General features: G+C 52.5%; 1 protein-coding gene and 11 non-coding genes across 12 annotated transcripts; 7 read left to right on the plus strand and 5 right to left on the minus strand.

Annotated features, from left to right (window-relative positions):
• The first annotated feature begins 2519 nt into the window (after positions 1 to 2519).
• TRNAS-UGA (transfer RNA serine (anticodon UGA)) lies at positions 2520 to 2601 on the plus strand. Its single transcript has one exon. It is a non-coding gene; the product is annotated as a tRNA-Ser (tRNA).
• A 5606-nt stretch (positions 2602 to 8207) lies between these two features.
• TRNAR-UCU (transfer RNA arginine (anticodon UCU)) lies at positions 8208 to 8279 on the minus strand. The gene has a single exon. It is a non-coding gene; the product is annotated as a tRNA-Arg (tRNA).
• Positions 8280 to 13549: 5270 nt separating this feature from the next.
• TRNAQ-CUG (transfer RNA glutamine (anticodon CUG)) lies at positions 13550 to 13621 on the minus strand. Its single transcript has one exon. It is a non-coding gene; the product is annotated as a tRNA-Gln (tRNA).
• Positions 13622 to 16671: 3050 nt separating this feature from the next.
• On the minus strand, positions 16672 to 16753 carry TRNAS-GCU (transfer RNA serine (anticodon GCU)). Its single transcript has one exon. It is a non-coding gene; the product is annotated as a tRNA-Ser (tRNA).
• Positions 16754 to 23841: 7088 nt separating this feature from the next.
• On the plus strand, positions 23842 to 23914 carry TRNAA-UGC (transfer RNA alanine (anticodon UGC)). The gene has a single exon. It is a non-coding gene; the product is annotated as a tRNA-Ala (tRNA).
• Positions 23915 to 30486: 6572 nt separating this feature from the next.
• Positions 30487 to 30559, minus strand: TRNAF-GAA (transfer RNA phenylalanine (anticodon GAA)). Its single transcript has one exon. It is a non-coding gene; the product is annotated as a tRNA-Phe (tRNA).
• A 3579-nt stretch (positions 30560 to 34138) lies between these two features.
• Positions 34139 to 34211, plus strand: TRNAV-AAC (transfer RNA valine (anticodon AAC)). The gene has a single exon. It is a non-coding gene; the product is annotated as a tRNA-Val (tRNA).
• A 646-nt stretch (positions 34212 to 34857) lies between these two features.
• TRNAT-UGU (transfer RNA threonine (anticodon UGU)) lies at positions 34858 to 34931 on the minus strand. Its single transcript has one exon. It is a non-coding gene; the product is annotated as a tRNA-Thr (tRNA).
• Positions 34932 to 41393: 6462 nt separating this feature from the next.
• TRNAL-UAG (transfer RNA leucine (anticodon UAG)) lies at positions 41394 to 41475 on the plus strand. The gene has a single exon. It is a non-coding gene; the product is annotated as a tRNA-Leu (tRNA).
• A 6885-nt stretch (positions 41476 to 48360) lies between these two features.
• Positions 48361 to 54147, plus strand: LOC142005148 (C-signal-like). The gene is made up of 6 exons (XM_074982837.1): positions 48361 to 48507; positions 49352 to 49403; positions 50105 to 50292; positions 51954 to 52112; positions 53060 to 53179; positions 54034 to 54147. The coding sequence occupies exons 1-6, from the start codon at positions 48361 to 48363 to the stop codon at positions 54145 to 54147; spliced, it is 780 nt and encodes a 259-aa protein (XP_074838938.1).
• A 10317-nt stretch (positions 54148 to 64464) lies between these two features.
• Positions 64465 to 64536, plus strand: TRNAP-CGG (transfer RNA proline (anticodon CGG)). The gene has a single exon. It is a non-coding gene; the product is annotated as a tRNA-Pro (tRNA).
• Positions 64537 to 67929: 3393 nt separating this feature from the next.
• On the plus strand, positions 67930 to 68001 carry TRNAP-AGG (transfer RNA proline (anticodon AGG)). The gene has a single exon. It is a non-coding gene; the product is annotated as a tRNA-Pro (tRNA).
• The last annotated feature ends 1024 nt before the right edge of the window (positions 68002 to 69025 follow it).

Consider the following 69025-nt stretch of genomic DNA (forward strand, 5'->3'; position numbering starts at 1 on the left):
ATACAGGGTCTGCAACTAGTTGTTGGCTCTGTGTATCTTGCACTGTTTAATGAAAGTGTGTCTGGGAGGGGCCCTTTAAGGGAGCGGCTTGCTGTTGAGTCCGCCCCGTGACCCTGTCTGCAGCTGTGCCTGGCTCCCTTATTTCGATGTGTGCTACTTTGCCGTGTAGACGTTACCTTGTTGTGCCTATTTCGATGTTGGGCTGAGCAACGTCGAAGTTGAACATCGACGTTGCCAGCCCTGGAGGACGTGTAGACGTTATTCATCGAAATAGCCTATTTCGATGTCGCAACATCGAAATAAGCTATTTCGAAGTTGGGTGCACGTGTAGACGTAGCCCGTCAGTCCACGTGATCCCCAAAGACCTGCTGCTATTAAGAGCTACTGGAAGTGCTCCTCGGGGGAACCCAGCCACGTTGCCCCATCTGAATTTTGACACTTCTGGGGGCCTTGTTATGGAGTCAGGCCCTTCTCACCTTTAAACCTGTTAAATATTGTTCCATTATTTCAGCAGCAGCAGGGCAGAGCTGGAGGAGTCGGTGCCTGTACTGGTGGTATTTGATCTCCCAATATTGGAATGCCTGGGGGCCACATAATAACCACAGGTAAGATTACCAGCATACAGTCCAGTGCACCACCCAGTCTGTGCCCGCCAGCACCTCCTTCTCGGCTGTGACTTCATTTGACTTAAACCCTTCTGCTCTGAGTGGAATAGGTCATCTAGAAAAAAGTGGTAGGATCTGAGGGGACACCAGGCAGGAGCCCAAGAGAGTGGGCACAGGACAGCAGGGTGTGAGGGGACTCCTGGCTGGGCACAGGACAATGAGTAGAGAGTGACAGTCTGAGGGGAGGCCAGACTGGGGTGCAGGGTGGTAGGGGAGGTGCAGCAATCCCATTCCAGAGATCACAACAGCCCAGCAACCGCCTTTTTATTGTCCAGAAGGATCCCTTGTTTGCTACTGTCCCATAGGCTACCTAGCACAGTTGGTTAGAGGGTGGTTCTAACATGACTCAAGCCATGTGTTCAAGGGCCCTGTGTGTTGCCAGACAACACTTGGGTGTGTGTGGTTTCACGTTTCCCTTTCTTCCCCCAAATCACGTGAATGTGGGGTTGTTGGCCTGGGGTGGAATAGCAGCTGACAAGTCTGTGGGTTTGCTGGTGGGAGTTCTGGCTGGCCAGTGGGGGTGGAAGAGTGGCTGTTGGGATTTGCCTTAGAAGGAAGGAAATCCCAGCCTGGGGTTGTTAGTGGCCTGGGTTTTGAGCAAAGGTCCCCTGGGCTGGTTTCTCTACATGTGCCCATGGCTCCTGTCCTATTACACACCATCCCTGCTTTCTCTGACACTGTTGAATGCTCCTGAGAAGAACGTTGTCAGCCTTTGCATGGTGTCTAGGTGGCAGCATCCTGCTCCTTTCTTCTCTTTGTCTTCCTCAGCAAGGGGAGGAAAAAGAAGAGCCCACTTGCACCAGACATGAAGTAAACAACTGAGGAGAACTTGCTGAAGACTCCCTATTGTCCTCCTTTCTACCAGCTGAGCTACTGAAATGCAGCACTTAGCCCTCTGGCCACTCCTGTAGCTAGTTCAACCCACCCACGTGTTATGACAAGTGCCACCCAAGTGATGGCATTTCAGGAGAGAGGAAGAAGAATCCAGCTGAGATTCTGTGGGGCACTGGATATCACACAAGTTCCCCCATTGAACTCAGCAACAAACACAGCAACTCATTTCTCTCCTGACAGGGATTTCTGCTTCTATGGCTAGTCTGTGACTGAGCATTCCCTGCTCCTATGAGTTCCTGAAAGTGAGAACCTGCAATACCTTTTAGCAAGACAGGGAACAGTTTTGCAATTAATGAACCAAAAACATCAGCCAACAGCCTTGGCCAGATAGACTGTGCTCTCTGCACTGGCTGCAACGGACAGAGAGGCCCAAAGAGAAACAGACCAAAAGGCTTGTAGGGAGCAAACTAAAGCTTTAATGGAAAGTGACTCCAGCATGTTACAGGGAACACAGCCAGAGACACAGAATCCCACCCAGCCCTGCCCTGCTTTGGGTCACTCCAGGGCACAAGGGCTCACTCCCTGGGATACACTGAGTGCGGGAGCCAACTGGTGGGAGGGAGCTGATGACCTCACATCTGTAGGGCAGGTTAACCACATGTCCCTGAGCTCAGCCCATGCTGGAGGGAGCCGGACAGCTTAAGCAGAACACAGTGTCAGATGGGAGTAGATACGTATATTTGGGGAAGGGATCCTGAGTGCTGCATCCCAGCCATGTGCTTTGTCCATGGTCCTGACTTCCTCACAAATCCAGCCTCCAGGTCAGAGCTGTTCCCGTTCCCTCCAGAGGGCTGGGGGATGGTCAAGGTGCTCTCTTGTGCCATCGCACCTGGCTGAGCACAGAGAGCCCCAAATCCCTGCTATGCTGGGAGCCAGGTTACTGTTTGAATTCTGTGTTGCCAATGACATTGTCTCATTATTGTCCAGTATCCATGATAACAAAATGCTAAGGAGCTCAGAGCTGTGATGACCGAGTGGTTAAGGTGTTGGACTTGAAATCCAATAGGGTTTCCCTGTGCAGATTCAAATCCTGCTCACAGCGAAGCCTCCCTTTCACCCCCACCCAGGGCAATTCATCCACACGCACCCTGTGTGCGTGGCAAATGCAAGAGGCTGGGTCCCTAATCCTGTTTCACAAAGGCTGGCTGTTTCGGGGGAGAAATGCCACAGTTGTGATGTGGTCGGTGCTCCAGCACAAGCTGGCTGCTTCCACCTGCTGTGAGCAAAGCTCCAGACAAGTAGGCGTCTCTCCCATGCCCAGCTCTGCTCTGCTTCTGCAATGCTGTCCTGCTCTGCTCTGTCTCTGCCTGCACCCGTCTGCTTCATTCTCCTGTGTCTGGTGGTGTCTGCCTCCACCAGTCCCTGCCCCACCTTCTCCCCTGGGGCCACCTCCTGCTCCGCTCACACAGGAAATAGTGGCAAGGGCCTGGCCATGGTTCTCATAGCCCCACTGACAGTGTAGGACTGGGGGGGAGCCTGAAGGGGGGCAGAGGAACCTCTAGGGGAGAGCCTGACAGCAGGGAGAGGCAGGTGCAAAGTGGACAGAGGGGGCTGTGGGGTGAACAGGGTAAAAGCTGGGATGTGGTTGGCTGACCCATCTAAGATGGTGTCTTCTGGTCACAGCCGTTTCTGGAGATGGGAGTTCAAGCTGCTGGATGGGGAGGGGCGTGGGCCAGGCCAGTGAGTGGCTGAGGCATGGGCAGGCCAGCCCAGTGGAAAATATTGGGGTAACAAGGAGGTTCATAGTTGACTATAGTTTAACATCCCACTTGGTGCAGTGCCAGGGTTGGGGGCTGCTGGTGGGGGAAGGTAGCACAGATTAGAAGGACCCCCCCCTTTATTAACACAGCCTGTCCACTCCGATACCAGGTCAGACTTGCCTTTCAGGGTCTGGCAAAGTGGGGTGTGAGGGCAGGAAGGTTTCAGCCACAGCAGTGGCCTCCCTCAGAGCAGCTGAGGTGAACACAACAGCAAGGCCCCTTTGGGTTTGGTCCATGGGAGGCCTGTGTACCAGTGGGGGATGCAGGCTGATTTCTGGGAGGTTCCTCTAATGCTGAGACTCCGTCCCCACCACTTACTGATGGGAGCCCAGAGAGTCTCTGCTCATTGCAAAATGGCATAAGAAGCACAACATCTGCCTGCCAGAAAGGAGGGCTCAGGCGCCGCTTTTCTGTGTGGCCAATTGGACACAGTGTTGGACTTCGGATGAGACCATTGGTGGTCTGAGTTCCTATGTGGTCCTACTTGCTCTACACTCACTCTGTGCAGCCTTTGCCCACAGACTGCAACCTTCTCCTTGGCTGCTCTGAGCAATGGTTTGGCTCCAACTGGACTCTGGGAAGCAGTCGCTGGTCAGGCATGAGCCTTGGCTGCTCCCACTGAGCCATTACCTTTCTGGACTTGCTAAAGAAGGTGGGGGGTAAATCAGGCTTGTGTGTTGGGCAGTTTCCCTCTTCCAAATGGTGCTCATCCTTGTGCTGCAGGGAGCTCATTTACTAGCCCCTTTGCAGCCCTGGGGTTTCTCTGCTTCTCATTCGAAGGTGAGAAACCTCTTGAGGCCACATCTCCTGCTCTGCTGCCAAACTGAGTCCCATAAGCGGGAGCGGTGACGGAGCTGCTGAGGAGCTGGCTCTGCTTCCTGCCGTCTCCTGACACTGGGAGCAGAGAGTCCGCAGCTGGACCCATGCTGGTTGAGGGGAGGCTTTCAGTCAGTTTGTGGCCTGCCAGAGTCACAAGAAGAGCCTGGCTGGGGGTGTCTGTGGCTGTCTGCGGGCCAGGTGTGATGGTGAATCCTTGAACAGTGTGTGACACACGTGATTTTGGGAGAAAGATTGTGCACATGCTGGGAGAGGAGCAGAGCAGTCCCAGAAGCAGGCAGCTTGTAAGCCACGACCTTTAGACAGGCTTACAACTGGGTTCAGCAGTGAAGGGGTAACAAGCCTGCACTGTGGTGGGGCAGGGGAAACTGAGGCACTGCACCTCATGACCTTGGTGGCTAAATGCCAAGCAATATATCCACTCCCAGACACTGCTACCTGCATTCTAGGGGCTCTTGTTCCCACAGGGGAGTGCACCAGACAGAATGAATCAGTTTCCCAAATATGGCCAGAAAAATCAGATGAATAATCAGAGAGGTGTCAAGGAAAATGAGTAGCATTGTCCCCTCAGTGGTGTAACATGGAAGAGTCTGCACCTCCCTCGGCCCCACTCAATTCGAGGGCCGGGAGGAAACATTTTCTGCAAAACTATCCAGAATTATAGCTTCTGCTCTGCATCCTTCCAGTGGTCTGACCATTGTGGGAGGGCAGCAGCCCACAAGGGTCACCAGTTGCAGCCCTCACACCGTCCTCTTCAGCCACCAGAGGACAAAGGCCACATCCGTGTTCCCTCTGACATTGCCCATCCTCGGGCTGGTGGAATTTCCTTTAAGGTGGGATGAATTTTTTAGGGGCAACACCAATGCTGGGGTCATGTGCAGATTTGCATCATGGGTACAGATAAACATCCTTACCTATAAATACATGTTTGGAACAGATCAAAGGTACGGAAGACAAACACATCTAACCGGGGGATAACTCACAAGGAGCAATGCTTCTAATAGTTATTTCATGTGATGTCATATTAAAAAGAATATTAATGCCCCATTTCGGTACCTCTATTTGATCACCCTTTCTTACAGCTCCAGCTGTTAAACACACCCAGATGGAGCACTCTGAAAATGGCTCTATAAATAAATCACAGACATGGCCATTCAGTGAAACATAAAAATCCACCCCAGAGCCCCAATGGAAACACCTCCTCCCACAGACCACTAACTCTCCACAATCTCCACTGCAGCTGCTCTCAGAAATGAAGTATCTGCCTAAGCACCGCATGCTACAGACCTCTGCAGTTACAGAGCCACCCGTTACATGGATATCACCTGCCCACAGTGCTTAATGAAGCTGAGTCCAGGGAGTTGACGCAGCCAGTAGAACCTGTTCAGAGGACATCAGGCACTGCAAAGCCACAGGAACCTCCCTGTCCAGAGCAGCCAGGCCACTTAGTCAAGATGCCCCAAGGGCTCAGCTTGAGCTGGAAAATGTCATTTTGGCATTATTAGCAGCATTGTCTGAACAGCTCAGCCAGCCAGCTGGTAGGAACGGGTCTTACAAGTGTCGTCTTAGGAAAGGAGCTGGGGAGCTGCAGGGACATATGGACTCAACAGTGAGGCGGCTGGGGCAGGGCTTTATCTCATACCCTGGGGAATTAGCTCAAAAGGTAGAGTTAATTGTATTGCTTTGCATGCAAGAGGCAGTGGGATCGATGCCCACGTTCTCCAATAAGAATTGCATTCTCCAGCCTTTTCTTCCAATGCAATGTGAGACCAGAGCCCCTTCCTCTTACAGCTGGGTTCCCCCCACGGAACCTCTCAATGTGGAGGCAGGATTTGGGGCTGTCTGCGCTTAGCTGTGTGCAAGGGTACAGGAGAGCTCTTTGAACATCTCCTCTCCCACCTGCTGGGAACTCACACACTTTTGCTCTGGAGGCAATATTTGAAAGAGGAAGTCAGGACCATGGACTACCTCAGGTGAGAGAAAGTGGTGATGCACATGTGAGCCGTGTACCTAATATGGTAATACACTTGGAGCGGGTAGGAGTGAGTTGCATGTGGGTCACTTTGGTGGGCAGGTTTAGTGCTGCATTCGCAGAAGGTTCTGGAGTTGGGGTGACAGCTGTGGGGTCTGCTCCTGCGGGCTCTGTGTCTGTGGGTAGGAGAGCAGGCAGGAGAGCAGCTGCTGGGTGAGCTGGGAGCAGCTGAGCTCAAGAGCAGGCAGCAGACTGAGGTCCCTCCGCTGGAAGCACGTTGCAGCAGGTGGTGATGGAGTTACCCTCTGTCAGGGAATATGGGCCGTGTTAATGTTGTGCTCAGGGCAGCAGAGAGAGGGGACAGGCAGGGTTTGAGGGGACACCCAGCAGGGGCCTAGCGCAACGGGTGAGGGGCAGCAGGGTCTGAAGCAATTCCTAGCCAGGGCTCAGGGCTGGGGGGAATGGGAGACAGAGTCTGAGGGTGGGTGGATGCCAGGTCATGCATTAATCAGCTAAGCCACAGAGCCCATCGCCATTGCTAAAACCCAGGCACTACTGGGAATGGGACCCAGGCTCCTCTGCTTCTAAGACACGCGCTTCAACCAGCTAATCCACAGACCCTCAAGGACCAGTGGCTCAGTGCTCACTGGTGGCCAATGACTCCCATACAATTTCCTTCATTCTTTCCCTGTTCAGTGTGAAACAGCTTAGTTGCTGTAGACAAACTCCACACCCATCTAGTGCACCATCTCCCCATTCTCTGTGGGCTCGCCTCTCCTGTTTGAACCATTCATAATGTTAAATACCAGGGTCTTGATTTTTCTTTCCTCCTGCATTCTGCAGATATACTCAAATTCCTGTAACTTCCATTGCATAACCTGCTGCAGTAGGTTTTCTTTCAGTTTCTTCTTTCTGTAGAATTCCTCATAGGTGATCTTCAGCATCTCTCCCATTATCAGGATCTTTTTATAACAGCTCCTCTCAAATGCCAATATCCTTCTCTTTGAATCTTTCCTTATCACCCATGTCTCACAACCGCACATCATGCTGCTGAATACACACGTGTTCAAGACACTCAGCTTTGCTCCTAAGATAATTGCTTTGTTTCTTCAGTTCTCATCCATTGCCTTCAGACACGCACTTGCTTTCACAATTCAAGTCGCTATTTCCTTCTCACAGCCCAGAGCATATGTTATGTTGCTTCCCACATATGTGATCTTCTCTACTTCGATCCCATCTGCACTGATCACCCTTCTAATTTTCTAATCTACATATATCATTGTTTTTGTATAACAATGTTCATAATCCGTCTTTACCACTTCCCTTCCTCATTTAGCACCTGCACCATTCTTGTTTCCTTGTTTTCATCATCTTCAATGAGAACTATATTATCCACAAACCTCAGCTTGTAGATTATCATCCCGAGCAGCTACTCCGTCTACTTTTTCCTCCATCTTGTCAAGATGCATGATGAAGATACTTGTTATAACCAAATGCCCATCCCTCCACACATTCTTACCACTGCCTGAGCATTGTTGTTGATACCTGTCAACAACCGATCAGTCTGCTATCCCCTCCCTGTGACTCCAACAGCGCCCAAGTCACTTTCTGATCTATCCTGTCAAATGCCTTTTGAAAATCAACAAAGCTACTGCAGATGCTGGAGTACCTCTCCAGGCGCGAGCCTGGGCAATTTTGTGGGACCCTGGGCTGCCCAGACTCCAGTGTCCCCCTCTCGACTTTACTGACATCGTCCAAAGGAGAGGATAACCTCTACGTCTGGTACCAGCTCAGCTGCAGAGACTGCCAGGTCAATGCCAGAAGTTGGCACAGAACTGCCTAAGGACTCCCCTCCGGACTTTCTGTCTGGGTTTACTCCCTCAGCCTTGCACCTTACCAGGATAACCCACAAGGCAGTGGGGCGGGTTGCACAGAAGCTATCCACAACCTTTAGCTGACAGAACTTGGCTCACACCAAGCATGATAGCTTAAAAAGCCAAGACACTTCCCATTTCACCAAGGAGCAGGTCATCTCCTCTCTCCGCTTCCAACAGAGAAATTAAAAGCAATAAGTTAACCTGTGTTGACTGGGAATTGAACCCAGGGCGACTGCTTAGAAGGCAGCCATGCTAACCACTACACCACCACCATCTCCTTGAAAACCATGTGCTAAAATCAGGAATAGGAATGACAGAGCATGTGTCTTCAACCCCAGGTTTTCCTTTGATATATTGATATTGTAGAAGCTCGATTCTCTATCACTCACAGGGCACCAGGGGGGCTAGACAATCAAATGTGCCAGATAGAAGACTTACCTACCCTGAATGCAAACCCAGCCACACCTGACAGATCGGCTCATGTCCTTCAGTACATTTTCTCTGATTTCTACTAAGCAGTCTCCAAGCATATAGAAGAACACTGTCCCACACACAAAGGAAATCTGCCTCCCTGAGTGATGGTAGCTATGTGAGTGGGAGAAGGTAGGTCAGTGGGGAAGATCTGGTGTGCGCCTGAGGAGAGAAAGTTTAAGCAACACCCATTTGAAAAACTACTCTGGGCTGGGACAGAAAAAGGAGCCTGGGGAAGAAGGGTTTGTCTTACAGGGATCTGAAGATTAGCGATTCAAGCAAGAGTGAAATATGGATGTCAGCCAGGGATAGAGTGTTTGATTTCAGGTAAAGTGATCTTCTTTCTAATCCATGCTCCCCTTTTCAAAGGCAGCCACTTGTATGACAATAGTTGTATCACCTTTCCCAACATGCTCTGGATTTCTATAGTGTGGGGATCCTGAAAATGGAAATGAACCCTTAACATTTGTCAGTGCCAATGCAGATAAACCTAGCAAACCCCTCCCTTTGTTGAAATCTGGCTACACAGCGAAACTGACAGTTGAGACTGACATGAAGAATTTTGGGTCTTATTTCCATAAAGAGGTGCTCATTCAGAGTCTATCAAATACATCACTTCCAGCAGGAAAGGTCTCTGCACACTTTGTAAATGTGTGTGTCGAGAGGATGTCATTTATTCTGGGAATTCACAGCCAAGGCCTTTATGTCCTCCCTCAGCTAGATATTCATACACATGCACCACCAAGCTCCCCAGTCTCTGCATTTCTGTTAATTCTCTGCAGGCTGTTTATTGTAAAAGAAAAATTAACCCTTTTCACCTTTTGGGGGCTTCTAAGAAATGTTGCCTTACAGCCAGGTGGAGGTGGCAGCAAGATGGGCTGGGCTCAATGTCTAGGGGAGAAGAGTGGTAGAAATGGGGCAGGAAGGAGTGTCCTGAGAGGTGAAACAGCTGGAGGGTGGCATGGAGTGCAGGGTGCCAGCCTGGCAAGAGTCACAGGTGCCCCAAGGAGTAACATTTGGTTGGTCCCGGAGTGTAAAAAGCAGTACTCAGGAGTCTGATCTCTGCAATCTGAGTTCAAATCTCAGTGGACGGCTGGTTGGTTGTGTTGTTGCTGTAAATCTTTGTCTCTCCAAAGCTTGGGCTTCTTTATCCACAGGTGCACCTGAGGAAGTGTTTTTCCCTCCTGTTTAATGAGTGAGGCCCACGGGAGCTACATCGGTCTCTGACTGGGCTGAGTCACCAACATGGCTGCAATAGGTTGAGGCCCTGCAACTTCCCAGTCTGTGAAGAGATACCTGAGGAGTGAGCTTGTGTTTTTCACAGCTTCTCCTGATTGCCACACAATTGTTGCCAGTACCTGGAGCTGCCAGGCAATTCCTATTGCACACGTGGCATTTAAAGGAAGGACCATCCAGAGCAGGCTAAGAAAGTCAGGGGACAGCAGGTGAGAGGCTTGAGGGCAGCTGTGGGGAGCATATAAGGTCACAGAGCTTGAAACCATCTCCTTGGCATTATTAGCAGCACTGTCTGAACAGCTCAGCCAGCCAGCTGGTAGGAACTGAGCTAACAAGGGTCATCTTAGGAAAGGAGCCAGGGGAGTGAGAGGGACCTAAGGAGTCAGCAGTGAGGTGGCTGGGGAAGAACACTTTCCTTTCCAGAAGGGAATTAGCTCAAATGGTAAAGCACTTCTTTTGCATATAAAGGGTTGTGGGATTGATACCCACATTTTCCAATGAAACTGATGTTGTTGTAACTTCCTGCCCAAGGTGAGCTGCTTTTGACCCCCCATTCATGAGCCACTGCGGTGACCGTGCCGTGACCGAGGAGTCACTGCAATGATGATCCATTTTCCACAGCTGTCAGAGGTGCCGTACGCAGAAGAGGGAGAAAGTGGGACTGGGTGAAGGACTGTAAGATTATGTAGATGGAGGCCAGGATTTTGCAGTAGAGTTCTGTGGCTTGTTGATTTTGGCTCCAAAGCGGAGGGCAAGGCTGTGCACGGCTAAGGATGTAGATGTGTATTTGTAGAGGCAATGACAATGGGTCAGGTGCCTGTACCCAGCCCCGCTAGAGCTGGAGAAGATCTTACACTGTTGCAAGAGACAAGGTCGGGTTCTTGTCAAGGAGTCTCTTCCACAATCCAAGGCAGCACTTTCCCGAGAGTGACCATGTTTCCGTTTGCTGAATACGGGACGCCCATAAAATTCCTCAAGTTTGAGCAAGTTCAGTTGGATTCCAGCAGAACGCAGCCTGCAGGGTCACAGGCTCACCCCAGATCTCTGTCAGGGTTCCCATCAGAATGTGCCCAGCAGCAATTTTTGTAATGTGTGTGGGAGGAGAGGGACAGGAGCTGCTTCGAGCCACAGCATATGGGGTGGGTGGGAGGGATGACTTGGCCCATGGCTTTGCAAAGCTCTTCTTTTCTCCCCACCCTCCACTGTGGCTGGAAACAAGTTGTCCTTTCTCGTCTGCACAGAGTCAAAAGGCAGCAAAGAGCTCCAGGCTGCTGGTGTGCACCGACATAAGCCAGCCAGCTCCTGTCCCCAGCTCCAGTGTGGACAGGCATTCTGTCTGTACTGTCCGTGCGCCTGGATCATTTCTGTGTTTCCAGTTTCCATAGGCTGCTTTCCAGGTTGGGTCTATCACAGAGGGGGCATATTGCCTTCTGCCCTGGAAATGATCCCGTGTGCTGATTCTCAGCCAGTCATTCCCAGGCTGCTCTGTGGAGCACTGGTGCTCCATGCAATGGGAATGGCCGTTCTGGGAAAGAATTTCCATGCTCGTGACATTTTTCCTCCTCAACTATTAACTAAGAAGTGACGTGTCTCTACAAACCCTGATGGGTTTGAATCGTATTTCGGAGGGCCGGGACCAGCAGCTTTCTGCCCTGCGTGGGCTTGTTTTGGTGGGGGGCTACCAAGTGGGAAGAGGAAGGAGGCACTAGAAGCACTTAGCCGCTGGCCTGACACTGCCTTGGAGAAGAGGGAATAAAAACACACCTCCCCCTGGAGAACGTGGGCATCAGTGCTACTGTCTCTCTCATGCTGAGCAAGCGCTCTACCACTTGAGCCAATTCCCCTCGGGCTGAATGAGCTCTTCTGACCCACTGAACTCATTCCAGAGGCGACAGCGTTCCTGCAGCTGCCTCATGGCTGGGGCTCGGGCACACAAAGTTACGTCTGCACAGTGGTAGTCCTGAAGTTTGACATAGGACTTATCAGTAGGACTGACGAAACCCACGGAAGCATCTGCTCCTAAATAGCTGCTCGTCTGTGAGGCGCCAAAGGACTTCTTGTTGTTTTTATCAGCTACTGGCTCTTTGCTGAAACGTGGTCCTGAAGAGCACCCAGAGCTTCTTTTCTGAGGGTGGTCTCAGGGTGCGCTTCTTGCTCAGGATGAGAAAGCTCCAGGGTTCCAAAGCCCAAACTAGCCCTTCTTCTGCCTTTCTCTGACAGTGTGTCAGGACAAGTGGGGGCTGGTGTCCTTGTGTGTGTTTTTCTTCCCTTCATTTGCTCAAGATGTGGCCCCTGCTGTGATGACACCTGTCCCGTTTGCTGTGGCAGCACCTCTCACTGGCAGAAGCTGCAAAGGTCCAGCTTTTGACTCAGCATTTTTCTGGATAACTTGGCATTTCCCCCCTCCTGGGACCAAGTCCTTCAATTCTCTGTCACTTCCACAGTGACCCTGCAGTCTTCTCATTCCCTGCCACAGGCCTGGTCCACACCATGACCTCAGTGGCAGCTGGGGGAACCTAGGCCCATCCTCCCTCTGGTTCCAGCCCCGGAGGGACCCTACTCCCAGCACAACTGGGCTTTCCCCTCCCAGCTCTCCCAGCTCCTCCCTGGACTCCTTCCTACACCTCCCCCTTCAGTTGGCTGCACTGGCTCTGAACCCTCAGCCACTCAAGTGTCACTCTGTGAATGTCTTGTCTCTTCACTCTCAAGGCCACCTTCTGACCCATGGCAGTGTTGCTGGTGTTAGCCTGCCTCACTCATGGCTTGATTTAGGGGGCTCTGGGCCAATGCATGCAGCCAATGCAAGCCCAGCTTCCCCGACACACTCACTGCCATGTGGTGTGTGTGCGCCCAGGGACAGGATTGGACTCTGGGGTGTTAATGATACGACTGTCAATGGTTGTAGAGGGACAGTGGAGCTGCACAGGCCAGAGCCCAGATGAGGCCAATTCTCTCTCTCAGTAGTCGGTTGCCCTACAGCACCCGAGGCAGAGGCCCAGGCCAGGCAGCTGCAGGGACATTAGCTCAGCACAGGTGCCCACTGAGTGTGTGTCTACAGGACAAGGGGAGCTCAGGGGAGGAGCAAACAAGTGCACAATAGCACAGGGGGCCTCTTTAAACAGCCACACCTGCCCCTCGGGTGTCCCCAGCCAGCCAAGGAGTGTCAGAAAGGTTCCTGGAAGTGCTCACCTTGGGATGTTTCAAAAGCCCAGGCACCACTCAGGTGAGGTGGCTGAGGGGAAAAGGAAAAGGATTGCTAATGTGTTGTACTATGGTACCAACTATGGTACGGCCACATCTCGAGTACCGGTTCTGTTCAATATCTTCGTCAATGATTTAGATATTGACATAGGAGTGCCACACTCCCCCCTGCTAAGCAGGGCCCCAAACACACCTGGGGAGCGTGATGTCTCAGCCAGGCAGAGGGGAAAGGACAGCTGTGACTTAGCTGCAGACAAGGGCATGGGAATATGCCTGGGAGGAAAGGCCCTTTCCCCAAGGCTGCCTCAGGGGCTCTGGTTTCTCCCAGCTGCTGGGCTGGGCTGGGCAAGGGGCAGACATTTGCCCTGGGGAAATGAATGTGGCACTCCCCTCTCTCTGCCCTTGACAGCAATCCATCTATTTGCAGCACCTGCCACAGATCCTCCTGAATTCCTGGAAGGGCTGCTGTGTTCTTGAGGCTGAACTTATTGCAGGTATGTTAGCGAACCAGCCCAACAAGAGACCCAGCTCCAGGGAGCCTCATTCCTCAACCAAGAGGAAGAAATTGTCACTCACAGGCATGAAGAGTCCCCCTTCATTTACAGAGAGGGAAGAGATTTACAGTGAACAAACAGAAGGTCCCACTGAGATTTGAACTCAGATCACAGGATTCAGAGTCCTGAGTGCTGCCCATTACACCATAGGACCTGTCCCTTGGTTTTTTTCTCAGCTCCTGTAACTCTTTTTAAGCTGGCACCCTGCAGCGCTTGCCACCCTTCAACTGTTTCGCCGCTCAGGACACTGCTTCCTGCCCCATCTCTGCTGCTGTCCTCCCCCAGACATCAATCCCTGCCCTTCTTTCTGCTAAGACCAGAGACACTAGACAGGTTCATTATTCTTTTAAAGTAACCAGCCTGGAGAGAACTAACGGAGAAGCAGAGACTGGAAAGGCTGGTGGTGATTGTTGAGGAATATCTGGGTGAGGGAGGATACAATAACCCTGGCTCTGAATTCACACACATTTAAAAGTGCGCAGATACATGTGGCTGAATGTGATACATTTTATAGACTTTTAGTGAGCACCTCTTTGTTCACATCACTCTCTCTTGTCAGCTGAGGAAAGGGTTTGCTAGGGTTATATGCATTGGCAGTAGCAAATGTTGAGGGTTCATCTCCATATGAGAAATACACGTAGAATAGAAATGCAGAATGTGATGGGAAAGGGAGGTCTTTAGATTTGAACAAAAATCTCTTAAACTGTATTTAGACAGTCTACCACTGAACTATACCACCACACAAAGAGTGCCCCTTGGATTCCTTCATCTTCAGCCCCCTGCAGGGCAAACACTGTTTCTCCCAGCTTCTGTCCCTTCCCCGGCCCACAGTGGTTTTCCAAAGGGGGTTTGATTAAACTTTGTTTCTCGATGCACATATTACAGCACATCCCCTGCTTCTCTGGCTTCTCCCACTAACAGAGCTACAGCCACTTAGGGAGACAGATTACCAGCATGTGTGGGGCACCTCTCTCTCATCTGCTTGGAGCATCATCAATCACTGCAAAAAGAACCTGCTGAAGGACACCCACCAATCAATCAGATGCTGCTGAGTTTGCAGTCAGTGGCAGTAATTTCTCTATCTGGCACTTTTGATGATCCTGCAGCTTGCTTCCTGGGGATGGTTAGACTGCAGCTGCTATTTAGGGACACAGAGGTACAGACATTTCAGTGCTCTACTCTAGTTCTGCTCCCACTCCTGCAGAGAGGGCGAATGGAACCTTTGCAATTGGCCCACAGTTCAAATAAGGTATTTCCAGATGAACCACGCAATTGGCCAGGCACAAATTGCGCCAGTTATTTTGAGACACACCTGCAGTCTAACCATAGGTGCTCAGTGTCTTTCCTCTTCCTTTTTGGCTGCCACCCCCAAAAAAGCCATGCAGCGGTGAGGGCCTCTGAGCTGTTGATCCAGCCTTGGCTGTGATTGAGCTTAGCTCTGAGGTGTACAAAGCGGTGAGCTGCTCGTGTTTCAGTAGTACAATGGCTTGGGGCCAATATTGCAAAGAAAAGTTCTGAGTTCAAGTTTCCTCTACTGTACCAGATGCTGTTTGGGAAAAAGGGGCTTTTGAAATCCAGGGGAGTGTTTTGAAGGGTCCCCTATTACACTCACAGCGTGTATTCTGAAAGCAGCACTTTCAAAGCAAGAGTGGCTGCCATTATGTTAATGAGGTGCTGCACATTCACGGCAGTGCCTCATTAGCATCTGGCAACGTGGCTCATTACCACAGCGCCTCTCAAACAAGAGGCTAGTGTGGCCAGAGCCTCTGTGAACTCCCAACCAAGGCTGTTGTGGCCTCCCTCAGCTAGATATTCCCACCCAATCACCACCGAGCTTGCCAATCTTTGCATCTCCATGACTTCTTTCCAGACTGGTAACTGGAAAAGCAAAGAAAAGAAAAATGAGCTCTGGGGGCTTCAGATAAATGTTCCCCTCTGGCCAGTTGGCGCGAGTAGCAACAAGGGTTGGGAGCGATGTCTGGGAGTGGGCAGGGGGAGATGGGGCAGGAAGGAGCACTCAAGGTAAGTGACTCCCCTGGCATTTTACAGCCTTTCAGCACAAGACAACCCCAGCTGCCCCAGCTCTGAGAGCAGTACCTGGATGTGCTGGTGGCTGAGTGCCCTGGGCTGGGGCTGGGAAGTAGCCGTGTCAGCGTCTCACTCAGGTCAATGCTGGAAGGGAGTTTAGCCCATGAAAACAGCCCAGGGGCAGGGAAGTGTTTCCGTGGACTCTCCGGCATTTCAGTGGGTCTGGCTGCTTTGGAGCCAGGACACTGACCAGTCCTGCTGCAGTCGTTACCCCAGCGGGGCTTGGGGGTTCCAGTCTCAGACACAGCACACAAAGCCGCCCTCAGCAGCACTGCAAGAGCCACCCCACAGTGTGGCAGCCGCCATGTGCGGTTTGACCTGAAAGCCCAGAGCTGCTCCTTTCCCACAAGGACAGGAGTGTCCCAGGGGGCCTGGAGTTCTGGCCTGTCACCAGCATGTGAATCTTCAGAACATCCATTGTGGGTTAGAACAAAGGTCCCTCCAGTCCCATGTCCTGTCAGGGCCAACACCTGGTGCTGCAGAAGGTAGCAGCCCGGCACCCCTGGGAGCTGAACCCAGCAGCTCCTGTGTGCTCCTTTCAGCTGTGGAGCAGGAAATATGTCCCAAAGAGGCTTTTCCCCAGCTGCTGAGAAGCACAGAAGAATTCAGGGCTTGCTCAGGGTGAGACAGTTGAATGGAGACCTGCCCCAGGCCCTGTGGCTGGATCTATTGCTGTCAGGGGCAGAGAAACATTCTTTCCCCCTGGGCAAGTATCTGCTCTTTTCCCAGGTGTGCACTGCCCAGCCCAGGAGCTGGGAGAGACCAGAGCACTGCATCAAGCCTTGGGGAACCAGCCCTTCACTCAGAGGCAGCTGCACCTGTGCCTGGCCTGAGCTGAGTCAGGGCTGCCCCCTCCTTGCCAGGGAACTACACCCCTGGCTGTGTTTGGGGCCCTGCTTAGCTCCAGGCAGCAGCACTGCAGGGGGCAGAGGTGAGTGGAGCTGACACTGGAGTCAGGCTTGGCACTTTCAGGGCAAATGAAATCATCCCACCCCCACCTCTGGCAGCCAGAGCTCAGCTCAGCCTCACAGAGGTGTCCTGTGCTTGGAGGCAGGAGGCTCAGCTGTGGTGGAAGTAGCATCCCAATATAAGGCTGGAAATCAACAAAGAAAGATGCGATGAGGATGGGATTTGAACCCATGCGTGCAGAGCACAATGGATTAGCAGTCCATCGCCTTAACCACTCGGCCACCTCATCTTCTCCTGTTATGTGTTTTTCATATGTCCCAAAGTCAACCCTGCCAGGAACCTTTCTGCAACTCGCTGGTTCGCCAGGGACACAGGATGGGCAGATTTGGCCTGGCAGTGGTACTCTCACTCCTGTTCCCTGCAGTGCGGCTTCCTGGGGTGAGCAGGGCCCCAAATACAGCCGGGGTGCAGCACCCCAGCCAGGCATGGGGACAAGGTTGGGGGCAGCCTTGGCTCAGCTGCAGCCACTGACATGGGCAGCTACCTCTGAGAGAAGGGCCTGTCCCTCAGGCTGGCTCAGGGGCTCTGGTCTCTCCCAGCAGCTGGGATGAGCTGGGCTGTGCACAGCTGGGAAAGGGGCAGACACTTGCCTGTGGGGTTGAATGTCACACTCCCCTCTCTCTGACACTGAGAGCAATAGATCAGTCTGCAGCACAAGCCACAGGGCCTGAGGCAGGTGTCCATGTGGCTGTCCCACCCTGGAAACCCTGGGGTCCCTGCTCAGCAGTGCCCACAGAAAGGCTCTTAAGAAATAACATAAGAACATCGCTGCCCTTACCCAGTCGATAAGGTGAACATAAGAACGGCCGTACTGGGTCAGAGCAAAGGTCCATCTAGCCCAGTATCCTGTCTGACGACAGTAGCCAGTGCCGGGTGCCCCAGAGGAGGTGAACCGAAGACAACGGTCAAGCGATTTGTCTCTTGCCATCCGTCTCCCGCCTTCGACAAAAGGCCAGGGGCACCATCCCTTACCCCTTGCTGATAGCCACCTATGGACCTCACCTCCAAATATTTATCAAGCTCTTTTTTAAACTCTGTTCGAGTCCTGGCCTTCACAGTCTCCTCTGGAAAGGAGTTCCACAGGTTGACTGTGCCCTGTGTGAAGAAAAACTTTCTTTTATTTGTTTTGAACCTGCTACCCATTAATTTCATTTGGTGTCCTCTACTTCTTTTAGTATGGGAACAAGTAAATAACTTTTCTGTGTCCACTTTCTCCACTCCATTCATGATTGTATCTACCTCTATCATATCGCCCCTCACTCTCCTCTTTTCTAGACTAAAAAGTCCCAGTCTCTGTCGCCTCTCCTCATGTGGGACCCCTTCCAAACCCTTTGTCATTTTAGTTGCCCTTTTCTGAACCTTTTCTAATGCCAATATATCTTTTGTGAGGTGAGGAGACCACATCTGCACACAGTACTCAAGACGTGGGGATACCATAGCTTTATAAAGGGGAAGTATGATAGTCTTATTTCACCCACTGCCATTTTCTCCCTCCCCTGCGTACAACACCACTTACAGCCGTGGAAGGTCACAGCTTTAGATCAGAGCTCCCATCCGGTGAGGAACTTTCTCTTGTGCCTGTCTCCCGCCAGAGAAATCCCCATGCAGTGATGGGCCGGGTGCAGCTCAGCGCCAGTGGAGCCAGTGTTAGCTCAGGGAAGGGTCACTGAGGAGCTGTTAACTCTACCCCTTTCTAAGGGTGGGCAAACCCCATTTAGAGACCATCCCCAGTTCAACTGAAGGGGGGCCTGATCCTCACTGCATCCGGAAAAGTTATGGGAAAACCAAAAGGAGCATCCATGTCACTTTTCCACTTTTCCCTAACCAACCAGACCCTGCATAACCGAGAGCAGCCTCAGCACGGCTCTCAGGTGTGCTCACCTGTCACAGCTCACTGGAGGCCTCAGCATCAGTGGCTTATCAAAGGGCAGCTATACCCACATCTCTGTGGTTGCTGTCATCATTGAGAGCATGAGAGAGTGCAGCCCACAGGAGTGTTTTGTTCTCACGAGTGCTTCCCAGAAGCTGAGTGCTTGAGTGGCCATCCAGGAGAAATTCAAATGCTGCCCAGCTGATTAGCAGAGCACCCACAGCCGGCAGCATGTGTTTTTATTGGCGGTGCCCATCCACACATGTCTCAGTGGACATAAAATTTGTTCTGCACATGGAAAGACAAAATTAAAATTAATGCCGCCTCACTTCCTTGTCAGCCTTTCCCGTCCCTCCCCTCGGAAGGGCAAGTCATTTCCTATAGGGCTCATTCCCTCCCCCACACTCTGCTGTCTCTGTTCATGGCATCTCGCCCGCAGGCTGCTCTGAACATGCTCACCAAGTGCCAGGCCTTGGGGTACGGCGGAGACGGGATCCTGAGTGTCGCTGTCCACCCTGGTGCTGTGCAGACACACATGGGGAATTCCGGCTCTGACCAGTGAGCTATCTCGCTGGGAGAGGCCAGTGGTAGCCACATTTTGGGGCAGATGTTCATTGTAGGGGTGATGGTTACGCTGGAACCCACCCTGCCCTCCACCTCTGCCCTACATGGAGGGATCACGTCCCACTCAGATGCCCTCAGGGATTCAGTGCTGTGCCCTGGGCTTCCAACCTCCTGCTGCCACTTGCTTGGATCCTCAAGCTGCTGGCATCCCAGAGTGAAGGTGAGCGGAGCTGCTGCTGTGAGGATCTGGAGAGGGGGAGCTGGTCGTCATGCGCACCAGCACACAGGTACTTCCATGGGGGTGATATCTGTGATCTCCACCCAGTATCCTCATGTACCCAAAAGCCCAACTCCCAGCCATGACCCTGGACCCCTTCTACACCCCACTCCCAACCCGGAGCCTAAACCCACTCCAGCACCCCACCTTCAGAGCCTGGACCCCCATCCTCACACCCACCCACAGTCCTGAGCATCTTCCAAACCCAGAGCTCCCTTCTGGCAGCCCAAATCCCTAATTTCTGGAAACTCCCTAAAGCCCAAACTCCCAGCCAGAGCCCTCACACTTCTGTACCCCAACCCTCTGTCCCAGCCCAGAGCCCATCCCCCACTCAGACCCCTTGGCCCCCTCCCACCACATGAATTGTGTTATGTGCACCAGGGTGAAGGGGAGGAGTCACACGTCAGCTGCGTGTTGCACCCCCTCACCTCGACACACATAAGAAAATTCATGCCACTCGGGTGTGGGACAATTCAAGGGAATGCCAGCTGGACCCTGCCTGTGGGCCCCTGGTGTCCTGAGTCAGTCCCAGGGCAGGCTCCCCCCTAACTCTGCTTTCCCCCCGCAGGCTCTACTGACGGCGGAGGCGAGTGTCCGAGGGATGCTGCACGTGCTCTCCACGCTCTGCGAGAAGGACAATGGGGCCTTTGGGAACTGGGAAGGGGAAGTTCTTCCCTGGTGAGACGCTCCCAGCCCTGCGCCAGGAGCTCTGGGCCAGGCTGTTCCAGTGACCCTGCTGTCAGCTGTGCCTGTGTGCTCAATAAACCCACTGAGCTAACGCAGCAGCACTGCCTGAGCCGGGCCTGCTCTGTCCTGTCCTGGGAGACACTGGCTGCGCCTGGGTGGAGCTGCCATGTGACCATTGGTTCCTCCCCGCACAGCCAAGGCGCAGAGCTGGCCTGTGAAGGAGGAGCTTTGGGTGGGTGGCTGTCTGGGAGGGGGTGGCTGAGGGTGGCAGCCGGGGTGAGGAGGACACCCAGGACCTCACTGTTGCAGAGAAGAGGGCCCATGGAGAGCCCACGTGCAATGATACCACCTTTCCTGGACTCATGCAGTGTGTTGAATTCGCTGTGCCGAGATATCCCAGCCGACCCTACCTAACCTGGGCCGAGAAGCACCTGTCCCCAAGGCAGGCAGGGGTCACTGGGATAGGGTGGCCAGGAACCTCTCCATGCACTGGATCTCTCTCTCTCTTCATGTGTCTGTAAGACAGGAGGATACTCTGGGCACAGCTGAGAGAGCCAAACCAGGGCAAATTGCTTCAAACTGGGTGTAGAGGTTGAGTCAGGCATGTGCGCCCCCTCTGGGGTGGAGCAGGCCACAAGACCTCTCCAAACCAAGGCACTGCCTGGTTCTGGGCAGACAGCAGTCTCCATGGGCCCCAGTCCCATTTAACAGGGCTGCAGGTGGGCAGTCAAGGTAGAAGCCCCAGCCCTAGGCCAGTCCATTAGTCAGCCTCAGCCTCTACACAGCCAGTCTGTGTAGAAGCCCTGGGCCTGGGGCAGGGCTGCGCAGCCTTTAATTAGCCTCAGCAGCTTGTTCGCAGGGCGGGGCAGTCCAAACAATATAAGAGCCCTGGGCCAGGGGCAGGGCGTAGCGGTTCAAACAGTTTGCCAGTGGGTTTTCCCTGAAGCAGGGTACAGCCCCAAGCACACCACCAAGGCACTCTGGGTTGGGAGAGGCAAAGGAGATGGGTCGGAGGCACAGGCACACCAGCTCTGGTCAGTGGGGATCCCCCAAAACACATCGACATGGGCTCTGATGGGGCGTTCCCCCAGCTACTTCCTACCTCCAGCTCCCTTGTCTCAAGGTCCCATGCCGTGTTATCTGGGAGGTTGGGCAGTTCTTTGTCGTCTGGGTAAGTCGCCGCCATCAGGTCTGGAAAGTCGGGCATGCCTACGTCATTGGGCTAGTGCAGTGACAGCAGAGCTGTAGGCTCAGGATGGTTCTGGACCCCTGGGTCGGCCTGGGATGCACAGGTAGCTGGCAGCCCGCAGATCAGGACCTTTCCTGGAGTGACTTCATAGAGGGGCACAGAGCTCAGGTCAGTCCAGGACCTCTGAGTAGCAGGTAAGCAGGAGGGTCATCTCCACCTCTGGGGTCATGTCAAAGCAGCAGGTGGGCCCTGCTGGCCAATCAGCCACCTGGGTGTATGGTCTTTGTCTCCTGATTCCAGGACCTCAGCCCGGCTCCTCTGCTTGGCGTAGAGGCCACCCTTTTAGTTAGCCCTGGGTCCTGCCATCAGCATGTCCTGTCTCCTGTGTCAGTCTCTGTGGGGCTGGGCACAGGTGTTCTGGGCTCACCCAGTGAGGCCTCCAGCAGGCGTCCCCTTCTTCTGGGGATGGGGGTGCAACACCCCTTTGCTTCACAGGGCTGCTTACAGCCCAGCACTGGGTGTTCTCCCCACATGGCACCAGATCAGTCACAAAGACCACATCTGTTGCCAGCCTGGCCAGCAAGAAGTCACACAAGCAGTTTTCTTGCACACCCAGCTTCCCTTGTGCCACAGCCCGTATCCTCCTCACACAGACGTAAACCAATCTCACCAAATCCACCCAGGTTCTTCCAGTTCCAAACGACCTGCCACAGCCCCAGGTCAAGGTACCCAGAAGACCTTAGCGAAAAGAGCCCACTGGGCCAATCCTTTTGCATTTATTAATAAGAAGAAAGACGAGGTGGAGGGTAAAATTGCCAAAACAATCAAATTGCAAAGTTTTTGATGCAGACTTGCAGCAGAAGTGGGCCAGGCTGCTATTTTCAAAGTCTCTACAGCTGGCAGAGAACCATTTTCATCCATTGACCACTGGGTTATGGGCACAGCACACTTCTGCTACACCACACCACTCAGCTGTGAAGGCTTTACCCAGCATGCAGTCTGGTGAGTATCCTGCACTGACGCTGGCAGAGGGCGAGTGTTCTGCTGGTGAGTGGCTTTGCAGCCATGTGCTAATCCTGTAGCTATTAACCGGAAAGATGGAGATTCAAGCCCACCCAGGCACAGTGCTGTTAAGAGTCTGCTACTGATGACCTTTGTGTGAGTTTCCTTATTACTGGAAGCAGCCTTCCCTCTCAGCTTCTTACCCAAAAGGGCAGACTGTGCCAATACTGTATAATCTAAATTCGAAAGCTTTCTTCCGAAATAAGAAAGGGAGAAAATGTTGACAGTCAAATGGTGAGAGCCATCAAATTACAGAGCCCAATTGCAAAGATTTGGTGCAGGCTTGTAGAGCAGCAGAGTAAACTGCCAGCTGGCTGAAACAAGACTCTTACTGCCACGTCCTCCTCTCTGAGCGTGGCTCAGAAGGCCTTTTGGGCTCACTTCTTAGCAAAGAGGTTCCACAAGAGAGGAGTTGAAATGAAGACCAAAGGGGAGATACCCACCTGCATTCTGGGGGCTCTTGGTCCCACAGGGGAGTGCACTAGGCTGAATAAATAAGTTTCCCAACCTTGGCCAGAAAAATCACATGAATATCTGAGAGGTGTCAGGCAAAAGGAGTAGCATTGTCCCCTTCAGTGGTGTAACATCAAACAGTCTGCACATTCCCTGCAGTGGTGTAACATCAAACAGTCCACACCTTCCTCCCCCTATTCAATTCCAGGGCAGGGAGGAAAAGGTTTCTGCAGAACGATCCAGAATAACAGCTTCTGTACTGCATCCGTCCAGTGGTCTGGCCATTCAGGGAGGGCAGCAGCCCACGAGCCTCAACCTCTGCAGCCCTCATCCCTTCCTTTGTCAGCCACCAGAGAACCAAGGCCACATCCGTGTTCCCTCGGACATTGCCCATCCTCGGGCTGGTGGAATTTCCTTTGGGGCGGACAGAATTTTTTATGGGTGACACCAATGCTGGTGTCGTGTAGATTTGCCTCATGGGTACAAATAAATATCTTTGTTGTAAATACATATTTGGAACAGCTCATAGGTATGGAAGACAATCAGATTGAAGCAGCTGATAACTGACAAGGAGCAATGCTTCTGATGATTATTTCATATGACGTCATTCTAAAAAGAATATTAATGCCCCATTTCAGAACCTCTGTTTAATCACCCATTCTAACAGCTCCAGCTGTTAAACACACCCAGATGGGACACTCTGAAAATGGCTTGAGAAATAAATCACAGACATGGCTATTCAGTAAAAGGTTAAAAATATGCCCCAGAGGAAACCCCTCCTCCCACAGAGCACTAACTCTCCACTGCAGCTGCTCTCAGAAATGAAGCATCTACCAAAGCACCTCATGCTACAGACCCCTGCAGTTCACACAGTCACCCGTTACATGTATCTCACCTGTCCATGGAGCTTAATCAAGCTGAGTCCAGGGAGTTGACACAGCCAGTAGAACCTGTGCAGAGGACACCAGGCACTGCAAAGCCACTGGAACCTCCCTGTCTAGAGCAGCCAGGCCACTTAGTCAAGATGCCCCAAGGGCTCATGTAGAGCTGGAAACCGTCATTTTGGCATTATTAGCAGCACTGTCTGAACAGCTCAGCCAGCCAGCTGGTAGGAGCGGGTCTTACAAGTGTCATCTTAGGAAAGGAGCTGGGGAGCTGCAGGGACGTGTGGACTCAACAGTGAAGTGGCTGGGGCACAAGCCTTGCCTACAGCCAGGGGAATTAGCTCAAATGGTAGAGCGCTTGCTTTGCATGCAAGAGGTAGTGGGATCAATGCCCACATTCTCCAATGACAACTTTATTCTCCACACTTTTCTTCCAAGGTAATGTGAGAGCAGTCCCTCCTTCACAGTTACCCCCCAGAAAGCTCTCAATGTACAGTGGGGATCTGTAGGTCCCTGTGCTGAGCTGTGTGCAAGAGCTCATGAGAGCCCTTTGAACATCTCCTCTCCCACCTGGTGGGAACAGACACACGTTTGATGTGGAGGCTGGATTTGAAAGAGGAGGCTGTGGCCATGGACTGCCTCGGCTGAGAGAAAGTGGTGATGCACAAGTGAGCCATTTACCTCATGCGGAGATACCTCGGGAGCAGGTGTGAGTGAGTTGCAGGTGAATCATTTTGGTGGGCAGGTTTAGTGCTGCATACGCAGAGGTTCTGGGGTTGGGGTGACAGCTGTGGGCTCTGCTCCTGTGGGCTCTGTGTCTGTGGGTAGGAGAGCAGACAGGGCAGCTGCTGGTCTAAGGCCCTGTGCTCTGGGTGAGCTGGGAGCAGCTGAGCTCAGGAGCAGGCAGCAGACTGGGGTACCTCCGTTGGAAGCACGTTGCAGCAGGTGGTGATACTGTGACCCCTCTGGCAGGGAACATGGGCCTTGTTAATGTTGTTCTCAGGGCAGTGGGAGTTGGGATAGGCAGGGTCTGAGGAAACACCCGACAGGGGCCTAGGACAGCGGGTGAGGGGCAGCAGGGTCTGAGGGAATTCCTAGCCAGGCCCCAGGGCAGTGGGGAATGGGAGACACAGACTGGGGGCGGGGGGGGAGGAGCCAGGTTGGGGCTCAGGATGGTGGGGGGAGGGGGTTTGGGAATGCCCAGGTGGGATGCTGAGCTGGGGGGGAGGGACAGCGATCTCACTGCAGGGGTAATACTGTCCTTGCAACTGCCAGTTGCTCCTTTCTGAAAGCACCTCGGAGAAGCCTGGTCCTCTGTGGGTTGGCTGGCTTGTTTGGTTAACACTGAGCCCTTTGCTACCTCGGAGACAGCTTCAGGGTGCTGGTCTGTTCCCCTTTGCTTGACTGCTCGAGACAGCAAGGGCCAAAGATCAAGGAAAGGCGTTGAGTGGCTTGTAGGGAGCAGGCCAGAGTCCTGCTGAGAGGAGGTGGCAGGATGCAGATGCTTTGCTGGGTGGGGGGGAGGCTCTGCCCTGTATTCCCCTCACTCAGTTACCATTCCAGATCCCCTGTCCCTGGGGTGCTGGTGAGTGACAACCTGACTTGCAGTGCTGGGTGTCTTCTGAGCAGCTGCTGCTGTGCCTGTCACAGCCCTGGGTTCATAAGGGGGTTCTACACAGCAAAGCTATTTCAAAATAACTATCTCAGCATCTACACAAGGCAACCGCTGCTTTGAAATAATTCAGAAATAAATCAGGGTTGGCTTATTTTGAAAGGCGTAAACCTCCTTGTACGAGTAAGAGCAGCTCTTGGGAACAGGGGCTGCTAAGACAGGGACTGGAGCCTATTTTGAAATCAACCATAGCGTGTCCAATGGCTGCATCTGAAATAGGCTTCCTGTGTGTAGACGCTGTATTTGGAAATCTTGATCTTGCCACTCACTGGTGCTGCAGCTCTCCCCAACACTTCCTACACCTCCCACAATATCGACACAACAAATTAAGGCTGACAAAATTGACCTCAGCGCGGAGCCAGTGCAGTCGGTAGAACAGGTCTCTTTTTCATGTACAGCTGCACTGCACATTACAAGAGACTTTTCTGTGGCAGATGGCCTGGTAGCCCTGCTCCAGAGAAAAAGGCATTAGTGGCTCCCAGACTGTTGCGCTTTCCAGCTCTGGGCCAAGGGAGCTGGAAGGAGAATCCTGATTCATTTACTCTGCGGTTCCATTGGGGATTGCAGAACCTTAAGCTGTTGTTTTCCTGCCTTCAATATGCCCAGTACCAGCTGGATCAGACTCGACCTTCCCCACAGGGACGTCTGCCATCCAGCGCAGTTAGTGGTGGGGAAGGAGAACACGTCCAAGAGGCTTCTCCTCACGCTCATCTTCCTCACCCTGAATTCTCTCCCCAGCCTCCAGGGCAGAGCTCTCAATTAAAAGACTCCCTGCAGCAAAGCCCTGGGGGGACTCTGAGAAGGCCCCTGTCCTGCAGCCTGTCCCACCTGGCCATTGTTCTGTACTGTCTGTGAGGTCACCACCTCCCCACCTCCTTTAACCAATCAGCGACTGCTCTGCAAAAGGCCCTTGTGATGTCACTGCCGCACCCACCCCAGCTCTGCAGGGCTCATGTCCTGCCCCCCGCAGCCCCTTGGGTGAACACACCCGAAGGCTCTGGAGCAAAACAGGCACATAAAAAAGAACCCAAATAATCTGTCTGTCTCTCTGTCTGTCTGACTGTCCGTCTGTGTCTCTCTTCAAAATGTTCTGCCCTGCAGGGATCTTTCTCATAGTTCTGGAATTGTTTCCTTGAATTCTGGGGCCCAGAGATGTGTCACTGTGGAGTGAGGGGCACAACTCTGTCCCAGTACATAAAGGGAGAGGGACATGGATGGTTCTTAGCCAGGAGAGTGAGAGAGGGGAGCTCATATGCTGGGTGTCCCTAGCCTCTGTGTGCCAGAGGTGTGTGGTGCAATGGAAAGCGGTCTGGCCTTCTAAGCTATGTCGAGAGGTTGGTGTCTGGTGTTTGCCACAAAGCAGAGTGGTTACCCTCGACTTCCTTTTCTGCAATGTCCCAGTTTCCCTGTGCTACATCTCTGGGGACTCTATACTGCCCACCATTAGATGCAATGCACTTCTGCTTAACACCAACTTCCACATCCTGAGACCTTTAATCTGTCTCAAGGTCACATCCCTTACTGCCAGGTCGCAACCTTCACACACCAGGGTGGAAGCACCTGCTCCTGATGAGAGGCTCCATGTCACAGCACTACTGCTTTGGGATTTCCCAGACACTTCTTCCACCCAGCTCCCAAAGATCTCAGTTCAGCTCCAGTCGTGTCATTGACATGTCTTTTTTTGCCAACATTCACACAGGCCCATGTTTCCCAGCTGGTGTTCCGCAAAGTGACTGCCCTTCCCCAGGAGCCTCTGTGTTACCAGCTTCCATCTCTGACTTATAGCTCCATCTGCTCCTGCTAGCAATGAATCTCTCCTCCCTGCCTTTTCCTGCAGGTACAGCCAGAGCAATGGTGGGCGGATACCCTGGCACAGTTACCTTTTGGTTTCATTCATTCTGAGGATTGTAATTTGTTCCGGTCTCTGAATGTGTTTTGTGGCTCTGAGTGTTCAGTTCTTGATCTTCGATCTTTTTCATGGCCAATCTGAGCAGCGGGGAACATGTCAGGCTGCTGTTCCAGGTAAGAAACCCCTCATCCTCCAGACTCTGGCCTCTCTGGGAGTCCCAGGGTTAACTCGTAAATGAGTCTTTTGGGGCAGAAGTCACTCCAGGGACCTCTCATCCTTTCATTCTCAAGGCAAGTTGTCATGATCATGAGGGTTAGCCAGCAGCCTGGGAGTAAAAGGATTAACCTCCTGAGTCAGGTGGGGTTGGCCAAGAGGAATGGAGGTAAGATTTGAATTTTGGCTCCTCCCTCTTCTCTTCTCTGTCTTTTTCCTTATTCTTCTTTCCAGCCATGAGGGAGAGAGACACAGAATGTCTCCCTCCAAGAACAGGCCCTCCAATCTTCTGTGAGTAGTGTAAAGTTTACATAGATCCATTAGGCTTTATTGTTTTATGGTTTGGGAAGTGGGGTCTGATGTCTGTGCACTTTTTAGAAATGTTCTTTTACTCTCCTTGTAACTAAGTTCTAGGCCCATGGTGGAGACTCCCCATGTGTTTTACTTTGTGACTCTTCCATCTCGTCATGAGCCTTGCAGCACAAATATTGTTGTAATAATAAAAGTTCTTTCTTTTTCTTTTTATTAACCTGGTTTTGGTTAATGTTTGTGTCCTGGTTCTTACTTTTGGGGCTGAGATTTCCCACGTCATCTCTCCCCAGTTTCCTTATTATTACTTGGCTGGTGGCAGTGAATTTTATCCCCAAAATTTAAGGTTTTTAGAATTTTTGGGGGGAAGTTTATACCAAAACCTGGTAGACAAGGTCTTGGAGGTACTTTTGCTGGGCCTCACTTCTGCATTTCTCTTGCTAGAGTGGGGAAGGAGCCATGAAACAAGTTTCTAACCCCTGGCGTGGGGTTGGTGTTCGCGTGGCTCACTCATGTCTCACTTTGGGGGCTTTGGGCAAATGCATGGGGCTCTGCAGCTGGGAACTGTCAGTGACTTTTCTGAGATGTGTAGGTCCTTTCTGCAGCCCGCACTGTGGGAGGGCTTTGCCTGGTCCTGGGCTCAGTTCTTTTCTGGGGCTTCCGGAAGCTCTGCCCCTGCCAGTTGAATGTTTCTTGGTCAGAGACACAGGCTTCTTCCTGTGCCTGGGGTGGGCCCTGACACTGCTGGACGAGTGTGATGAAGCCAAAGTGCTGTGAGCTCAGTCTGAACCAAGTGGCCTTTGTGTGTTAGATTCCTGAGCACCCTGGCCTTGGGCCTGGTTCTCCTGCCCAGCACAGGCCACTGTGAGCAGGGCCCTGCATATCTGTGATGTACAGTACCCTTGTGTGTTCAATGGATCAGAACCCTGAGCTTTGCAGGCTGGGAACTGATCTCAGCTGAAGGATAGGTTTGCTCAGTGCTGGTACATTGGCAGAGGAAAATGATAAGTGTTTAAATCTATTTCAAACATCCAGGGAAAACCCCAAATGTACTGGCGATGAAGATCTATTTCCCTTAAGACAACCATATGTGAAGGAGCACCTGGGACTTTTTCAGCTGCAGTCAAATGCTCCACCACGAAGCTGTACTCTTTACCAGCGGCAAATGGTGAAAGTTTGGTTATGCTGTAGAGGCAAGTGTGATGGAGTGGGAGGAGTGCATGTGTGAGACGCAGGCTGGATGTGTGTGAGACAAGCAGAGCAACTCTCAGCAGCTAAGGATGACCCTGGGGCTATAACCTAGGCTGGCAGGTAACACCTCTGCCCTGAACAAAGAGGAGGGAGGAGCTGATCTGGCTTTGAATCGGAGGGGGCAGTTAGAAGCTGGAGGGGAGAGGGAGCTTGAAGCCAGCCAGCCGGGCAAGGGGAAAGCTACACCTCAGAGGGGCATCCCTTGGGCTCCTCTCCCCAGGACGAGATGGAATGACTTTCTCTGATTGCTGCACTGACTCTTCTGTGAGAAACTGGGCCTCTGTCGCCTGATAAATTTCCTATTCAACCTGCTGAGTGAGAGTCACTCCTGCCCACAGCCAGGGTGCAGTGCATGGGGACCCCTGAACCCCACCACAGCAACTCTACCTTTCTCAGAAGGAATGCATGTATGCCAGTATCAGTAGCCAAGGTAAGCAGGGTGCCAACCTCCAAAGAGTCACAGGTGCCCAGAAATTGTTTATCTGCAGGTCCCATGGCGTAATGGCAGTATTCAGGGCTCCGCATTCTGCAATCTGATTTCAAATCTGTGGGTTTTGCTATAAATCTCTGTCTCTCCAAGGCCTTTCTTCTCCATAGGTGCACCTGAGTTGGGGCTTTTTCCTCCTAGTGGATGAGTGAGGCCCTCTGGATCTCCATCAACAGTATTTTACCTTGAGGGGAACCTCACAGAAAATGGCCTATGTTCCCTACTGCTTCAAATCCCTCCCTGTGGACCAAGCACAAATCTGGTGCTGCATTTTGTTGGCTGGAAAAATATGCAAGGGGTTGTGGACTTTGTTGTCACTCCACCATTTCCTGTTTGTCAGACCTCCTTCCCTTTTTCAGCCACCCACTTGCCTGGCCACTCTTTCCTCGTCCAGCAGCTTAAAGCTGGAAACTAAGAAAAGCGAGTCCTTAAAAGCTTCTCGGCTCACCAGCTCAAAGGGTGTCTCAAGTGGGGAGAGGCAATCTCACATCTCAAGGAAGATGGGCGAGCTCAGCACCTTCTGAGTTGGCTGCTTCTTATTGCCTCAAAGAGAAGAAATCAACAGCATACAGGCACCTAAGTGCAGCAAAGGGGACAACTACTGTTTGTGGATGTTTTTTGTTTCACTAATTACAAAAGTGTTCCCATGTCTCATTGAAAGGTACCGCAGGCTGTCTGATTGCTGGCACTCATAGGGGCAGGGAATGCCCGGCTCCAGGCCAGCCATAGAAGCAGGAAAACAGGCCAGGACACAAATGACATATTGTGTTTTTTGCTGATTTCAGCTTGGAAAGTTTTGTGATTACCAGTGCACCACAGAATCTCGGCTGTGTTCCTCTGACCCTCCCCTGCAATGCCATCCACCTGTGTGGCATTTGCCGTGACACCTGGATGGGCCAACTTGGAGAAAGTGGTGGTGAGAGGGCCTAAGAGCTGCCTTTCACTTGCTCGGCGGGTTGAGCAGTGGACTTTTGGGAACACTCAGCAAGATTCGTGAAGTTGGCTGGATCATAGTGGGCACAATGGGGTCTTTTTTTTCCTCCCCTTGCTGAGGAAGCATAAAAGAAGAAAGGAGGAGCATGCTAGCGCCTTGGTGTCGCACTAGTGCCGACAATATCCTTTCCAGGAACATTTGCCAGCCGCAATGCCCAATGCAGTCACTATTTGCTCTGTGGCCAAAGTTCGGAAAAAACTCTGCTGAAGCCTGGGATTGAACCAAGGACCGTTAGATCTTCAGTCTAACGCTCTCCCTACTGAGCTACTTCAGCTGCTGTTTAAGTGGTTTTCAGGTCATCGCCTCAATATTGGAGATGTTTTTCTCAGCTATTGCTCTGATCACAAGTGTCCTTGGGAGGCAGGAGCAATGTTGGCAGCTTCCTTCAGCTTGAGTTCCTCTTTTGCCCCATTTCTGCCTTACTTCCTGGGTTCACCCAGGGACCGCAGGGGACTGCAGGATACTGATGGCAAGGAAGGAGATGGGATTTGACTCTTTTGCCACAAGAGTCTCTTTCCACATCCTAGCCACTTGGCCCCAGGATCATTGTGTAACCGGATGGTGCCCAAGCTTTTGGTGAGGGGCAAGAAGTAGGCAGGGCCACTCGTTTGTAAAGGCCAAGAGTTACAAAGACAAAGCAACCCCAGGAACAGTCTTTGAAGAAGTGACCCCGAATGAGGAAACATCTAGAGGTCCTCGGGTGCTCTCGGCCGTACTCCATGTTGAAGGAAAAGGTCCAACACCATTGGAGATAAATGCGTGGTTTTGCAGAGAGCTATGTTTTCTTCAACCATGGGATTCTGTTCTGGGCACACACAGTGCTAGGCTGAGATGCGATGACTTAAAAAAGAGAAGATTCTATGTTTCTATGACCTTATTGTGTAACTATATAAGGGGAGTTGGGAGAGAGTTAAAAAACTATTTAAAAACAAGCCACAGACCTGGTCTTGAGCTCCAACAGCACCTCAGCTCAAGAGAGTTTCTCTTGAAAAGAGAACTGGCTCCACAACCCTGAAGTTTTTATACCATTTTAACCCTTTGTTCAAAAAAAAGTCTGTAATTATCAGGTTGATTAACCCACCACCCCTCCCTATTATTCTCCTTTTCTTAAAGGAAGGGTAGTGGGGCGTGGGGGTAGTTAAGATGCCTGCACAACTGGGCTTTTTTCTTTGGGCTATTTTTTCCTTTTGGCTTAAAGTCCATTTTTTTCCTGTTTCATTGGAAATTAGAGCCCTGAATGACCTTCTTATAGGATTATAAAGTAAATCACGACACTTAACAATCCTTATAATGTTGTGTCCATAACTGAGCTGCTTTTGGGGTTTTAGCCCCTGTTAGTTTAAAATCCATTCTGTTTTCTGTGTTTCAGTGGGAACCAGAGCCTTGTAGGACTTTCTTAGCATATTTAACAGTAAATCACCATGCACAACAATCCTTGATGTCAATGTGACCTTGTCTGGAATGAGGACCTTTTGCAAATATCAAAGTTTTTTTTTTAAAAAGATGCTTCTTTCATATTTTGGAATAAATCTATTGCAAGCATAGGGTGCATTGTACAAATACCTCTATGTTTGTAATATTTGTTAATTTTAACAGCAATTGCGTGTTCAGAAGTATGGTAGAAAAACTAGGAATCCTTGAAACTTTTCAGTTTGGGTTAAACTTGGGGCTTTTTTCCCCCCGAATGTTCCTGAGTTACTAGAAAGTGTGACTGATAGGCTGTTTCTACACAGGTCACTTCCTTTGGAAGTGGCATGCTAATACACGGAGCGAAAGATGCTAACGAGGTATGGATACAAATTCCCTGTGCCTCATTAGCATTACATCACCTTCCGGACTCCAAAATGCCATGTAGAAGCGTGGCCCAGGGAGCCCTACCAGAGGCCCCTTCTTCCCAAAAATTTTCAGGGGCCCAGCTTCTACATGATGTTCAGGAGTCTGGAAGAGCATCTTCTGGACTCCAAATCACGTGACCTGATGCTAATGAGGTATAGGAAATTTGTAGGAAACCCTTGCTGGGTTCTGGGCAGTCTCAGACCAACCCTGGACCAGCCCGGCAGCCCTGTTTACCCTGATTCATGTTAGACAGTCACAGGGTCAAGTTACCACCTGTAGCTCTTTCTGAGCCCCTTGAGGCTATTGCCACTCACACCACAGTTCCCCTCCCCTGTGTGAGTGGTGTGGAGGATGACTGAGCATCTTTCCCTTTCTCCCACGAGAGCACCACAAGCACCACAGACAGGTGTGGGGCTCCCTCCCTCTCTCATGGCATCATTCTGGCCACAGGCTGAGACTAAACAGCTATCACAGGGGACCACCACAAGGTGGGGAAGTGACCTACAGGGGCAAAATCTCCTTTGGCGTATTACAAACCTGGCATTCTTGTAGCTCTCAGAGCAGAAAATAGGTGACTGGTACAGGTGCTGGCTTCATAACTGTGCGGCTGCAGTGCAAGTTTCTCCATCAATTTCCCATGAAGTTCCTGTCTGAATTGTGCCTCAGTCGTGCCACTCGTCTAACAGAAACCCATAGCAAGGGCTGGCGCAATGTTAGCAGAGACATTGAAAGGAGGCCAGCTGAGCATGTAGAGAATAGAATTGATGTTAGGAGTGGGATTTGAACCCACACCCCCCTTTGGAGACCAGAATACCAAAATAAGGGACAGACAAAACCTTGAGTTTGGAATCATAGACCAATTGAGCAGTGGTGAAAAGGGGAACTCTCAGTGCTAGCTATCTTTAATGTTTGATGAATTGCTCAGGCACACCACAGTAGCACGTCTTTTTCAACACCAAACTGGTGTTCTCCAGCACAGCTGGTTTTCATAAAGAACCACCCTCACCTAACATTTGGAGGTGCTTTGTCATTAGCTAAAAAGTTTTGGACAAAGTGGGAACTGCCGTCTTGCAGAACTCAGGGCTGGAATTCTTCTATGCAAATATTTGCTAAACAGGTGGTTGATGGGAGCTCTAATGGGCCGTGTCTACACTTACACAAAACTTTGAAATGGATTTTCCCACCAGCTTCTCTTCCCCACTTACACCTGTGAGCTAAGTAAGAACATAGAACTCCTGGCTACCAAGTAAACTTAAACCCACCAACTTGTTGTTATTACAATAAGAAGCCAAACAGCTAAGCTAGCCAGCCCACCTGAAAAATGCCTTGGAAGTGGCCCTTTCAGAAATGATTCAGAGGGCAGAGAAAGGCCCATGAGGGGTTCAGGAACAAGGTGAGTGGGTTAAGAGTTGCTCCTAGGTAGAGGTGTTAGTTCAAGTGGCAAAGCACTCAAACCCTTGTCCTTGTGTAAGTGAATACCACAAATTCAGAGTAAAACTGGTGTTTAAACATTTGTTTGTTCTATAGTTGTTAAAAGAATTGTTGTGTTCTGTTACGCACACACACATTTCTTTGTTATAAGCTGTTGCAATTGTTTTGGCTGCAGCCTGGCTCTCCTTTACTACTTCTTTCCCCATGGCTATGTCTGCACTAGAGAGTTTTATTTCAAAAAAGCCACAGATCTTTCAAAAAGTCCCGTGGAGCAGCTACACAGCAAGGCTGTGGCTACACTGCCCAGCCCTTTTGGAAGTGGCGTGGAAATGTGGCCGATAGGAAATGCAAATGAGGTGCAGACTTAAATATTCCATGTCCCATTTGCATAACCGGTCAGGACCTGAATTCTGGAAGAGTTGATATTGAAAGTCCCAGTTGTGAGTGCAGTTGCTTCCCTCTCCTCGAGCAGCTGAGCCGGTAAAGGACTCCCCTCAATTTCTAGAAGGTCCCCCATCCACATGTGGCAGGGCAAGCAGTGGCTTGAGGATGCAATGTAGGGGAGGGCAAGAGGTGAGAAGGTAGAGCTTCTGTAGTGTAGTGGTTATCACATGTGCCTAACATGGAAAAGGTCCCTGGTTCAAAACCAGGCAGAAGCATGAGTGCCTCTGTTTGTGGGGCTCACTCTTATGCCCAGAAGGGCTCATCTCTTTCTCCTATAACCTCTCTTACAGATAAGCCCAGCACCCATGTGACAAGAAGATGTTGAACCAGACCCTGTTGTACAGCAGGAGAGCCCAGGAGATGCCTTGCTGCTAGTGCACAGAAACTCTGTCCCAGCATGTAGTTGTAGTTGCAGGGTTTTCCCTCACTGATGTCACTGGCTGGGAATCACAGAGCTGTCTGCCTGCCCCTCAGCCAAAAGAAGCTGTGAGAGGCAAGTGCCCCTGCCTGATCCCACATGCTCAGTCCCAGCCAAAGCCTGCTCCAGAACCTGCCTCTGCCTCCCTTCAGCCTCTCACAGACTGACCTGGCAGAGAAGGGGCCAATCCAGCTGGAGCTGCTGTGCTAAGGGAGCAGCTGGAAAGGAGCAGAGCGTGACAGGAGGAGACACAAAGGCTGCAGACCCTGCCCATGGCCCTGCTCTGTACCCACCCAGCAGGGACACATGGGCTGAGCTGTGCTGCTCCCAGGGCAGGGCACCACAGTCCCCTGGTCACCCCAGGAAGCAGCTCTGCAGGGGTCTGTTGGGCCAAACCTGCCCATCCTACCAGTGAGTGGCAGAAAGGCTCCTGGCAGGGTTGAAGGCACCACTGGGAGTTGAACGCAGGATCTCCTGTTTACAAAGCAGGCGCTTTTACCAGTTAAGCCATGGTGCCCCCCTTGCTTGAGCTGTGGGTCCTGACAGGGAGGTATCTGTGTTCGTCTGTGTCTTCAGCCAAAAAGCCGTCCTGCAGCACTTTAACGACAACCAAACGAATTTATCAAGTGATGAGCTTTTGTGGGGGCCGACCCACTCTGGTGGGCTGCCCACAACAACCCCTTCCCATTGCCCAGCACAGACATTGTGCCCGACGGAAGCTGGAGTTGCCGCCGAGAGGACATTGCGGATGAGAGGAACGAAAAACCCCCTTTCACTTCCTGTCCCCTCTGCCGTGTGCAGATCAGACTCCACCAATCTACCCTCCTCCCACCTCACCTGCCCCAGTGCCAGGGTCCCACCAGCAGAGCCTGGAGTCCTGCCCCCCTTTGCTCCCTCAGCCTGACTTTCACTCTGTGCTCCCCACACCCTCCTTTCTCCCTCTTCACACCCCAGGGGTGGGGCGAGGAGGGCCCAGCTGTGGGGCAGAGTTATCGCCTGTCTCTCACGGAGTGGGGGATGGGCTGTGCTGCCCCGGCTGGAGCTTTTCAGGGTGAGCATTTGCTGCGGTGTAACTAGCAGAACATTTTGCCTTTCTGTCTCCTTCTGCCCTTCAGTCCCACTTGTGACCCTCCACACAACCCCTTTGCTTTATTACCAGCCCAGTGCAAATCACTGTGCCCTGGGGGTGGGGCTGACTTCCCAGCTTTCCCTGTGTGAAACCTTTGAGCAGGGCCTGGGGCTGTTACTGTGCAGTTTCAGGTCGGGGTCCGCTGGGGGTGTGGGGCTCCCAGTCATGTCTGGTGCCCCCGCCCCATGTCACAGAGGTGTGTGTGTCGTGTGGGGTACGTACCTGACCGTCCACTGCCTCAGGTGGGGGTACCCTTGCGTGGGCAAATCCTCCTTGCTGAACAGCTGCAGGTGGCCCATGGCAAGACCCAAGTGGGCATCAGTGGGGAGCCACAGACCCCCCCAATGTGCCCTGGATGAAGACTGTGAATGCAGGGACATGAGCTGGGGATCATTGTTGGCCTCTACAGGGTATGAGTAGGATCCATGGCTCCGCACACCTTCCTGGGTGAGGCTCCTGCTTCTGGGCTGGCTGGGGGCTGGGCATTAGTGGGAAGAGCAGAGACCCACTCTCCATTCTGGTGCCCAGCCTCACGAGCAGAACTCTGGTTCCTTTTCTGACCCCACGGCTGCTCTGCTCTCCCCTCTGCCCAGGCCTTCCTACCCTTGCTGAAGCAGGCTGCCCAGGGAAGCCCCCAGAGAGGGCTGAGCTGCAGCAAGGTGGCCATCGTCAACATGTCCAGCATGGCTGGCTCCATCCAGAATGTCTGTGGCTGGGAAATGGTCCAAATCATCTCCTATCGCTGCAGCAAGGTACAGGGCACAGCCAACAGGGCCTGACTGCTGCCTGGGTTTGCTACTTGCACAAATCCCTGTCACTCGGTGTATTCCCCTTGTTCCCCATCCTGCTGCCATCATTCCAGCCTCCAGCGCAGTGCTGGGCAGGGCCGTCAGGTTTTGTCTGCCTGCAATTCACTTGGCCTTTAGATCAGACTTCCCATCCGGTGAGGAACTTTCTGTTGTGCCTGTATCCCGCCGGAGAAATCCCCACGCTGAGATGGGCTGGGGACAAACCTCTGACCATTTTCCAGTGATAGAGAGCCTGGCTCAGTGGTGGAACACTTGAGTGCGGATGAAGCTATACCAGATGCCCCTGTTTGGATGGTTTTCTTAATGGAAATCCATTTTCACCTCTGGCTCCAGTATGTTTTGGGGTTGCACTGGATGCTTGACATGGATTTAAACACTTCACACTTTCCTCTACAAAAGTACAAAAACTGAGCGAACCCGTCCCTCAGCTGCCTCAGTTCCCAGCCTCCGAGGCTCAGGTTTCTGTTCCCATCGATCACACAAAGGTGCAGAGTGATGCACATGCGCAGGGCTCTGCTTGCCATGGGCTGCACTGGGCAGGAGAACCGGACCCACAGCCGGGGGGCTCAGGAGTCTGACACAGAAATGCCCTTGGTGCAGGCTGACACACCTAGGCCGTGTCACACTCAGCCAGCAGCAACAGAGACTGACCCAGGCCCAGGAACAAGCCTGTGGCTCTGAGCAGTAAATAGTCACCAGGCAGGGGGCAGAGCTGGGCAGAGGGCCAGGCAGAGTCCTCCCACAGAGGGAGCTGCAGAAAGGACCAATGCAGCAGAGAAACAAAGAGACATAACTGCCGAGTCTCACACATTGGCTCAGAGCTACCGAAGCAAGAGACGAGTGAGCCAGGCTGATGCCAGCCCCACAGCCATGGGTCAGTAATTCGCCCTGAGACTGAAGGGGAGAGAGGTCCCGGGAGTGACTCCTTCCCCCAAAAGGCTCATTTGTGAGTTTACCTCTGGGCACCCAGAGGGAACAGACCCCTTGGGGCACAGCCCATGCAGAGCACAGTTTAGTAAGCATGAAAGGAAGCACAAAAATCTACCCCACGAGCCCCAGTTTGAACTCTTATTGCCAGAGACAACGACATCTCCACTGCGGCTGCTCTCAGAAAATGGAGCATCCACCAAAATGCTCGCAAGTGGCAGACTTGTGCGGTTGACACAACCAGCCCTGTTGCATGTATCTCACCTGCCCAAGTAGCTCAGCAAATCTGTGTGACCAGGCAGGTGACAGGCACAGAAACACAGAGGATGCCAAGAACAGTAACAGCAGGTTACTGCCAGTCACCAGCACCCCTGGACAGAGGCATTTGGAATTCTTTTGGTGATGACAACAGTGACACCCAGCAACCCCCCACCCTCCAGGCTGACCCCTGCACAGCCCCCTGGGCATCATAGAGCCTATTTGTCCATTGCAGCCAGGACAACAAGCAAAGGTGAGCTAAAAGGTACAGCAGAACTTGAACCCATCATCGGAGCATTAGGAGACTCCCAATAACCAGTTCATCTCACCAGCCTCGGTGGAAAGGAGCCATGGGCAGCTGCAGAGAGTTTTTGGTCTCTGGAATGAGCTGTGTGGGTCAGGACATTTGCTTATTCTGAGGGTCATGCGCTCCAGGGGTAGAACATTTACTAGTGCTCGTGGGTGAGTGCCCAGGGCTGGGGCTGGGAAGTGGCCATGTCAGTGTCTCACTCAGGTCAATGCTGGAAGGGAGTTTAGCCGGTGAAAACAGCCCAGGGGCAGGGAAGTGTTTCCCTGGACTCTCCAGCATTTCAGTGGGTCTGTCTGCTTTGGGGCCGGGACACTGACCTGTCCTGCTGCAGTCGTTACCCCAAAGGGGCTTGGGGTTTCCAGTCTCAGACACAGCACACAAAGCCGCCCTCAGCAGCACTGCAAGAGCCACCCCACAGTGTGGCAGCCGCCATGTGCAGTTTGACCTGAAAGCCCAGAGCTCCTCCTTTTCCAGAAGGACAGGAGTGTCCAGGGGGCCTGAAGTACTGGCCTGTCACCAGCATGTGAACCTTCAGAACACCCATCGTGGGCCAGAACAAAGATCCCTCCAGCCCCATGTCCTGTCAGGGCCAACACCAGGGGCTGCAGAAGGTAGCAGCCCGGCACCCCTGGGAGCTGAACCCAGCAGCTCCTGTGCGCTCCATTCAGCTGTGGAGCAGGAGATATGTCCCAAAGAGGCTTTTCCCCAGCTGCTGAGAAGCACAGAAGAACTCAGGACTTGCCCAGGGTGGCACAGTGGAATGGAGACCTGCCCCAGGCCCTGTGGCTGGATCTCTTTCTGTCAGGGGCAGAGAAACATTCCTTCCCCGGGCAAGTATCTGCTCTTTTCCCAGATGTGCACTGCCCAGCCAAGGAGCTGGGAGAGACCAGAGCACTGCATCAAGCCTTGGGGAACCAGCAATTCACTCAGAGGCAGCTGCAACTGTGCCTGACCTCAGCTGAGTCAGGGCCGCCCCTTCCTTGCCAGGGAACTACACCCCTGGCTGTGTTTGGGGCCCTACTTAGCCCCACACAGCAGCCCTGAAGGGGGCAGAGGTGAGTGGAGCTGACACTGGAGTCAGGCTTGGCACTTTCAGGGCAAATGAAATCATCCCACCCCCCAGCTCTGGCAGCCAGAGCTCAGCTCAGCCTCACAGAGGTGTCCTGTGCTTGGAGTCTGCCCAACACAGGAGCTGGGAGGCAGCAAACTCACGTGTGCTGGAAGTTGCAAACAATGGGGCTGGAAATCAACAAAGAAAGATGCAGTGAGGATGGGATTTGAACCCATGAAGGCAGAGCGCAATAGCTTAACAATCAATCACCTTATCTTCATGTGCTGCAAGTTTTTCATCCTTCCCAAAGTCAACCCTGCCAGGAACCTTTCTGCACCTCGCTGGTGTGCCAGAGACACAGGATAGGCAGATTTGGCCCAGCAGTGCTACTCTCACTCCTGTCCCCTGCAGTGCGGCTTCCTGGGGTGAGCAGGGCCCCAAACACAGCTGGGGTGCAGCGCCCCGGCCAGACATGGGGACGAGGTGTGGGAAGCCCTGGTTCAGCTGCAGCCACTGACATGGGCAGCTGCCTGGGAGAGAAGGGCCTGTCCCCAAGGCTGGCTCAGGGGCTCTGGTCTCTCCCAGCAGCTGGGATGAGCTGGGCTGTGCACAGCTGGGAAAGGGGCAGACACTTGCTTCTGGGGTTGAATGTCAAACTCCCCTCTCTCTGACACTGAGAGCAATAGATCAGCCTGCAGCACCAGCCACAGGGCCTCAGGCAGGTGTCCGTGTGACTGTCCCGCCCGGGAGCCCCTGGGGTCCTGTAACCAGACACAGTCCCCCTGCTCTACTCCATCTTGCCCCTTTTCGGTGCCTCTGAGCACACAGCACAAAGGAACAGCACAGTCTTAGAGCGTTTGAAAGCACAGACGCGCCTATCTCAAGCCCAGCGTTTAGATGCTTCAGAACACAGATGTGCAGTGTCAGCATGACCCTGGACTGAAGCGTACAGACAAGGGGGCTAACAGGCTAGATGTTGACCACAGGGCCTCAAATTGCCCTCGGCTGCTACCGATAATTGAGACGCCCACACTGCATGCAAAGCCGAGCTGCTGAGCCTTCAGCTGTACCCCTCGCTTTCCCAATGAGCCAACAAGACAGCAGGTGCTACAGGATGGGCCATTAAGCAGGCTAGGCAGCGTATTGCCCAATCGTCTGTGAGTGTGACCCAGAAACCTACCACACGCTCTGTAGCACAGACAGACAGACGGACAGACACATCCTGCACCCAGCTACAAAGGCTGTTCACACACAGAAAAGAGGTTCTGATATTTGACAGCTAAACCATTTCCCTCAAATGTCATATTAAGCACATCTGCCCATCACACAGGCAGGTGGAGGGTTTGTGGTCCCAGTTGCTCACAACCGGACACATCCAAAGCCATGAACCACCAGCCTGGCTCAGTCACAAAGGGACAGTGGTCCCTGCTGCCCCAAGGCTGACAGAGAGTCCCTCAAGACCACCACTGCCCAGTCCACCCAGGACCTGCTCCTTACTCACACAGACAGAGCTTTGCTTGTTTTCCTTCCACCCAGAATCCCACTTCTCTTCCTGGGTTACCAGGAGCCACTCCTGGAGCACCATTGGACAGGCACAGGATTCTGCCTCCCTGCAGCCAGCCTCACCTGCACAGGCTTTGGCAGGAGAGAGAGTGGTGCTCCATTAACTGCACTGAGGTGCTAAGCTGCTCTCCTGCCTGCCTCAGCTTTACGTCCTTCTTCTGCCCCATTCCAGCCTCACTTCTTCCTTTAGCAAGTCACGCAAAGGAGGCCAGCAGGAGAGCCGGCCTCAGTAGGTCAATCCTCAAGGGCAGAGGACGCCAAGACACAAACCTCCTGAAAAAGACCGGCCGAACTTGTGTAGCTTCCCCAGTCTGACAGCGACGTATATGCTCTGCTGATACCTCTACCCTTTTTCACACAGCAGTTGGGTTTACCCCGGAGACAGAATGAGACCAGCTCTTCTCAGCCCCAAAGGGGAGCAAAACAACCAAAGCACTGCTGTTTTCATGGGGCTTTAAACAAGTACATTGCACGTGTAAAGCAAATGTAACAACCACAAAGCTACAGAAGTTCTATCTGGGTTGGGTTCCCCTCCCATCACGTCCATCCACAAGTCACTGCTTACCCTGGTCCACGTGGGGAGCCCTTCAAAGGCTCAGCTGCCAGAGCAGAGGATGGCAGCTGCACCCAGGAACTGTGACTCCAGCTTTAAGAGTATCATGACCAGTAATCCCAATCACGTTCCTCTGTGTGTCAGTGTGATCTGGGATAAAAAGCAGCCGAGAGAGACGGCAGGGGAAGGTTAGGATGTGCTAAAAGCCATCTTTTTGGAATACTGTGTCACAGCCCCCTTTTATTGAAAACATGCTGACATTTTCACTAGGTATGACATATGAGGCTTTTTAAAACTTCCTATGTACTCTTGGTGTAAACTGTTCTGAAACTCAGGAAATGTCAAGAGAGGTTGATGCTCGCGGGAGGTGCCTTTTGTAGGCATTGTGGCCGAGTGGTCTAAGGTGCTGGTTTTAGACTCCAGTCTCATTGGAGGCGTGGGTTCAAATCCCACCACTGCCATCTCTTCATGAACTGGAAGATGGATAGAAAGCTGCATTGATGGCCAGACCCCAAGTGTTGGAACTGACATCTCTGTTTGGAGATGGGTTTCAAATATAATGTCCTCATGATCAGTTCTCTGTCTTGCACGGTTCAACATCTTTATTGAAAAGCTGGATGAGGGGCAGGACTACACCCTTAGCAAACTTGCAGATGACCCTAAACTAGGGGAAGAGGTAGATCTGCTGGAGGGTAGGCATAAGGTCCTGAGTGACTTGGATAAATTGCAGGGTGGGGTCAAAAGAAATGTCATGAGGATCAATAAGGACAAATGGGCTGTGGCCACATTTGGCCAAAACCTCAAAATAACCATGCTAATGGCCAGCTGCTCTGCTGATAGGAATAGGGGGATTTCAAAGTCTGCGGGGTCCTTTGGAAACCTGCTTGTGCACCAAAAGGAGATGATGCCAACACCCAACCCCATTGGATGACTTCACCGTAGTTGCCAACACAACAAGATATTGCATCAGGAACTGGATTTGAGAGAAGGTCTGCCAGATCCAAACGACCACCTGTCTAGACTAGAGACCATGTTATGTCGTATTTCCAGTGCTTTCGATGTAGGATTTCTGCCAACAGTATAGTGGCTTATTCCATATTTGTTGCTGTAGTTAGAATCAGTTTTATTTTAAAATGAAGAGGCTTCTCAAGAGGGGAGGGAATGTGGTGCTTTAGGTGTAAGACTGCTTGTAACTACTAGAACTGTGAATCCAGGCTGCTGGCAGTCTGGAAACACAGAAAACATGAAGAAGAAGTTAGAAGATTCACAGGGGCCTTACAGAGAGCTACAAAATGGTGCAGCAGCTTTGTCAAGAGGTCTCACTTTTGGAAATAAAGTGTGTGGAAGTTTATTCGTGCCTTGCTTGTACGGTACCACAGGCTGGTGGGAGCAGGTCCCTCACAATCCTGGGTGTCCCTGAGGAGCGTCACACTCAGCTTAGAAGATTGAAAAGCTGAGTTCCCTTGTTCCTGCTCTGCCCTGTTTGTGTGCAAAAGGACACTTGCCTCCTCTGTCTGCCTCCACATCAGCTCCAGTAGCTCCGCACCACAGCAGTGGTTCACAATCCGTGACCTGTTTGCAGCTCAGTCAGCACCCACTTGTGACATCCTCACAAACACACAGGTAGTATTGGACACAGCCCACATTATGCACTGTGGTTTCATATGCAGCCTACAGTAGTGAACAAGTTGAGAACCATTGTGCTCGAGATGCTCAGAAGAGCCAAGTTTGGGTTAAAATTCCCCTCTGGCTGGTTCCCCACCCATTCAGCCCAGCCCAGACTCTGGGAATGGGAAAGAAAGTAACTTCTGGAGGACATGAAATACCCTCAACAAGTTCAGCAGCTCCAGATCAACCAAGAGATTATCAGAGTGAGAATCGGGTGCTAGATAGAGGGGTCTGTAACTGTACCCGCTGAGCCCCAGGGGAGGGAAACCAGCATTCATTGCTTCTGTGAACTCCAGCACAGACAGAGAACTGCTGCCTGGTTCTTCTTTCCCCTGCAAGTTGTGTAGGGACAGAGGTCATCAATGGCCTTGGAAAGAAGCTGTAACATTTGTAAGTTCTCCCTGGTTGTTTACACAGCTTTTCATTCCTGTGCTGGCTAAAGTAGGGCCAGCCAGCCAGTCAGCTGCTCTGGGACTGTCAATAGGGCTGCAGGGAGTTGCCTCATCAGAGACCTTGGCTTCATTACCTGCTTGCCAGAGGGTGGTCTGGAGGGTTGTTACTCATTTAAACCCTGACAGTCTGACATTGGGATTTCTGAGTGCCCCAGAACACACCTTACTGTCTCCTCTTCACTAGCAAGTAGCCCCTTTTTGATTTTTTGTCACATGGCTGTCAGTGTGAAGAGGCACAGCGAGGTGAAGTGCATGCACGGTCCCCCGCCCTGCTCATGAACTCTCTGCAGGGAGACACCAGCTAATCTCCTGCTTCTCAGAAATTTTCTTCTTCCTGTAAAGAATGTGCCAACAGGAGCTTTGTACTGCTGAAGGATTTGGGGAATGTGTCCTCAAATGTAAAGGTGCGCCCATGTAATGCCTTGAAAACAAAGCCTGATGGGAGCAAGTGAAGCAAAGCGTTTTCATCTCTTGTAAATAGCTTGTTGTTGGAAAGTCACATTTTATGACTTTACCCAATGTAAGAACTGAGGAATCTCACCAGTGCTTGAAGTTGTTGTGGGCTACAGGGCACTCATGACTGCTGTGTCAGATATGGATTACAGAGGGATCCCTTCATGGAAACATTATGAAGTGAAAAAGGGTAGGACTAGTGGTTGATTCAGCTTGCTGGAAGCCTTTGGGCTATACAGCGGTAAAACTGGTTTGACTATTTCTTCCCCCCGCTGTTAGAAGGTGGACCTAAAAATGGGTCAATAACTATTCTGCTAGAATTCATCCTGGTGAATACCGAGATGCTGCACCTCGATGCAGAGCTGAATACCAGTGTGAATCGAAATCCCCTATGAGCTGGTAGCTGAAGCCCTGGAGTGCTTCAAACACAGGGTTCTGTCTATTGCAAAACCCACAAGACAGGAGAGGGACGTCTGGTGTGAGATGCAGCCAGCAGGTGTGAGCAGTGGGTGGGCAGCTGGCAGGGGATGCGGAACGCCGGTCCAGCACGAAGGTTGCGTTACCTCCAGTTCAGAGAGGGAATGCAGCAAGGGCCATGTCCACACTAGCCTGTTCCTTTCGGAAGGGGCATGGTGATGAGTGAGGTCGGAAGATGATAATGAGGTGCTGCCATCAACGTGCAGTGCCTCGTAAGCATAATGGAGCACAGGGCGATTGAAAAGTGCCACTTTCGAATCTTGTACCATTTGTTTGGGGGGGCCTGTCGAAAGGACCACCTATTATTCAAATGTCCCTTCTTCCTGTTTTGTTTTATGAAGGGGTGAGTGTAGACAAGTCGAAAGTGATGTGTCAGGGAGTGCAGGGACTGGGGAGACTTGGAAGTGGGGCATTTGAAGTGGATAGGGAGAAAGCTTGGGTGTGTGGATTGGCTCTTTCCAGTATAGGACGGCTGAGCCTGAGAGGCAAAGGGCACTGCTCCATCTGCTTGAGCTGGGATACTTACTTGAGGCTTGGTTGTGAACTCTGGGTGTGGTATTTTCCCCAGCTTATGCCATATGACTTTTCTGCCTCTTTCATTAAAAGCTCATTTTCTACACTCAGACTCTGTGCTTGTGAGTGGGGAAGCATTGCCCCTGCGAGGCACCCAGGGCTGTGCAAATTTCCCAGGCTTCTGGGTGGGGGCTCCAGCCGGTTCTATGTGAAATGGATGAAAAGGGACCCCTCGATGTTGAAACAGACCCTGGTTGCTGCCGACTCATTCTGACAAAAGGCTTACATTACACAGCTGTAGACCCTCTTATCAGACTGAGCTCCTTCATGAGTCCCTCAGTAAATCAAAGGGGTGACTATCCTCCAGTCTCTTTCACAGAGTACTAGAAGTGGAAGGGACCTCACGATTTCAACAAGCCCAGTTCCCTGCACGTTTCCTCGCACAGAGTCCCCAAATGTCAATCAAAACTCCAGTAGCTGAGATTTATTCCCCACAAAAAGATCATTTGCATGTGTTTCGAGGTGATATTGGTGCAGGAGTCCAGAACTGTTACAAGAGAAAGAAAAGAGAAATTCCGGTCTAATTCCTAAATATGCTCATGCTGAGCCAGATTGGAAGGTTTCCCTTCCTCATAACTTCTAGCAGTTTGTGCTTCCTGGGATGCTTTTCTGATTAGGCCACGTCAAAGGCTTCTTTGTCTTTCCAATATTGTTGCTGCCTTCATTGTAGGTACAGGAGGAGAGGAGAAATGATCATGACAACGTCCCTTTCTTTACACGCTCCTCTGGGTGCCAGAAAGATCCTCGGTGTGTCTCAGAGCCAAGCAGCTCATGGTGTCCAGCCCATTGAGCAGCTGCCTTTCATGGCCATTGTGAACCTGTCACCTACATGTCCCTTCCTAGTGAATGACCAGGGATGGTAACTTAACATCTAGCTGAGTGTGGGTCACTGCTTTGTTGCTACTGCAGAGTTAATCTCTGGGCATTTCTCAGATTCTGAACAAAGAAAGAACAAACACAAAGAAAGAGCAAATGTTTTGTCTTCCAAGGTAAGAAACGTACGTTTTTGAGAGAGAAATTTATCCCTTATTGCTTCTACCTACCTGAGTGGCCTAATGGATAAGGCGTGGGCCTCTGAAGCCAAGGATTCTGGGTGCAAATCCTAGCTGGGGTAAAGCCCTTTTTCCTGACTGTCAATCTCAAGATAAATGAAAATGTGGGCTTTTAAAATCAGACAGGGTCACTTCAGCAATTGTGCATCACTGGTGCTCTTGAAGTGCCTGAGGTTGGCTTCATATGAATGAGTTGCTGCATATTCATATCACTGCCTCATTTGTATCTGTCATGGGGTTCAGGCTTCCCCAAACTCTGCACCCCATCTGCAGGCAGGAGTGACTCTTACTCAGCAGGAGAACAGCAGGTTTATTAGCTGACAGGACACAGCATCTTACAGAAGAGTCAGTACAGCAGGCAGAGGCAGCCAGTCCAATCCATGCTGGTGAGAGGAGGCCCTGAGGGCCCCCAGAGCTGGGTCCTTCCCCCCTCCTTTGTCTCTCTCCCTCCCAGCCCAGACGAACTGCTTCCCACCTCTCAGTTTCAATTTAAACTCCTTGGGCTCGACCTCCCCCTTTGTCTGCAGTACAAAGGTGTTACCTGGTTGCCAACTTACCTCCAGCAGGAGCCCCACACCCTCTGTGAGCCACTCACATAAACACACACACATACCCCCCACATCACAGCATCTTCTGAAGTGGCACACTCCCATAGCCCCTGCAAAAGAGAGGCTAAAGTGGCCCCACATCCTGCATGTATCAGACAGAAGTTGGGCTGTGGAGAAGGAGAAAGGGGTTGCTTGAGAAGAAGCAGATCCTGAAAATAGGCCACTGTGGGAAAGGAAGAGACTCAAAGCTGTGGGTACCCAAAAGGCTCCTGTTACCACCTGCCTTCAGCCTGAGGAGACGGATGGAGTGAGACCTCTCCTGCTGGCAGCACAAACACTCTCCTGTTCCTGCCCTGGGCTTTGCCGTTCCTCTGCATGCAAGTGACAAACACTCTCTTTTGAGTCATTGATCTTCAGACCCCTGCAGGACAAACCCGGCTTCCCCAGTTCCTTTTCCTCCCCACGTCCAGAGTGGTTTTACAAATGGAGTTTAATTAAACTTTCTCTCTCTGGAACAAAAAAAGCAGTAAAGTAGCACTTTAAAGACTAACAAAATAATTTATTAGGTGAGCTTTCGTGGGACAGACTCACTTCTTCAGACCAGAGCCATAGCAGAACACACTCAATATTTAAGGCACAGAGAACCAAAAATAGTCATCAAGGTTGAAAAATCAGAAAAAAATCATTATCAACGTCGGTAAATCAGAGAGAAGAGGGGCGGAACGGAGAGGGGGGGAGTCAAGAATTAGATGAAGCCAAGTATGCAAAAGAGCCCCTACAGTATCTCAGAAAATTTGCATCCTGAGTGAAACCACATGTTAATGTGTCGAATTTGAATATGAAAGAGTTCATCACGAGCATGGAAATTCTTTCCCAGAACAACCATTCCCATTGCATGGAGCACCAGTGCTCCACAGAGCAGCCTGGGAATGACTGGCTGAGAATCAGCACACGGGATCATTTCCAGGGCAGAAGGCAATATGCCGCCTCTGTGATAGACCCAACCTGGAAAGCAGCCTATGGAAACTGGAAACACAGAAATGATCCAGGTGCACGGACAGTACAGACAGAATGCCTGTCCACACTGGAGCTGGGGACAGGAGCTGGCTGGCTTATGTCGGTGGACACCAGCAGCCTGGAGCTCTTTGCTGCCTTTTGACTCTGTGCAGACGAGAAAGGACAACTTGTTTCCAGCCTCAGCGGAGGGTGGGGAGAAAAGAAGAGCTCTGCAAAGACAAGGGCCAAGTTATCCCTCCCACCCACCCCATATGCTGTGGCTGGAAGCAGCTCCTGTCCCTTTCCTCCCACACACATTACAAAAATTGCTGCTGGGCACATTCTGATGGGAACCCTGACAAAAATCTGGGCTGGGCGTGTGACCCTGCAGGCTGCGTTCTGCTGGAATCCAACTGAACTTGCTCAAACTTGAGGAATTTTACAGGTGTCCCATATTCAGCAAACGGAAACATGGTCACTCTCGGGAAAGTGCTGCCTTGGATTGTGGAAGAGACTCCTTGAGAAGAACCCGACCTTGTCTCTTGCAACAGTGTAAGATCTTCTCCAGCTCTAGCGGGGCTGGGTACAGGCACCTGACCCATTGTCATTGCCTCTACAAATACACGTCTACATCCTTAGCCGTGCACAGCCTTGCCCTCCGCTTTGGAGCCAAAATCAACAAGCCACAGAACTCTACTGCAAAATCCTGGCCTCCATCTACATAATCTTACAGTCCTTCACCCAGTCCCACTTTCTCCCTCTTCTGCGTACAGCACCTCTGAGAGCTGTGGAAAATGGATCTTCATTGCAGTGACTCCTCGGTCACAGCACGGTCACCGCAGTGGTGTTGCCCTTCTGCACAGGAAGGCAGCCAGAAGTTGATTGGCCCTGCACCAAAACATGAGTAAGTAGCAAACCAAACCAAACCGACCAACCCGCTCACCTGAGAGGAGGAGTAACAAATAGACAAATAAGGTCTGGCGTATTGGAGCACTTTCTGTTTTGTCACCTGATAGCAGCAGAGTTATTTCCCTGGATGTATCATTCCATAACCCCAGCTGTGAGCAGGCAGGGAACTCAGGGCTCTGACTAGTGCAGCTCTCACTGAGTAGAGGCAGGGAGGTGCCATGGCTGGTTTAAATCTCCGCAGTGTTCTGGTGACAGGGGCCAATCAAGGAATCGGCCTGGAACTGATCAAGCAGCTTCTGGGGAACTCCAACCCACCAGAGTGGGTCTTTGCCACCTGCCAGGACCCAGCAGGGGAGCAAATGCAGGTGAGAACGGGGCAAGGGGGGTGGAGTTAGCAGTAGCTGGAGGGGGAAGCAGAAGCTGCGCAAGGGGCTTCCAGTGTTGCAGCACTTGGGGCTGAGACCCACACACTGGAGCAGGCAATGACTGCAGACCCTTCTCCAGCTCGAAGGTGCACAGTTGCACCCCAAACCCTCTACACCTGGCAGCTCAGGTCCCAGAGCAGTGAGGATGTGGCAGCATTTGGTGAGCCTGGGGCACCGACCCAGGGGCTGTGGATCGTCTTGCCCAGCATAGGTGAATAATGACTATAGCACAGCAATACCCAGTCCCACCAGCCTCCAGTGAGCCTAATTCATGAGTCTGACACCTCCCTTGTCTGCCACTACCTCAGGTCCTCTGTCTTCTCAGCTCTGCTCCCACACCCAGCCTGGAGAACTGCAGATTCTGAGTAACTTCTGGGTCATGGCACCAGCTCCTTCCACAGCTGACAAAATCCCCACTCACAACCAACTCCTGAGAACTTGAGACACTGCCAGATCCCAGCGGCTGGGGGGAACCCCCCTTACCTCCCCTGGGGGAACTGACCTCCAAAAGCCTCCTCCCAGTCCCCATGAATGATGGGGAAGTGATTTGTGTCCCAGACTCCATCACACTGAGTTAGACAATGGCACTGGAAATGCTCAGGGGCAATTAGAAGCCTCCTACTGGTACAGAAACCAGGGCAGGTTGTTGTACAAGGAGGCTTGGTGGAGAAAAGCAGTTAAGACATTGACTTGGTTCCCAGGGTCAGTGGGGATCTGGATCCTGCCCAGCATGGCCCTGGGCATGGGCCCAATGTCAATAACCATTTACTTCATTCTTTTTCAGGAATTGCGGAAGCTGGAGGCCAAACATCCGAACCTGGTGATCATTGCGCTGGGTGGGTGCCCGGCCCCAGGCCCAGAGCTGAGGTTCCATCTCCCTGCAGCATGTTCTTCCTGTTCCTATCCCCCTCTGCATCCCCCCTCCCAGGTTCACCCAGTCCCAGTGAGGAGAACAGGACCAGAGTCAATAATCGCTGAGAGCTCATTGATACCTTCACCAGCCCCAGAGGAGGCAGGTGTGAGTGGAAATTCTGGCAGGGTTGGTTGGCTCTGGAGAGGCTGGAAAGCCCCAGGACCACCATGTGGCAGGTTCCTCCTGTGAGAGTCACACATGGGCAGCTCTGTCTGGCATTCCCACCTCTGGGATGGAGCCCTGCACGTCCAGCTGGGGACTTCTCTCACCTACAATGCATCACAAGCAATTCTAAATCATCCACTTCCTTTGTCTAAGTGAGATCAACTCCGCGCGTATGAACTAATCACCGACTCCAGCACATTTCCATTTTCTGGGCTACTCAGATTGTCCAAGGAACTGATCATAATTGTCTCTCTGAACTAGCTTTTCCTCTTGTTGCTCCAGCACAGCTCCCCATGCCTGGACCCAGCAGCAGTCCCCAACCCCCACCTCCTTTCCCCAACCCCTCTCCTACCTCTGAGCCCAATGGAAGAAGCCCTCTGGCCCAGGGGGCTGTGCTCTGGTGGGGGTGACATCGGAGAGGAGGAATCATGCTCTTGACCCCCTGCTCTGTCGCTGTAGATGTCACAGAACCAGCCAGCATCAAGGCGGCGGCAGCCAGAGTTGAGACACACCTGAAAGGCTCGGGGCTCAATCTGCTGATAAACAACGCTGGGATAGTGAAGTTGAACACACTGGAGTCAGAGACACCAGAGGACATGGCCCTGGTGTACGCGACCAATGTGACGGGGCCCTTGCTGGTGAGCCAGGTAAGGGCCCTGACAGAGAGCACGTGGCCAGATGCACCAGGGTTTGACAGTGCTTGGGCCAGGAGTCCTCCCTTCCCTGGGTTTGGGTCACTGGGTCAATATGGGGCCTTGGCTGGGAACACAAAGGCTGCAAGTGTATTGAGGGACTTGAACCTCTCAGAAATGAAACCTCACCCCAGATCCCTGCATGGCCCTGGCTCTGCACACACACTGCTTCAATCCCTCACTTTTCACACCCAGAGCATCAGTGCAAGGACAGCATCATTCATGAAGCCCCAGTTCCCTTACTTGAGAGACCTCTGTCTCCCCAGTCCCACCACTATGTGTGGCCTTAAGAGGACTCTCTCCCCATCCCCTCAGATGTGGCCCAGCCGGCAGAGGGGCATCTGTCTGCTCCGGGGCTGAGGGTGACTGCAGCACGGAGCTGCGAGATGGTCTCTGGCTGGCCGGGCTGGGGCTCATGGACGTAGGTCCACAGCCAGGAACTACGGCCCTTCGAACTGTGAGGACAGAAACGTGTCCTTTCTCCTTGACAAATAGTCCCCAGTGGGATAAGCAGCAGGAAGGGGCTATCAGGGCTGGTTCCCTCTTTTACCAAAGGCACCGAGTGCTTGTGAGCATCTCTGTAAAGCCCCTGGACACCCTGGGCAGCCCATGAGGCTCACAAATGGGCACCTGGGTCTGAGTGGCGGCAGGAACTGGCACAAACTCGACAGCCCAAAAAATGAGCTTCCCCGTGTGTTCACTACACACCCATCTCTGCTGGTGCTCAGCAGACTGATGGCCCCAAGTGGGCTCACTCCAGGTGCCATACGAGCTGCAAGTGGCAGCGCACAAGGGGCTGGGGGGGGCAGGACAGGCTCGGAGGGCTCCACGCTGGGTGGGTCTGTCACTGGCCTGTGTACAGAGACCGAGTGTGGAACAGGCCGGGGAGTCAGGGCTTGTGTGGCCAGAGGCGGGGGGTTCAGGCACCTGCTGCGGAGACGGCACAGACCAGTTAGCTTCACGCCAAGGGCAGCTGGTGGGGAGATGCCTCAGAGCAGAGGAAAGAGATTCTTCCAACCCCGGCAGGGCTGTGGGGAGGCTCTGTGCCCTCCCTGGTCCTCATCCTTCCACTCCTCTCCCCACACACCCTGGCTCCTGGCCAAGCCACAAGCTGTAGCCTGGCTGGGCAACTCAAACCATTGACCTGCCCAGGGTAGGCAGGTGGGGGAGCAACATCCAGCCTGAGTCCCTGATCCCGGGGCCTCCTGCTCAGGATATAGGGGGGGTTCCCAGAGATGTCCACATGACTCTTCCCCTGCCCTGGCTCTGGCTTGCAGCCTTGCCCAGCAAAGACTCACAGCTGAGGAGCTGCAGCTGGGCCATGCTCAGAGCCATGTGGGCAGCTGTGGGGAGCCGCAGACCCCCCATCTATCTGCCCTGGATGGGGACTCTGAAGGCGGGAACATGAGTTGGGTCATTCTGGGCTCCTACCTGGGCATGAGCAGGGTCCACAGCTCCCCACACCTGCCTGTGTGGGGCTCCTACTTCTGGCCTGGCCGGGGGCTGGGTTTCAGGGGAAAGAGCAGAGACCCACCGCATTCTAGTGGCTTGTCTCACGAGCACGAGGCTGGTTCCTTTTCTGACCTCACGGCTGCTCTGCTCTCCCCACTGCCCAGGCCTTCCTGCCCTTGCTGAAGCAGGCTGCCCAGGGAAGCCCCCAGACAGGACTGAGCTGCAGCAAGGCGGCCATCGTCAACATGTCCAGCGAGGCTGGCTCCATCCGGAATCTCTACCTCTGGCATCTGGGACAAGTCATCTCCTATCGCTGCAGCAAGGTACAGGGCACACCCAGCAGGGCCGGACTGCTGCCTGGGTCTGCTACTTGCACAAACCCCTGTCAGTCGGTGTGTTCCCCTTGTTCCCCATCCTACTGCCACCACTCCAGCCTCCAGCGCTGTGCTGGGCAGGGCTGGCAGATTTTTGTCTGCCTGCAATTCACTTGGGCTTCAGATCAGAGTTCCCATCCGGTGAGGAACTTTCTGTTGTGCCTGTATCCCGCTGGAGAAATCCTCACACTCTGAGGGGCCAGGGCAGCTCAGCCCCCGTCCAGCCAGTCTCAGCTCAGGGAAGGTCACTGCGGAGCTATGAATTCTATCCCCCCTGGGGTGGACATACCCCATTTTGAGACCATCCCCAGTTCAACTCAAGGGGGTCAGATCCTTGCTGCGTCTGGCTCAAATGTCGGGTACCCCAAAGGAGCATCGATGTCACATTTCCACTTTCCTCTAACTGCCCAGATCCTGCGTAACAGAGAGCAGCCTCAGCACAGCTCTCATGTGTGCTCACCTGTCACGGCTCACTGCAGGCCTGTCAGCATCAGCGGCTCATCAGAGTGCAGCCACACCTGCATCTCGGTGGCTTGCTGTCCTCATTGAGCCCATCAGAGACTGCAGCTCCCACGAGTGTTTTCTTCTCACTAGTGTTTCTGACAGGCTGAGTACTTGGGCAGTCATCCTGGAAAAACTCACATGCCACCCAGCTGATCAGCAGAGCGCGCACAGCTGGCAGCGTGTGTTTTCATTGGTGGGTGCCATCCACACATGCTTCAGTGCACATAAAGTTTATTCTGCACATAGAAGGACAAAAACAAAAGGAGCTCTGCTCTCACACCTTTGTCTCTCTGTCTCTCCCATCCCTCCCTTCGGGAGGGTGGGTCGTTTCCTACAAGGCTCATTCCCTCCCACACACTCTGCTGTCTCTGCTCATGGTGTCTCACCTGCAGGCTGCTCTGAACATGCTCACCAAGTGCCAGGCCTTGGGGTATGGTGGAGACGGGATCCTGAGTGTCGCTGTCCATCCTGGCTGGGTGCAGACAGACATGGGGAATTCTGACTCCATCCAGGTAGGTGCCTCACTCGGAGAGGACAGTGATTGCCAAGTGTTAGGAGCAGATGTTTATTGTAGGGGTAATGGCTGTGCTGGAACCCATCCTGCCCTCCGCCTCTGCCCTGCGTGGAGGGATCGTGTCCCACTCAGAGGCCCTCAGGGATTCCATGCTGTGCTCTGGGCTTCCAACCTCCTGCTGCCGCTTGCTTGGTTCCTCAAGCTGCTGGCATCCCAGAGTGAAGGTGAGCAGAGCTGCTGCTGCTGCTGCTCTGGGGTTTTTATGGGCACCAGCTCACAGGTACTTGCATGCAGTCATGTCTGTGCTCTCCACCCAGTATCTTCATTTACCCCCAAAGCCCAAAGCCCATCCTGGACTCTGGACAACTTCAACTTACCACTCTCAAGCCAAGAGCTGAAACCCACTCCAGCTCCCCAGCCCAGATCGGGGACCCCCATCCTCACACCCACCCCCCAGTCCTGAGCACCTTCCACATCTTCTGGTAGCCCAAATCACTAATTTCCAGCATTTCCCTAAAGCCCAAACTCCCAGGCAGAGCCCTCACACTCCTGCATCCCAACCCTCTGTCCCAGCCCAGAGCCCCTCCCCCACTCACACCCCTTGGCCCCATTCCCACAGCATGAATTGTGTTACATGCACCAGGGTGAAGGTCATGCATCACAACACAGCTGTGTTTTGCACACCCCCTGCCTTTGGACACACAAGAAAATTCATGCCACTCAGGGGAGGGACAGTTCAAGGGAACTCCAACTGGGCCAAGGGCTCAACTTGGTCCTGTCTCTGGGCCCCTGGGGTCCTGGGATGCTCCCAAAGTCAGCTCCCTCACCTCACTCTGCTTCCCCCACCCACAGGCCCCAGTGACGGTGGAGGCGAGTGTCAGAGGGATGCTGCACGTGCTCTCCACGCTCTGCGAGAAGGACAATGGAGGCTTTGTGAACTGGGAAGGGAAAGTTCTTCCTTGGTGAGATGCTCCCAGCCCTGCGCCAAGAGCCCTGGGCCAGGCTTTTCCAGTGACCGTGCTGTCAGCTGTGCCTCTGGCCTCAATAAACCCACTGAGCTAACGCAGGGGCCCTGACTGAGCCTGGCCTGGTCTCTCCTGTCCTGGAAGCCACCAGCTGCACCTGGGTGGAGATGCCATGTGATGACTGGTTCCTCCCTCCACAGCCAAAGCCCAGAGCTGGTCTGTGAGGCAGGAGCTTTGGGTGTCCAGCTGGGAGAGAGTGGCTGAGAGTGAGGAAAACACCCAGGACCTCACTGCTGCAGGGAAGAGGCCCAGGGAGAGCTCACAGGCAATGACACCCCTTCTCCCACACTTGTGCAGTATATTGAATTAGCCACCCTGAGTTATCTTGGCCAATGCTACCTAACCTGGGCCAAGAAGCCCCTGCCCCCGAGGCAGCCCAGGGGGCACTGGGAGGGGGAGGCCAGGAGCCTCTGGATACACTGGGTGTCTCTCTTCATCAGTCTGTCATACAGGAGGATTGTCTGGGCACAGCTGAGAAAGCCAAACCAGGGCAAAATGCTAACACAGTGTGTCCCGGTGTGGGCCAGGGTGTGCCCCAACTGGGGTGGAGCAGGCCGCAAGACCTCCCCAACTCTCAGCCCTGCCTCGTTCTGGGCAGGCAGCAGTCCCCATAAGGCCCAGTCCTCCTTATCTGGGCTGCAGGTGGGCAGCATATAGGCCCTGTCCGTGGGGCAGGATTGGCCACATCCCACTTAGGCAGTCAAGATGTAAGCCCCAGCCCTAGGTCAGGGCAGGGCCACAGTTGATTAGTCAGGCTCAACCCCTACAGCAGGGCAGGGCACACACAGTCTGTGTAGCAGCCCTGGATCTGGGGCAGGGCTGGGCCGCCTTTAATCAGGCTCAGCACCTTGTTAGCAGCTTGTGAGCAGCCACGGCTAACCTGCCTTTGCTTTGAAGTAGCCCAGGCACTTTGAAGTACCAGCGGGTTAGTCACTGTGAGAGACAAGCTGGCACTTCCAAGTTTGTTGCTTCAAAGTTGCGCGGGGGGGGCCCGCGGGAATCGAGAATTAGCTTAATGAAGTGCTGCTTTTGCATCACAGCACTTCGTTAGTAATCTCACAACACCCTATTTCCCATGCTCCCTTCCAAGATGGGAGCCAGTGCAAACACAGCCTGAGACAGCCGGGCAGGTTACTGAACTAATTAGAAATAGTGGATGGCTTTTTTTGAGGTCTGTGATGGGGTTCTGGGGTCCCCCAAGCTCTGCACCCTGTCCGCAGGCAGGAGAGTCTCTCACTCAGCAGGAAAACAGCAGGTTTATTAGCCGACAGGACACAGCATCGTACAGAGGAGTCAGTACAGCAGGCAGAGACAGCCAGTCCAATCCATGTTGGGGAGAGGAGGCCCCGAGGGGCCCCCAGAGCTGGGGCCTTGCCCCCTCCTTTGTCTTTCTCTCCCTCAGCCCAGACTAACTGCTTCCCAAATCCCAGTTCCAATTCAAACCCCTCAGGCTCCACCTCCTCCTTTGTCTGCAGTACAAAGGTGTTACCTGGTCATCAAGGTTACCCTCAGCAGGAGCCCCACACCCTGTGTGAGCCCCACACACACACAGGTATCCCCCACTCCATCACATCTCTCCCCCCCTTCCAGACCGAACTGAGCGGGGTCACTCAACTGGTGACCTGGGGAAGTTCGGGGCTCTCCCCTTGTGACAGGGCATCAGCTGTACCCTCAGTGCTCCCCTTGATGTGCACCACCTCCATGTCATAGTCCTGCTGGGGGAGGCTCCAAGTCAGGAGCTTGGTCTTGGCCCTTTTCATGTGATGCAGCCGGGCAAGTCCCTTTAGTTCCCTTGGGTTGGTTGGTCTCGCTGCTTCGGCCCCGGTCCGTCAGCCACGTTCTCAAGTCGGGCGGGCGGAGCCCATACAGATGCTGCAGCACCAACAGATCAAACAGGTCTTTTGTGGTCTGGGTCCTGCCCCATCTGACCACCAGTCCATACAGCTGCTCCAGCCAATGTCTGGAATTCAGTTACAGTCCAGTAACAGAAGGTACAAATGCTTCCATCCTTGGCATTTAGCCAGACCACCACAATGGCTGTGTGCCTCAGTTTCCCCTTCCATGCCACACAATAGGTTTGGAATGTTCCTTCTCATGTCAGAGGTTGCAAGACTAGTTACAGGGAACAATGGTGACATTTCAGAGTTACAGACTCCTTCAACATACAATTCATGCTTCTACATCAATGTCATCATGTCACATGGCCCTTTTCAAACATTCAGTGCATGGTACAATTCTACAGCTTTTGGTAGCAGCACCCCTTGGTTACAGCAGTCAGCGTGAGTAACAGAACAAACCCATTGCAACTGTACATTTACGTTGCTCTTTGGTAGACGACAACTTTTGTGTAACCTCCTTGAGAATCTGGTATTTTGGGTCTAAATGGCTGAGGCCTTTCTTAGCACCATCAAGTTCTAATCTTCTCCCTTGCCCCCTGGGGTGGAAATTTGATCTCTCTGGCTGTGCCCTCCCTTCTAACAAGAGCTGGGCCATTGATGATCTCAGGGAGACGGCCCCCTCCCAGCCAGCCTGGAAATTTGCAAACCAAACTGCTTTCTGAGAGTTGTTTTGTGAGTCCCAGACACAGAATCCACATGGAGGAATCCCTGTTTATCCCTTACTGGCCCACCAGGCCCACAGCTCCTTCGTCCTTCCACCTCCAACTACTGCCTCCCCATGGAATCAGAAGTGGAGTCCAGTATAAGAATATACGTGTTTCCACCATCTGGAGATGGGGAATTGCTGGCGCTCTCCTGCATCCTACAGAGATTGGCTGTGCAGCTGTTTTACTTGGTTCTCACAGGGCTGCTCACATTCCCTGATAGTTTTTACTTTACTTGCACCAGCTTCCAATTCCTGAGAAACTTTTACACTGCCTGCTTTGGACCCTTCCAGAGCACAGCCAGTGGTTTCACACTCAGGCAGGTCCTGGCCATCAGGAGCTGAAACAAACTTCTCCCCAGGCAAAGGGCTGCTCTGGCTCTTACAGACAAGCACCTTTCCTGTTCACTCTCCTTCACCTCACTCCCATTTTCTGCAGTCCCCACAGACGGGTCAGGAAAAGTTTCAGGGAAATTCACTTCCTCAAGAGCTCCCCCAAACAATAACTCACCCGTCTGCCTCCACGGGGGCACTGCTCCCTTGAGCCACAACCAGCTCCTGGGTTTCACCTACGCCCAGGATCACTTCTGGCCCATTAGGCAGATTCCCACGTAATCCCCCTCCAGGCAGACAGCCAGTACCACCGGACAGAAGGTTAGGATCCCTTTCCTCCCTTCTGCTACCAGCTCCTTTATCTTCATCAGTCAGCGTAACTCCATTGCCCGTCTGTTCTTGTGTCCTGGCGAGAGGATGACTCTGGTAGGACAGAGTCCTCTCACCCCCTCCCAATAACACCTCAGCATCAGGCAAAGAACAAGTACCAGAGTCGTCTGGTCTCTGGGATTCCCTGATGATACTAACTGGATCAGACCGAGTTAAAGCATCATCCCCCCTGAGAGACACAGAGGCAGGCCCACTTCCCATCTGGGCTTCAGCTGCCCTCAGATCCAGCTCTGGGATCTTGGCTCCATCTCGAGCCCCCACAGGCTCAGGCAAAGGATTCACTTCCCCAGAAGCAGAAGCACTTTTCTTGCACCAAGGACCAGTGTCCTTAGCAGGGACACCACTGCCCATCCCAGAGCCATTCCCTCTGCTCCAGCCCCCATGGCTGGATTCAGAGTCACACCTGGAATGCTCTTTCCTGGTGGTTCCTTCTCCAGCCACCCCAGGCTGGTGAATCTTCCTCAGACAATGGGCTAGTTTCCTCATTGGCACCTTTTCCAAATGCAGGCTCTGCTCTCTCCCCAGGCTGCTGCTGCTGTTCAACACAGACAGACAATGGGAGACACTCTCTCCTTTGTCCCAGCCCCCCGGCTGGTTTCCACACACGCCCGGAAGGTGAAGCAGCTTCTCTCACAGACAACTTGCCATTCCCAGTGGACAAGCTGCTTTCCTGCACAGACACACAGGCACCTTCCTCGGCCCAGGCCTGGAAAACTCTTCGCAGGTCTGTCTTGGCCACTAGTAGATGATGGGTTGGAATCGCTCCTTCCCTCCTTGAGCTGCGGCAGGCCACTCGGTTCAGAGCTCCATGCAGTCCAGGGTTCCCTGCCCCGATCCGGGCTCACCTCTGCAGGATTCTCCTTAACCCTCAGCTCTGCCACTGCACATCCACGCTGCCTTGTCCAGCTCCTTTAATCTCGATTCGGTTTCCAGGTGCTGCCACTTCACAGCGGAGTTGCTCAGTGTGGTTGCAGGCTCTCAGGCTGATGCCCTCTGCACCCCACGATTCCTGGAAGAATCCCTTCAGTGTGCCAGGCTCCTTGCGGGTCACAAGCTGCCCAGGGTTAGGCTGTAGGCCCCTCCGCCCTCTGGGACCGACTCCAACAGACTCCCAGCGGAACCCCTTCTTCAGTGTGACACCCGCTCTCAGGGACCATGAGCACCCTGTCTTGGGAAGGACTCATTCAGCGTCAGCCTCCTCAGGGGTCACTTGTTCCTGGGGGTTGGGCTCTCGGCCCCTCCACCTTCTGGGACCAACTCCAACAGATTCCCAGGAGTAACCCCTCCTCGGGTGTGACACCCCCTCTCGAGGACCACAACCGCAGTTGCTTGGGTTCGGCCGCAGGCCCCTCCGCCTTGGGGAGCTGCACCTCACTGCCCGTCAGCACACCTGGGTCTCGCAGGCCCCACTTCTTCCGGGGCCCCAGTCACTTACTGCTGGATGCTCCATCCTCGGGGTGCAGAACATCCCACTCCTGACACCAGTGTGATGGGGTTCTGGGGTCCCCCAAGCTCTGCACCCTGTCCGCAGGCAGGAGAGTCTCTCACTCAGCAGGAAAACAGCAGGTTTATTAGCCGACAGGACACAGCATCGTACAGAGGAGTCAGTACAGCAGGCAGAGACAGCCAGTCCAATCCATGTTGGGGAGAGGAGGCCCCGAGGGGCCCCCAGAGCTGGGGCCTTGCCCCCTCCTTTGTCTTTCTCTCCCTCAGCCCAGACTAACTGCTTCCCAAATCCCAGTTCCAATTCAAACCCCTCAGGCTCCACCTCCTCCTTTGTCTGCAGTACAAAGGTGTTACCTGGTCATCAAGGTTACCCTCAGCAGGAGCCCCACACCCTGTGTGAGCCCCACACACACACAGGTATCCCCCACTCCATCACAAGGTCTTTAAGCCTCATTCTACTAGGAATAGTGCCTATTCCAAAAGAGAGAATGGGGGCTGTACGGACAGATAACTGGGGCTCTTTCAAATTTATTCCAAAATAATGCTGCTGTGTCGCCATAGCGCCAGTGTGCTTCAAGGGCTCTAGTCTGAACTAGGCTGTCTGGTGTGGGGACGTGCTGTTTTCCAATAGGTTTTGTTTATTCTGGGCCTTCCTTGTCACGTGAAGGCTTCATTATCAAATGGCTTATTTGGGAGGAATAATTCTGAAATCAGCCATTCTGATATAACTCTGTAGTGCAGACAAACCTGGAAAATCTCTGCCCTGGGGAATAACAGTGGTGGTGAACTGGCAATGTGTAAAGACAAATTCCTGATTACAACCAGTCACAGTGTGGGATTATTTTGGGTGTGTCGACACTACAGAGTTTATATATATATATGTATGAGGATACACATGTCATAGAACTGGAAGGGACCTCAGGAGGTCATTGAGTCCAGTCCTCTGCCCTCCTGGCAGGACCCAACACCTTCCCTGACAGTTTTTTTTTTTTAACTCTATATAGGGCTTGTCTACACTACCTCTACTTCCCTACTTGGAAGGGAACATGGTACGAAGGGGGTAGGGAGATTGTTAATGAAGTGCTGTGCTGCACAGGCAGCGCTTCGTTAAGCTAATTCCCCCCCACCAGCAACTCTTTAGTGTCGGCTGGTGTGTAGCTGTGGCTCACCTGCCCGTACTTTGCACTGCCTGGGGTACCCCAAAGTCCCCTGAGTCCTCAAAGTTAAGAGGAGTTTAACACTTTGGAGTTGCCGGGGGCGGGGGAGAATTAGCTGAATGAGGTGCTGCGTATGCAGCCCAGCACTTCATTGATGACGTCCTCACGCCCTGCTCACCAGCCTCCCTTTGAAGGAGGGCAGTGGTGTAGACAGACCCATTTGCCTCAGACTCCTAAATGGCTCCCCTCAAGGGCTGAGCTCACCCCCCTGGGTTGAACAGGCCAATGCTCAAAGCACTGAGCTCGCCGGCCTGCAGAGCAGGACCTTGGAAATGAGCAACAGGCAGCTGCAGGGCCCCTGGCCACTGAATGAGATTTCCTCCCCTCCCCCACCAGCCTGGCCTCCCCTTTCAGACTCTCTCACCCATCCCCCACTGCTCTGAGCCCAGCTGGGGGTTCCCTCAGCCCCGGCTGCCCCTTGCCAGCTGTCCTGGGCCCCAAAGTGGGTCCCTCAGATCTTGTCTCTCCCACCCCTCCCCAGAGCCCTGATCCCCTTGTCCCCTCAGACCCTGCCAACCCCCCCCCACTGCCCTTTTCCCCTCCTCCCTCAGCCACAAGCCCTGGCCGGGTTCCCCTTCACACCTGCCACCCGTCCCCCGCTGGCACCCGGCCTCCCCCTCCCTCTGCACTGTTTGTCACCCACTGAGGTCTTGGGCCCTGCCACAGGCTGTGTCAGAACAGAGATGTCAGGGATTTTTCATCCCTCGGGCATTATCGTCCCCGTGGGCCAGGGGAAACAAGCCTTCGGCCTTTAAATGTCATTACAGGGGCAGGTAGACTCTAAGAGGTACATAGGCCGCCAGTTAGCAGCCCCCTGTAACGGTCACTCTGTGTCAGTTGGTTTCCCCGGTAACCTGAACTCACAAACACTTCAAAATCATGGATTTGAAATCCAGGCTCCTCATTGGATACAGGTGAGGCAGCTTCTAGAGGAGGACCTGTTTGAAAGCAGGACCTTCAGAATGTTCATATGTAAATAGCCTCATGAATAATGTATGAGATCATGGAATATAAGGCGGCGCCGCACGGCGCTCGCCGGCCCTTGGTGCAGATACGACTCTGCCACCTACACGGGGAGGTGCTGGCCCCTGAGGCGTCCACCAGCCCCAGGCCAGCTGCCTCTGAGGCGAAGCCTTTTCGAAGAGCTCCTGCCTTTTCAAAGACTCCTTGAAGCAACTCCATCTCCACCCAGCAGGGCCCGCCTGCTGAGGTACCAACCGTATCTAACACACTAAAGCTGCGTCTACACGTGCACGCTACTTCGAAGTAGGGGCACTAACTTCGAAATAGCGCCCGTCGCGGCTACACGCGTCGTGCGCTATTTCGAAGTTAACTTCGACGTTAGGCGGCGAGACGTCAAAGTCGCTAACCCCATGAGGGGATCGGAATAGCGCCCTACTTTGACGTTCAACGTCGAAGTAGGGACCGTGTAGACGATCCGCGTCCCGCAACGTCGAAATTGCCGGGTCCTCCATGGCGGCCATCAGCTGGGGGGTTGAGAGATGCTCTCTCTCCAGCCCCGTGCGGGGCTCTATGGTCACCGTGTGCAGCAGCCCTTAGCCCAGGGCTTCTGGCTGCTTCTGCGGCAGCTGGGGATCCATGCTGCAGGCACAGGGTCTGCAACCAGTTGTCGGCTCTGTGTATCTTGTGTTGTTTAGTGCAACTGTGTCTGGGAGGGGCCCTTTAAGGGAGCGGCTGGCTGTTGAGTCCGCCCTGTGACCCTGTCTGCAGCTGTGCCTGGCACCCTTATTTCGATGTGTGCTACTTTGGCGTGTAGATGTTCCCTCGCTGCGCCTATTTCGATGTGGTGCCGCGCAACGTCGAAGTTGAACGTCGACGTTGCCAGCCCTGGAGGACGTGTAGACGTTATTCATCGAAATAGCCTATTTCGATGTTGGCTTCACGTGTAGACGTAGCCTAAAAGAGCAAAGGCAGCAGCTCTGAGGTAAATTAGGCGGGAGGCGAACTGGCTTCACCCCTAGGGTGAGGTACTGCGCTCCTGCCTGTTAGCACCCAGAACCTGCCATCACTGCGGCACCCTCGACCTCGCCGCCAACAAGCAGCTCAAAGGTGGATCTGGTGTGTGACGAACTGGCCTCACCCTTAGGGTGAGGTACTGTGAACACACCAGCTGAAGCTTAGAGCCTGCCACATTCATGGCACCTACGCTCCCACCGCCCGCCATCTTGATTCTTCTTCACCGGACTGGACTTTGACAGAACTGGACTTAGACACGTAAACTTACTTTACTTTTATACCCACTCCCACCTGGGAACTTGGGACCCTCTACGAGGGAACGGAGGGTGGCTCCTCTGTTGTTCCCTTCCTTGACGAGGGGAGGGAAGTACCCGGGGACTCGACCATCTGTGGCCGGGTCTGGACATTCCAGGCAGGGATTACCACTGCAGCCAAATACCGGCACATTTAGTTAATAATTGAGGTATGTTGTGAAGGTTTAAGTTGTTATAGTTACATTACTCTTAATAGAGCAAAGTATAAATTTTAACTAACCCTCTTCCTTTATCCTGTCCCCCTTATCCTTGCTCACCCCTACTCCATATACTGCAGGAGAAGGCACTGCCTCCCTGTCTCCCTATCTGTTTATCCTACCCAGTGACCTGGGAAAAGCACAAGCCTCCCAGGAACACTTGTTGGGCCCATTAAGAGGGTACCGGGGACCCCTACAAAATAAAGGGACAGTCCTGACTGGCTCTCAGGTACCAACCCCTTGGGTCGGGCTAGCAACTTGCCCCCGCACGGAGGTGGGGTTTAGCACCCCCACCCCGGCTCTGTAAGGAAACAGCAGGGACCTTCTAAAAACCTAATAACCCTCATCCCTATAAACCTCTCCCCCTCCTCTTTTATCCCAATAATCAAATCCTTTTTATTTTGCGGAAAAATAAAAAACAGTTCAAGACTTAAGACCAAGCTGTCAAATGGATACTGTTATGAATGTACGTATCATTAGAGTATAAGAGAGTTACATTTAGAAAGTTGTTACTTGTTATAGATTTAATCCTGTTGTGTTTTTTAATAAAGCTTGTGGTTACTTTGTTTAAACCAGTCCACCCTTGTCCTAGTCTCACTGTTCCTGCTGGCCACTCCCTTCCAGGAGGCTCGGGGCGGAGCCCAGGCGCTCACCTGTGTGGGCATTATCCGGGCTGGGTTTTGTAGCAGGGTTTTGGTTTGGGTCTCGGCGTCCAACGCATAGGGAGTCTGCTCCCTTGTTCAGGGACTCATTAAAATATTCTTAATTACTTTCTCATCCAGAGAGTCCCATCAAGAGACAGCCCGTGGGTGCAGCCCCTGCCTGGGGGGATCCTGCGGCTGTGTCTTCACGTGCCGCTGCTTCCAGAAGTGGCGTAATAATGAGCTGTCCAGGAGATGCGAATGAGGCATGGATGGAAATGTTCTGTACCTCATTCGCACATGGGCGCATTATTTGGAGTCCAGAAGAAGCTCTTCCAAACTCCAAAACACACGTTCAGACGCGCGTCCCACGGGGATCTTACAGAAGGAAACGCTCCCTCCAGAAGCCCCTGCTGTATTTGATCATCTCTCCCATGAGCTTATCATTTCCAGGGCTTTTGTTTTTCTTTAGTCATCTCACTGCTCTTTCTGCTTCGTCCTTCTAAACACCAGATGAAGCTCTGCTCTGTGCACACGCCTGACTCCCTGCCAGCCCCAACTCCTGGGCCTGCCCAGCTTTGATGGAGTTTGGATCTTGTAATGCATGGGAGCAAGCTGAGCTTTTTCTGGGTGGAGTCACATGGACCAGGCAGGTAAAGAGTGGTGAAGGACTGAGCCCAGCCACACCAGCCCCCTGAGCTGGTGAATCTCACTCCAACCAGGAGGGAGTGTGGGGAAGTCCTGGGCAAGGTGAAGCCAGGTGCAGCTGGTGTGTGGGGCTGTTTGGTTTTAATTTTGTCTAAAATTGTGAGAAGTGACGTTCGCTTTTTGTCAGAAGCCGGGTTTGTTTTGCAAGGCCAAGTGTTGCTCAGGGAGCAAGAAGTCTTGAGTTGAACTCCCTGATGCTCCCCCCATAGAGTGTGTTTGTTTCTCTCCCTGACCTTGTGTTGCCTATATTTTTCTTACACACAGTGTGGTTTGTGATCTGTCCTGAGTGTGCAGTTGGTTTCTTGGTCCAAAGCTGTGAGGAGAGCTTGGAAATGACCTTGGAAAGGTGAAGTTAAGTGTAGGATTTATCAGAGCACTGGGGGTTTATTGAAACCTAATTCTGTGGAAAGCCCAGTGCTTCATTTTTCAGGCAGGGCTTGTTGGTCTAGGGGTATGATTCTCCCTTCGGGTGGGAGAGGTCCTGGGTTCAAATCCCAGACAAGCCCTTGTTCTACTGTTGTCTAATAGTTGATCCAGACAGTTTCAGGGTTCTTGTCCTCTTATGTGATTTTCCTCTGTTCATTTGCTCAGTGTAATGCAACAGCCACTTGTTTCTGGATGGCTCAGCTCAAGCACCAGCTCTGTCAAGAGATGGTCCTGCCAGTGACTACACCTCTCCTGTGCACTGTGGCAGCCCGTTTGGGTGGTAGAAGCTGCCACTGTCCAGCTTCTGACTCCCCTTTTGTCTGGATGACTTGGCTGTTCTCCCTTCTGAGCTACAGTCCTTAATTTCTCTGGCACTCCCAGTCACCCAGACAATCCTCTCATTCCCTGCCACAAGCCTGACCTGTGCCCTCAGTGGAGTTGGTGGAACCCAGGTGCTCCCTCCCTCTGGTTGCAGCCCAGCAGGGACCCTACACTGAGCACTTCTGGACTTTTTCCTCCCATCTCTCCCTGCTCCTTCCCTGGACTGCTTCCTAGAACTCCCACTTCACTTCTCTGAACTGGCTATGAACCCTCAGCCATACCAGTGTAAGGAATGTGCAAGCAGGCACTCAATGCTGCTGAAGGCTGGAAGGAATGTGTCTCCCACAGACCATTTGCATCAGTGCAAAGGGGTGCATATGTGACACCTTGCAAACAAAGCCTGATGGGTAGCAGGGAAGCCATGAGCATTGTCTATTTTAAACACATTGTTGTGAAATCAAAATTTATGCTCACACTCAGCATAAGAATTGTAAAATCTCACGAATGCTCCAAGCTGTAGTGCGGGACAGGGCAGTCATCGTAACTGCACAAGACATGGATTGCACAGGGCTCCCCTGCTTTAAAACATTGTGAAAGAAAAGGTACAGAAGTATGGATTGAGCTAGTTATCTGAATGCTTTTGTAATAATGTTCTGAACTTGGTTTTATTACTTTTCCATACCTGATAAAGTTAAGAGTGAAAGCCAGTGTTTTTTATGATCCCCAAGAGCTGCTATCATAGGTTTTTGTCCCAGGGGAACACCCCAGCAAATAGATTGCCAAGCAGTTGGTTATTAGCACCAGCAGTGGATGGGTGGGGCAGCTGAGAGGGAACAAACTGAATGCTGGACCAACGCATAGGTGGTCTTGGCTGAGGTTCAATGAGGGAATGCATCAGTGTGATGTGTGGAGTCTGCATAAAATACAGACTTGATGGGTCACTTTTCATCCTTTGTCATCTGAATGCTAAAACCAAAATGCTTGAGAGGCGCATCATGGAAGCCCTTTTTGCTGATGACTGTGCACTTTTGGCACACAAGGAATCTGATCTCCAGCTCATCGTCAACAAGGTTCCTGATGCCGCTTGCCTCTTTGGTTTGACCATCAGCCTAGGAAAGACTGAGGTCCTGTTTCAACCTGCTCCAGGATCTGTGGCTTTTCCCTGCTTCAAACTTTTTTAAAGGGAGAGAGTTAAAAACAGGAGAGGAGTTCAATTACCTTGGCAGTGTGATAGCCAATGCTGGCTCCCCTGTCAAAGAAATAAAAGCTGGGCACTAGGATGTCTTTTAGGAGGCTTTCCTACACAGCATCAGGCAGAAATGGTACCTTTTAGTTTTACAGCCCTTCCACTTGGAGTTTTACTAAAGCCTGAGATTGAACCAGGGACCTTTGGATTTTCTATCTAACTTTCTCTCTACCAAGCTACTTCAGCATCTGCCCAAGCCCTTCTGAGGACATCCTTTCTCACTTGGAGATGATTCTGTCAGCCATCCCAAGCAAGAAATAAGTGATGGCAAGTGGCCATGCCTGCTTCCCTCAGCTTGACTCACTTCATTGTCCTTTCCTACTTTATTTCTCACATTGACCCAGTGGTCACAGGGGACTGCAGCACATTGATGGTGGGGAAGCAGATGGGCTGTGACATGACAACCGACAGGCAAAAGGATCCGACTACCTCCTTCTAACAGGATCCTGGTGTGACCTACAGGTGGCCAAGCTTTTGGGGAGGGGAAGGAGATAGGCAGGGCTACTCTTGTATGAAAGGGCTAAGAGGTACAAAGATGAAGCGGGTGTTTGCCCACAAAAGTTTATTCCGCACAATATCTCTCAGTCTGTCAGCTGCTTCAGGACTTCTGGTTGTTTTACTGAAACAAAGCACCCCCGAGATGATCCTTTGAAGAAGTGACCTGTAGGAATGCAGGACCCAATTCTGCAACTGCCTGAGGGAAGTTGGGAGAGGTTGATTTCCCAGAGGAAGGTGAAATCTCAAACAACAAGCTGGTTTGATCTTCTAAAAGTGAAGGTCTCTGCCAGACTCTCAGCCTGTTTCCTTCACCTCTTCTGGCCTCCCTGACTTTTGCAGTCAGGTAACTAAAAGCAGGGAATCGCCTGAAAATTGGCTTCACCCCATGACTTTAACACTGTGAGCACCATGTTCAAAGCAGCTGAGGTAGCTGAGTGACTCACAAGGAGGAGTTTTGTAAAGGAGCAAGAGGCAGCTGCAGGGATATTGTTGCCTCTGGAATGAGATTGCTGCTGCTCCCCACTGCTCTGAATCCCATCCAGGCATCCTGTCAGAGTGTCCCCCGCCATCTGAACACCCAAATGGCATCTCCTCAGACTCTGTCACCCATTACCCACTGCTCTGAGCCACTGCCCGGAGACCCCTCAGACCTGGATGCCCCCATCATGCTGTCCTGCTGGAAACCCCTCAGACCCTGCCACATCTCAACCACCCACACGACCCTGGGCCAGACCTCACTATCCCCTCAGATCCTGCCACCTGTCGTCCACTGCCCTGGGCCCTGGCTGGGTGCCCCTCAGATGCTGCCCCTCCTCCTCACTGCCTTGATCCCTGAGCAGGTATCACCACAGACTGTTAGACACGCGGCTCAGCAGTGGGACCCCCCCCCCAACTCCGCCCACGCGCTGGGAGCCAAGTTTGCTGTTGCACGTCTGTGTTTCTATGATGGTAACCCTGGGCCCTGTGATTATTTCCAGTTTATCTGGTCTTGCAAAAGCGTTGGCGTCCTGGCTGAGTAGATAAAACTGTGGGGCAGACACCCTATTGGATTTCTTTTCTCAAGTTCAAATCTCGCTTGCAGAGAGGCCAAAGCTTTGGAAAAACCCCTAACCAGGACAATTCACTTCACTAGTGTTTCCTACAATCTGTGCACTTTGGCGTCCATCCAGGAGAAATTCAAATGCCTCCGAGCTGATTAGCAGAGCATGCACAGCCGATAGCCTGTGTTTTCATTGGTGGTGCCGATCCTCACATGTCCCGAATGTGTAGCTGCTTTCTTGCTTCAAAGCTGTGAGGAGAGCTTGGAAATGAGCTTGGAAAGGTGAAGTTAGGTGGAGTGTTTATCAGAGCACTGGGGGTTTATTGAAACCTGATTGTGTGGAAAGCCCAGTGCTGCTTCTACAAGAAGGGCTTGTTGGTCTAGGGGTATGATTCTCCCTTAGGGTGGGAGAGGTCCTGGGTTCAAATCCCAGACAAGCCCTCTTTCTGCCATTGTCTTACAGCTGATCCAGAAAGTTCAGGGACTCCTGTCCTCTTATGTGATTAACCTCTCTTCGTTTGCTCAGTGTAATAGAACAGGCACTTGCTACTGGATGGCTCAGCTCAAGCATCAGCTCTGTCAAGATAAGGTCCTGCCAGTGATTCCACCTCTCCTGTTCACTGTGGCAGCCCCTCTTGCTGAGAGAAGCTGCATCTGTCCAGCTTTTGACTCTCCCTTTTGTCTGGATGACTTGGCTGTTCTCCCTTCTGAGCTACAGTCCTTCATTTCTCTGTCACTCCCAGTCACGCAAACAATCCTCTCATTCCCTGCCACAAGCCTCATCTTTGCCCTCAGTGGAGTTGGTGGAACCCAGGTGCTCCCTTCCTCTGGTTGCAGCCCAGCAGGGACCCTACACTGAGCACTTCTGGGCTTTTTCCTCCCACCTCTCCCTGCTCCTTCCCTGCACTGCTTCCTAGAACTCCCACTTCACTGCTCTGTACTGGCTATGAACCCTCAGCCGTACCAGTGTAAGGAATGTGCCAGCAGGAACTCAATGCTGCTGAAGGCTGGGAGGAATGTGTCTCCCAGAGATCATTTGCATGAGAGTGCAAAGGGGTGCATATGTGATACCTTGCAAACAAAGCCTGATGGGTAGCAGGGAAGCAATGACTATTGTCTATTTTAAACACATTGTTGTAAAATCACAATTTATGCTCACACTCAGCATAAGAATTATAAAATCTTACCAATGCTCCTAGTCATTGTGGGGGAAAGGGCAGTCATCCTAAATGCACAAGACATGAATTGCCCAGGGCTCCCCTACTTTAAAGCAGTGTAGAACAAAAGGTAGAGAAGGAGGGTTGGAGCTAGTTATCTGAATGTTTTTGTCATATTGTTCTCAACGTGTTTTTTTTTTACTTTTCCCCAGCTGATAAAGTTAATCATGAAAACTAGTGTTTTAGTGGTAGCTAAGATCACCAAGAGCTGCTATCATAGGTCTTTGTCTCAGGAGAACACCCCAGCA

This window comes from Carettochelys insculpta, chromosome 33 (assembly GCF_033958435.1).
Source record: "Carettochelys insculpta isolate YL-2023 chromosome 33, ASM3395843v1, whole genome shotgun sequence".
NCBI classification, from domain to species: domain Eukaryota; kingdom Metazoa; phylum Chordata; order Testudines; family Carettochelyidae; genus Carettochelys; species Carettochelys insculpta.

Coding starts and splice junctions, on each gene's coding strand:
- LOC142005148 (XM_074982837.1), top strand. CDS start 48,361: ATGGCTGGTTTAAATCTCCGCAGTGTTCTGGTGACAGGGGCCAATCAA. Junction 48,508..49,351: donor CAGCAGGGGAGCAAATGCAG/GTGAGAACGGGG, acceptor ATTCTTTTTCAG/GAATTGCGGAAGCTGGAGGC. Junction 50,293..51,953: donor GGCCCTTGCTGGTGAGCCAG/GTAAGGGCCCTG, acceptor CCCACTGCCCAG/GCCTTCCTGCCCTTGCTGAA.